A 72,089-nucleotide genomic window follows, 5' to 3' on the forward strand; every position below is an offset into this window, starting at 1 on the left:
TACCGAGTTCTCATTGAGTAAAGCCTTAGAATAACTCTAAACAACGAACAGCAAATCATATTTTCATGTTAACAAAATTGTATTTATTCCAGTTTAATGATTGTGATTGAAAAGCCTAAGGAGGCTGGTAAACATTGCAAAGAGGGATTTGTATTCCTTAATAATATTCATAAACGTAACCATGTTGTTGCCTGAGAAAGGCTAAACCATATCAAAGAATACATTTATTAACTACATTGTCTCATTTAGCTGTAGCTTTTATAAACAACAAAAAAGACGTATTGACGAGTCGTTGAACCAGGGACCCTGCGGTCATGAGTCAGCTGCTTTCCAGCTGAGCCACAGCACACAGAAAAAACTGCAACATATGTATTCCTGTATTTATTGATGTTTTTATTCCTACATTTATTTATGCTTGTATCTATTTATTATGACATGTTCCGACCTCTATAAGTGAGGGTCTGAGCTCTCTTAATCCATCGTGTCCCCGGGCCCGCCGGGTACAGGAGGGGTAATATGGTTCTTGAATACATCAATGGGTAATATGAGCGTCGTGGTTCAACCATACTGTATGGGTTCAACGGTTCAACCGATCTGAATCGCTTCCTGAAGCAGTCAGGTGGTATCGACAGGCAGCGAGGCTTCGTTTGTCATGGATGACGTCACTGGCCCAAAACGATACAAGCCTCGATGCATGCTTCACAAAAAGCTTCGGGGATTACTCGACACACGCTCCGAAGCCTCGGCGCAATACGTAACATCACTACACACAACTCTCTCTCGTTTTTTAACAGGTGGCAAAATGGTCAGATATACAAGTCAATGCATTCTTATGGCTGCAGTTGGTTGTCTCTGATCTCTGGACACACACACAGGTGTTCTGAGTAGATGCTCAGGAATATAAACAAACACTGACAGACTGGACTTTAACAGACTGTCTCAGCCTATTCTTTTCTGTCTGATGGAGACTGCATACAGACTTCAACAGGTTACACATATTTTATACATTATTGGTGACGTATGGTTTTAGTCGAAAAGTTTGCAGTCAAAATATTCTTCTGCTTTCCCAAGCCTTTTTACCTTCTTTTCTCATCTTAATACAAATTCATTCACTACTACTTACATCTGATATTTAACTCCTTCAGCCTATTTTCAGCTGCAGAACCCATTCAACTATTACATTATTCAGCTATTTCAGGACATCAAGGCTATACATGTTGTTGTTTATACCTTTTTTAAACCTTTTCCTTTAAATATTAAGCTTTTTCTGCATTTTCAGCTAAATTCAGCCATAAATGTTCACAGTTTACAGCATTCGCACGCATTTTCTGCAGGAAATGCATTTTCTAGTTGGTAATTGTAAGTCGCTTTGGATAAAAGCATCAGCTAAAATGAAATGTAATGTAATGTGTTGAGAGAGGTATCCATAGATCTTGTAAATGACGTAACGAAGTTGCCTTAATTAAAAAGAATAACACAATTAATGTCATAGTTCAATTAGATACATAAATACTTTATTTCATGTTATTTTATAATCGTTAAATATAGCATGACTTAATACAGTTTGTTTTACATGTTAAACCGATATGCGTATGTGTTTCTTGTGCCTAGGAACTAATGTTTGTTCATGTGCTGGTACTGCGTGTTTTGTTGTTATACAACTCAACGTGGGTTGACGTCTTTGTTTGAAGCTCTGCTTAAGTCTGTGACAAGAGTGTGCATCTAGGCCAGGTAACGACACTACCTATTGACTCACTACCTATTGACTCCGCAATCACTGTAAGTTATATTCTTGTTTAAATAGACTTCTCTGTTTCATTTATTCTACTCTGTATAATTGTTCTGTAGTTATTGTAGCTAAAACGGCACTTTTGAGAGATTTTAAATCTCAGATCTGCTCAATTGAACCTGCATTACAATAGGCAGGAACACTCTGCTGTCGCCCATCAGCTGTAGAGAGTTAACTAATTAGAGGGGCGTGGCCCCACAGCTGTGAGAACTCAGCAATCAGGCGTCCATTTTAGGTAGCTATTTCCTGGAGCTTCAGCGTCAGACAGGCGAAGACATTGGAGTCCTGTGGGAGTAAGACTGACAAAGACATTGGAGTCCTGCGGGAGGCAAAGAGGAGGCAAATCCTACTCTGATTGAGCTAAGTATCGCTGGTGTTTTATTTTATTTTGTTCTTTAGCCCCTCATGCTATAATCGTGTATTTTCTCCATTCCTGTTCATGTGTCTTCTCGCAATTATCACTGGCCCCGTGTATCTCCTAATCGATATAACCGGCCTGCTCTCGTCTATCCCACATGCTCCACTGAGATCCAACATCTAGTTTCAGACGGCCTGTGGAACTGCCAGTCAGCTGTTCCTAAGGCTGACTTCATCTCTGGCTACGCCTCCCTGCAGTCTCTGGATTTCCTTGCTCTCACTGAGACGTGGATTACTCCATCCAACACATCCACCCTAGCAGCTCTCTCCACAGCATATTCCTTCTCCCATACACCCAGACCCACTGGCAGAGGAGGTGGCACTGGTCTCCTGCTCTCTCCCAAATGGAGCGTTTCCCTCTTCAAGCTACCTAACTTCACTCCTTCCACCTTTGAATTCCATGCCGTCACAGTAACCCATCCTATACAATGAACCATTGTTGTTCTCTACCGTCCACCAGGCGCCTTGGGGGAATTAGATCATCTCCTCTCACACATCCCTGAAACTGGCCCTCCCGCTGTACTTCTCGGAGACTTCAACCTCCAGACAGGGAAGACGTCTGAACTAACATCTCTTTTAACTGCCTTTGCTTTCTCACTGTCTCCTTCCCCACCAACTCATAAAGCTGGCAATGTCCTTGATCTCATATTCTCAAGGAACTGCTCTACTTCTAACCTCTCTGTAAACCCGCTCCACACATCCGATCACTTCTTCATTTCATTCTCTCTACCCCTTTCCAAACATAACAAACTAATCTCTTCTCATCCTGCACCTGTCCGCCGTAACCTCCGTTCCCTCTCCCCCTCTACCTTTGCCTCCTCGGTGCTCTCAGCCCTCCCTTCCTCCGACTCGTTCCAACTCCTGCCTCCAAACTCTGCTGCAGTAGTACCTCAGTACTACTCTGTCAAACCACATGTCTTTACCTTTACCCAGAGTGCTTCTGTTTGCTACAAGTTCTTTTTGCCAGTGGCAGGTTTATATTCGGAGTGAATTAAAGTGAGTTTGTGAACACTTTAGTGGGCTGGCTAAGTAGCTTGAATCAGCCAGGCCCAAGGGTTTCCATATTACTGTACCGGCACACAGCCATGGAACTACTTCACCCACAATAACATAGTGCCAACGAAAGCTGTTGGCACTTTGGGGTTTCATAACACATGAATCTGAACTGGCAGTGCTAATATTCTTTTTGGTATGTTGGGTATACATTTTAACTTCTGGATAAGTTTAACATTTATGTATTCTGCCCATACTACTTTGTGGACTTATTTGTTTCAGTGGGGTCCGTCTGCTGAGCAGGATCCAGATCTTTAGGGACTTGGTGCTAAACAGAAACAGTTCTGCCGTTCAAAGAAACGTAACCAAATTCAGTGAAGAATTGGGCTCATATAATGATGCTCTCCCGGGAAGATTTATTTTTAAATATTGAAGTTAAAAGCATCAATCTGGTGCACTTTGAGAGCAACATGAAGAGATCTATGGATACATCTCTCAACACCCAGATGAAACAGAACTGTAAACAGATTTACTTTTTCTTTATGGATATTTTACAAATCACACTCCTTTTAAACTGTATTCTTGTTTTACTGTCATATAGTATTTCATACCTGTTTTTCATTTATTCTCTTATTTTTGTATAACTATAATGATCATATAAACGTGTGCCTCGGAAATAATTGTTTATATTAATGGTGACCAAAACTTTTGAGACCCACTGAGATAACACTGATACCTCATTCACACCAATGGTGTTTCAGGGCCGGTTCGGAGCTGGAGCTTGAAAATCACCGGGTTTTCCTGTTCACACCACAGCGGAGCAGCCTCTTAGCTCCGGTATCCGGTTCATTTCGAGCACCAAAAAATTGTCCGGCCAGAGCAAAAGCAATGCATACGTCACACTTACGTCGAGGCGGGGGCAGGGGCGGGATCAACTCCTGAACAACAACAAGAAGCCCGCGTTTTATCCAGTTTGTACACAACGATGGAGAAACAAGCAGCAGTGGTCCACTGAAGAGACCAGCTACCTACTGGGAATCTGGTCTTCCAAACAGGTGCAGAGGAAGCTGGAGCACAATCGGCCATTGTTGTTGTTGTCGGTGTCAGCTGTGAGGGGTTTCCGCGCGGTTTGGCTTTATGAAGCAGGCACGCAAACGGTTACGTCATGAAGCAAACGATGACGCAATGACGCAGCACCAGTCGGACTCTGGGCGGTGTGAAAAGAGCCAGAGCTAAACCAAAGAACCGGTTCTGAACCTGAAAAGCCAACCCAGTCTCACAAAAAAACGTGTAATAACTACGTTGGTCCAAAACGTAGGACGTAGTATTTCTACAAAAACGCCTCTGAAATTGTAAGATCCCTACGTTTTTTTTTCACCACTCATTCCAATGGCTGGCGTCTGTCACGTGATCTTCACATTTCTCGCTGCAGAAAAAAGAAACATGGCCGAACTTCGTTTTATTCTCGGTGGAAAATGCCTATTTTAAAGTTAGTTTGGCCATTAAAATGCGTTTTTGATGTCATTTGATGCGAGAAATATGAGTTGTTATTTCAGATTGTGTGCAGCGGATGTACATGATCTTTAGTTTGCTAGTTATTACGAAGATTACTTCAGGAAATTGTGTCCATTCAACGTTTTCATTGTTACCAAGGTGGTTGCTAGGGACGCTGCTATCGATATTATTTCTGTTGTGTAACTGTTTAACGGTGTAATCTTTATTGCTACCCCCTTCCCCGTCAATGTATAGTGTTGGTCCACAGCGCAAACGTATTAGTTTAACAAAATCCGCATCTAAAATTGTGGCATAGATACGTTATTTTCCCCTGTACAATTCTCCATTTACTCAACAATAACACATAATTATCCCTGTGTTTATTTGTTTGATTAATAAACACAAGTTGGAGTCTGACAGGACCGAGGGTCGGAGCAGCTCATTTGCTTTAGAGAATATTACACCGGGAAGTAAGTATTCTCTCCGCTTCGCTTGACAAACCCCGTGATAGTCCTCAAGCTCTGTGATTGGAGAGTGTGCTCCGAGGGTTACGCCGAGCGTCGAACAGCACTTGAAATGGGATGGAACCACGGCAGACTGTCCAAAACTGGATTTGAACGGGTCCACCCCCTCCCCCACCCCATCGGTGCATTCACCCTCACTCTGATCGCGGCGAATGCCCGATGGCACCGATGATAACAAGATGCCCTCACGATGGCCTTACGAAGGGCAAAATTGACACACAAATTCAACACGAAAATGAACCTTCTCAATGTCCTTCCGCAATTTTTTGGCATGCCAAATATTTTGCCACCGCTCACGCTGTTGCTGCCGGAGCCTGAGAAACTCCACCGGCGGTCATATGATGGCTTAAGATGCCCTCACGAATGGCCCGATGCTGCTACGATCAGAGCCGAATTTGAACATTTCCTTTATCGTGTGTCCATCGGGTTGTTTTATTGCACAACAAAATCATGTAAACATATTATGTAAATAACCCAATTTGTGTTCTGTGAAACTGAAAAGGATATAATATATTATTTTGAAGGACAGTTGACAGGAAGTTGTTGTAATGGAAACAACATTATGGAGAAAACGTAATATTTTCTACATATAAAGACGGAGAAAGTAAAGAACAAAGTCTGAAGATATCAGTACAGTATCATAGTACTGTAACATAATTGTTTTTTGTACTTTCATTGCAGTTGTATGTCTTAAATGTAATGTAAATGTTGCCTTCGTGTGTGGTTCGGGGCCATCTTCGTGCGAAATTTGTGTGTCCATCGGATGTCAATTTCGGGACAGTGTGACAGGGGCTTAATGGGCAGCATTACCTACATGCCAGCTAAGGTCAGAAGAGCTTTATTTAACAGCTGGTCTTATGTCTGTGACCCCTCCTGTTGTTAATTGATGTTGGAGTCAGAGTGGTTTTAAAACCCACCTCGGCTCTGCGTGTTCGTTTTGTGAATGGGTCATATTAACAGAGGAAGAATTCACAGTAACCATTGGTAAGGTTATAACAAATATGCTGATTTAATGGCAAAAGACACAATAACACAACATCACGGAGTAATCCGGATTACCCCGGCCCTGGTTCCTCCCGCTGGGAAAGCTTACTTACTTCGTCTTGGCAGCAGGAGAAAAGAGAGCGAACACACGAACACAGACACCAAACATAGAGGTACCACAGGGAGGAGTCGGGTGACATTCTCCTCCCACAGAGCCCATTCTGCAGCATTCCAGAAACTTCGGTTGTGTCTAAAGAATATTCCCTTGCTCACAAAGATAACACAAAGATTTCATCTCTCATATCTCCAACTTCTGGTTACACAGACTCAGTGGCGGCGCCAGAGATTTTCTCTACGGGGTGCTGTGGGGTAGCTTGACGTTTCATAGAGGGTGCTCAAACATTAAGGGTTTCCCATTAATGCACCAGCGCTACAGTTGAATTTTCTACTGCAACACGCCACACACACACACACACACACACACACACACACACACACACACACACACACACACACAGTGTACCCGCGACTGTTACAATGAAGGCTCGGTAATCAGCTCACGGCATATAGGTGTAAGCAGGGGTAAAGTGCTATTTTTACGAGTGGGGAGTGGACCTCACCTCCTCTAGGAGGGACCTCACCTCCTCTAGTGGGGAAGATTTTTTTTTAAATATTGAAGTTAAAAGCATCAATCTGGTGCACTTTGAGAGCCAAAATGAAGAGATCTATGGATATACAGTATCTCTCAACATACATATGAAACAGAACTGCAAACAGATTTTCTATTTCTTTATAGATCTTTTACAAATCACTCCCCTTTTAAAACAAACCGTTTGAGACCCACTGAGATAACTAGACTAAAGTTAACTATCTAAACACTGAGTCCTTTACTTCACCTGAGCTGAGGTTATCTGAAACTCTCAGTCTGACAGGAGAGAGTTCTCCCTCCACCTTGTTGTTGAAAAAGCTCCTTATATCCGTTAGCTTGGCTAGCTAGCACCAGATGCTAACCACAACGATCTCCGGTATATACCCACCGGTGCGCAAGCTCTCTCTCTCTCTCTCGCTCGCTTGCGCACGCACACAAAATGGCTCGTGCCACACACACACACACACACACACACACACGCACACACACACACACAGAGGAGAGCTTGAATGAAACACAGAGACCCAGAAGTAAGCTACTTGTACTCACGAGGCCTATTATGTGCAGAATCCCTCTCGCTTTCAGGTGGTTTTGATTGAGTGTCCACACGTGGACGTTTAAGGACTAAAAAACGATCCATTTGTCACTTTGCTGTTAGCAAATCATTTGGGGCTCCAGCTAACAGGAAGTCACTCAAGTGTCACAAAGTAATTTAGCCTATGGGTAGGTCAAAAATCGAATGGGTGCTGGCCATTGGCCTAATCATATCACCTGTGTTGGCTTTATGTTTTTGGTCAAACATTTATTTGTTTCACATTTGCATTGATGTAATCAATAATTTTTCTGATTTAATTTAATAAAAATAATAATAGTTTTCGAAAAGAAAAAAAAATCAACACATATTTCTTGGGGATGCTTAGGGGGTGCTTTTGGCATCCTGGGGGGTGCTTCAGCATCCCCCAGGACTAGCACCGCCCCTGCACAGACTGCTTATTATTAATACAAAGTAATTAAACACACACATCTACTATTCAAGATATGTAGACTTCTCTGACCTGCTGGAGATCCTAAGAAGAATATCCCCTTCCCCCCTAGTCTCCTGTCCTGCCTAACTACACCCCCTTTATGTTGTAGCAATTTTAGTCCTCACATTTATGAAAGAATAAAACAGAGAAATCAATATAAAACACAAGTACAGGTATCGTTTTGAGCAGTAATCCCATCTAGCTGCTGCTAGACACACTTCTTCCCCAAACATCTTTAACGCACACACATCTTTATCATTAACAGAAGTTGATTATTCTTGTAGCCTAAATCAATCAATCAATGTTTATTTATATAGCCCAATATCACAAATGTTACATTTGTCTCAGTGGTCTTCACAGTGTGTACAGAATATCAGTATGACAATACGACACCCTCTGTCCTTAGACCCTCACATCGTACAAGGAAAAACTTCCAAAGAAAACCCAGTTTAAAGGGAAAAATGGGAGAAACCTCAGGGAGAGCAGCAGAGGAGGGATCCCTCTCCCAGGACGGACAGACGTGCAATAGATGCCGTGTGTAAATTGAAAAGATAATACATTTGCAACATAGGTAGTCCAAATGTTTGGAAATGCATGTGTGTATAATAGGAAGATGAATCCACGAGGATATCCATCCAGGACCTATGATCCAGGACCACAGCCACGACTCAAGATCCAGCGCTCGCGATCCAGGACACAGGACCGCAGGATCATCCATGACTCCGGATCCCAGCGTATATAGACACCAAAAAGAAAGACATTTGGGGAAGCTGGGTTAATCGGAACATGAGTGTACACGGGTATAGACAGAGAGAAGGAAGAAGTAAGATGTCCCCCGACAAACTAAGCCTATATCAGCAAAACTAGGGGCTGAATCTAATCAGCCCTAACTATAAGCTTTATCAAAAAGGAAGGTCTTAAGCGCACTCTTAAAAACGGATAGGGTGTCTGCCGCCCGAACACAAACTGGAAGCTGATTCCACAAATGTGGAGCTTGATAAGAAAAGGCTCTGGCTCCCATTGTACTTTTAAAGATTCTAGGAACAACCAACAACCCTGCATTCTTGGAACGCAATGCCCTAGTAGGACAGTAGGGTATAATGAGTTCTTTAAGGTAAGATGGCGCCTGCCCATTAAGGGCTTTGTAGGCGAGAAGAAGAATTTTAAATTCTATCCTGTGTTCTATAGGGAGCCAGTGTAAGGCAGCCAGAACAGGAGTAATGTGGTCCCTTTTCCTAACTCTGGTTAGTACACGAGCCGCAGCATTTTGAATCAGCTGAAGCGACTTGATTGACTTCTTAGTACTCCCTGATAATAAAGAGTTACAATAATCCAGCCTAGAAGTAACAAATGCATGGACTAGTTTCTCTGCATCGTTTTGAGGCAAGATATGCCTGATTTTTGCAATGTTACGTAGATGGAAGTAGGCGGTCCTTGAAATTGATTTTATGTGGGCGTTAAAGGATAAATCCTGATCAAATATAACACCAAGATTCCTTACAGTCTCACTGGAGGCCAAATTAATGCCATCCATAGTTAGTATGTCTTTAGATAATTTGTTTCGTAGATTCTTCGGGCCAAGTACAATAACTTCAGTTTTGGTCGTGTTTAACATCAAAAAGTTTAAGGTCATCCACGTTTTTAAGTCCTTAAGGCAGTCTTGAATTTTATTTAGATGATTAATTTCATCAGGCTTGATTGATAAATATAGTTGAGTATCATCCGCATAACAATGAAAGTTTACAGAATGATTCCTTATAATATTGCCTAACGGAAGCATATATAATGTGAACAAAATAGGTCCGAGCACTGAGCCCTGTGGCACTCCATGGCTAACTTTGGTTTGCGTGGAAGATTCATCGTTAACACGTACAAACTGAGAGCGTTCAGATAGATAGGACCTAAACCAGCCTAAAGCAGTTCCCTGTATGCCAACTAAGTGCTCTAGTCTTTGCAATAGGATATCATGGTCGATAGTATCAAATGCAGCACTAAGATCGAGCAAAACAAGAATAGAGACAAGTCCCTTGTCTGAGGCTATTAGAATATCATTTGTGACTTTAACCAGAGCTGTCTCTGTGCTATGATGTGTTCTAAAGCCAGACTGAAAATCTTCAAATAAATCATTGTTTTTTAAGTAATCACACAACTGTTTTGCGACCGCTTTCTCAAGAATTTTTGAGAGGAACGGAAGATTAGAAATAGGTCTATAGTTGGCTAAAACCTCTGGATCGAGGTTGTGCTTTTTAAGAAGCGGTTTTATCACTGCTACTTTGAATGATTGTGGAACATAGCCTGATAATAAAGACATATTCATAATATTTAATAAAGAAGTGCTAATTAATGGAAAAAACTTCCTTCAACAGCTTAGTTGGAATTGGGTCTAACATGCACGTTGATGGTTTAGAAGAGAAAATCATTGAATGTAATTGTTCAAGGTTAATGGCTGAAAAGCATTCTAGTTTACTATCTAGTGTAATATTAGAACTTACGATTCCGGGAGCTGTTGATAACACTATACTGGTCGAAGGCAAGAGGTCATTAATTTGGTTTCTAAGAGTAACAATTTTATCGTTAAAAAAAGCACATAAATCATTACTACTGAGTGCTAAGGGGAATAGAAGGCTCAATGGAGCTGTGGTCTCTCTGTCAGCCTGGCTAGCAGTGCGTGAAAAGAAATATTGCATTATTCTTATTCTCATCTATTTAATGAAGAGTAAGTAGGCTGCTCTCGCTTTACGCAGTGCTTTCTTATTCATTGAGAGTATATGCCAAATTAAACGAGATTCTTCAAGTTTAGTGGAACGCCATATCCTTTCAAGTTGTCTAGACTTTTGCTTTATTTTGCGGGTTTCGGCATTATGCCATGGAGCTAATCTATGTTTCTGTGTTCCAGGCATCTGTGAACTTCCCTTCACCTCGGAGTCCGCTTTACTGGACTGAATACATTTATTGATAATTCAGAAGGACTATTATCTCTCTTAACTGTGACTCAATTCTCAAGGCTTTTTATGGGTCTGCCTGTCATGCATCATTAACTACAAGAATATAACTGCATTAAATCTGAGGAAAATCCCCCCCTGGCTTCCCCTGTTACTTGCCCAGACTATTGATAATTAACAGAGAAACTCAAGGGGCCTCTTTCCATATCTGGAAATTGCAACAAGACTTTCTGGCATTTCAAATGTAAAATCTTCAATTCTCCACATTGATAAGCCTGAAACATGCACTTGTCAAGGTTCAGAGGCACATTTTGCAAATATGGCAGTAGCCATCGATCATCTTGAGATAAGATATACTTTATTGATCCCAACTTGGAAAGATGTGCGTTACATTAGCATGTGTAACAGTTGTAAATATGCAGTGGTGTTTATTTGTAAATTATTTAGTATAATCACACAAATTCTGTGTTTTATTTTAACAATTATGTGTTCTTTATTTATTGATTGTTCAATACCTGACAAGGCCGGAGATGAAAACTTTGGTCGCAGGTTCCTCAACAGTGCATTACAAGACATCTATCAATATGTGTGTACCTCCACCATTAACTGTCCTATTCTGCACATTTCTTATACTATCTACATACATCTTATATAGAGTAAATATACATAATTATGTATAGTATAATCAGTTAAAAGTGCTTCAACATAGTTAACATTGCTGGAGGTATACACAAAGTTTTTCATTCATTGCTAACTACACAGTTTGTGAATATGATGTCAATAAACCTTAGAAAATCTTGAAATCTTGAAAGGATGTGCAAAATAGTCATTATATACAGTCTTTAATTAACTATTAGAGAGAATAACGAGTAATGAATATACTTTATAGGGATCCTATTAATATCTAATAATCAAAATAATGAAATTCAATAACATGCTTTAACCACTAGGTGTCCTGTTATATCAGCTGTGCACCTTTATGGTGTAAATACAGCCTATCTACCAATTGGATCAAATATAAAAGTCAGCCGAATTAGTGTTGATACTGCAAGGAGACGCTTGTGTGAAATAAATGTAAGATGTTGTTTTAATGGCCGATATATATTTATGATCCTTGTCACGTTTCAGTTCCTCATGTTTGTCTAGAAGTCTTCTACATCAGGGCTCTATAAATACAGAAACTACGGCAGATATGTAATATTTAATGCAGGCCGAACCGTTGTATTACAAATGCTGGTATGTGATGACTTTCAAAGAGAAAAGCAAGCACACTCGGAATAAAGTGTTTTCGGTCTGTATCGGTATTTGTTTATGACAATGATGATGTGAGATGTGAGACTGGAATTGCACAGGGGAAAATAACGTATCTATGCCACATATTTTAGACGCGGATTTTGTTAAACTAATCCGTTTGCGCTGTGGACCAACACTATACATTGACGGGGAAGGGGATAGCAAATAAAGATAACACCATTAACTGTTACACACACATAACAGAAATAATATCGATAGCAGCGTCCCTAGCAACCACCATTGAAAACGTCGAGATTTCCTGAAGTAATCTTCGTAATAACTAGCAAACTAAAGATCATGTACATCCACTGCACACATAATCTGAAATAACAACTCATATTTCTCGCATCAATTACATCAAAACGCATTTTAATGGCCAAACTAACTTTAAAAACGCATTTTACACCGCGAATAAAACGAAGTTTCGGCCATGTTTTTTCAAGATCACGTGACATAGACGCCAGCCATTGGAATGAATGGTGAAAAAAAACGTAAGGATCTTACAATTTCAGAGGCGGTTTTTGTAGAAATACTACGTCCTACGTTGTGGACCAACGTAGTTATTACACGTTTTTTATGCGACTGGGTTGGAAAAAGCTTTAGCACGGAGCTTGAACCGGAGTTGCGTTGGTGTGAATGAGGTATGAGAGAGTCCTTTAGTTCCACTGAGTCTCTCAGTCTGACAGGAGAGGACTCTCCTCCACTTTTTTGTTGAAAAAAACTCCTTATATCCGTTAGCGTAGCTCGCTAAGCACCAGAAGATAACAACAATGATCTTCTGTACCGGTGCGCTCTCTGTCTCTCGCGCACGCACACAAAATGGCTCGTTCCACACACACACGAGCCGAGCTTTAATGAAACACAGAGACCCAGACGTAATACTGTACTGTATCATATTATTTTCGAATCAATAATTTTTTTTTTTTAATCTTTTTTTTTTTTTATAACCATAATGTGTTCATAAAGGTTAATTAGATTGCTGTCTGATGTGCAGGGGCAGATCGTTCCACAGTGTAGAGGCCTGTCTGATGTGCAGGGGCAGATCGTTCCACAGTGTAGAGGCCTGTCTGATGTGCAGGGGTAGATCGTTCCACAGTGTGTGAGCCTGTCTGATGTGCAAGGGGCAGATCGTTCCACAGTGTGGGAGGAGCCTGTCTGATGTGCAGGGGCAGATCGTTCCACAGTGTAGAGGCCTGTCTGATGTGCAGAGGGCAGATCGTTCCACAGTGTGTGAGCCTGTCTGATGTGCAGGGGCAGATCATTCCACAGTGTGGGAGGAGCCTGTCTGATGTGCAGGGCAGATCGTTCCACAGTGTGTGAGCCTGTCTGATGTGCAGGGGCAGATCGTTCCACAGTGTGGAGCCTGTCTGATGTGCAGGGGCAGATCGTTCCACAGTGTGTGGAGGAGCCTGCCTGATGTGCAGGGCAGATCGTTCCACAGTGTGGGAGGAGCCCTGTCTGATGTGCAGGGGCAGATCGTTGCACAGTGTGGGAGCCGCTACAGAGAAGCCCTCTGAGCTTTGAATTGGTTCTGGGCACATTCAGGAGCAGTTGATCAGCTGACCTAGAGGCGGGTTGGGCGTGTAAGGGTGTGTAGCAGCTCAGAAAGATATGGGTGGGTGGTCATGCCATTTAGGGATTTAAAAGTAAATAAGAGGATTTTGAAATGAATCCATAAATGTATTGGCAGCCACTGGAGCGAAGCCAAAAATGGGGGAAATGTGGGGGTCATATTTCCGGTGTGGCCAGTTAAAAGCCTTGCTGCAGCATTTTGCACCCGCTGCAGACGAGCGAGGGAGGACCCACTGACCCCCATGTAGAGAGGTTACAGTAATCCAGCCGAGTGGTGACAAAAGCGTGGATTACTGTCTCAAACTGCTGTCTGGAGACAAAAGGTTTACTTTGGCTAGCTCCTCAGGTGAGGAAAGCTTGTTTTCATTTTCTTTCAGGTATAATGGAATGCACATACGTTTGTGCTTTTAATGAAGTAAGAATTTAAATGCAGGACTTTTACTTCCAACTACTTCTATTTTTTTACAAATTAAAATGTTTCTTGAGATCAGAGTACTTTGGCATATATACTTCTGTACTTCAGTTTTAAAACATATATTATGTCTTTAATCTCTTTATGTATGTAATGTCTTGTGTTTGATCTGGACCCTGAGTCTGTAATAACGTTTTGATTGATTGATATACAGCTATAACTATAGAGCACTCTGCTCTCCTGCTATTCGGTTAGATGCATTTCGTTGTGTCAGTTCTCTGTGCAATGATGATTGCTTTGAATCTAAGGAGAGTTAGTGGATGTCTGAACGGGGATTGATCTGCCTCTGATGTTTGCTCCGGCACGCTGCGTATCCCAGCAACCTGCGCCTCCACCTGCCAATCTAAATCCTTCCAACTCTGACCTGTACGACTGAACAATCACCACACACAAAATGTCCTTCCTCATTGTTATCACAGGACCGACCATTGAAGAAACACTACTCGACATCGTCATTAACCTACTTAAATTACTGAGTGTTTCCTGGGGCTATTGTGAGCCTACAGTTTGTCTTTGTTTGAACAGTGCAGAACGCTTCCCGTCGTCATACCTGTCACAGGAGATCTGCTCAGGTTTCCCATCTTTGTCACAAGTTACTCCCATAGTTGACCTTTGCAGCAGAGCTCGTTCTTGCTGAACGTGTTTTTCCAATCTGGGCCAAACGTTGGATCATTCGAAAACATTTATATGTTTGAAAGTTCAAGTTTCGATCCTGAGTTTTGAAGAATACAATGATATAAGCAAATAATTAGTATTTCAAAATATGTTCAGGGTTGAATATTATTTTGATTCAGTTTAGCAATTTATTTTGAATACATATTTTTCCCTTTTATATTCTGATGAGTCTTTTTTTCAGTTTCGGATTTTAAGCTTTCAGATTTAGAAACATTTGCTTTGAAACTGAAAGAAAAGTCCTGAATCTGAAAGAATAAACAATCCAAGTAATATCCAACCTTCATTTTTAAATACGTCATAGTATTTTACAAAGTTCAAAACTTTCAAATCCATTTTATTTTTTCAGATGAAGCTTTTGGCCCAGATTTCGCTCCATAGTTTCACAGGTCCTTTAAAGTGAGGAAAGATAAAGTGTCTGGTATGTGTTTTCATATTCTCAGCGCCAAAAAGAGGAGAAATATAAGAATGGTTAAACATTTTGTATGGATATCAATCTCTTGTCAATTATTTAATAAAGAGCTACGACTTGGTTAGCTTAGAAATAGAAAGACATAGCTTAAAAAAACAAATACATGAAATATAACTTTTGAATCTAGACATTACAATGTGAACAATATCATTTCACTGACTCCAATGGGAATTTGCACTGTGTACTTTTTACACAAACTTCCTGCACAGAAGCTCTATCTTATGAAGACAGATGTATGGTCCACAGTGTTCCTCCTCCTGAGGCCAGGTGTGTCCCCACATGGTGCTCCTAGTCGGCCTCTCGCTGTAAGGAGAGGTAGATGTCGGACTGGAGGAAGCGGGGATAACAGTCTAGGTCCAGGAGGGAGAAGATGCGTTTCTGAGCGAGGGACAGCGAGGCGTGGGACGGAGCCTGCAGCAGCTGGAGGGACAGGTCCCTGGTCTTACTGTCCAGGTTCACCTGCAACAAGACCACACGGTAAGCAAGTAGTACACTAGCCTATTACACAGCTTAGTTGAATACCCAATTTTGTTTGGTCAATTTGGACATACAGTAGTCTTTTTTTATAGCAGACCACTGCTAAGGACGCTCTAAATAAGGGACTATGTGCACCTGAAAACACCATGAAATACTTTCTGAATATTAATGTTTATATTTTTTGGAGAGCACCAGAGGTGGGACCAAGTCATTGTTTTGCAAGTCCGAGTCAAGTCTCAAGTCTTTGCGCTCAAGTCCGAGTCAAGTCTCAAGTCTTTGCGCTCAAGTCCGAGTCAAGTCTCAAGTCTTTGCGCTCAAGTCTGAGTCAAGTCTCAAGTCAGGATGGGCAAGTTCAAGTCAAGTCCAAGTCCTAAACTTTGACAAAACGAGTCTTAAACAAGTCATTATGTGCTTTTCACCAAATGTAATCACATCGATCAACAGAATAATACTTAATAATCAAACTGCTCTTTATTAGTCACATTAATCATTTAATAATCCATTTTCTCTCTGCTGGTAAAGTAACGTGTTTTTTCTATTTTAAGAGGGAACAGTAAGGTAAGGCTACCGTGACGGTTTGATTCAGAAGGAGTTTAATGGATAAGATCCCTGATGTTGAGGTGACCAGAATGTTTATTTCCAACATGTTGTAAGGGACCCACAATCTATCTTTATGCCAGGGATAATGTGCAGCCAGGCGGTCTCTATAAAGAACACCTGCATCTAGATCCCTCTGCAGGTGGTACTTTAACTATATTTTGATGCCAATACTTTTGTACTTTTACTTGTAACATTTTGAATGCAGGACTTTTTATTGTAACCGAGTATTCCTACACTCAGGTACTTTTACTCAAGTACAAGATCTGAACTTCTCCCACCTCTGGCAATAAATCCTGAGTGGTTACCAAAATAAAACCCTGCTCTGAAGGTTATTTTCATTTTACAAATCCTGCACTCAGCTTTGCTTTCTCTAATATCATTGAAAAGCAGCCAGACGCTGCTTCTTTTTTCGGTTTTCGCTCATTTCTTGACTTTTTCTGACGCACTTGCATTTAAATCCGGCTCCCCCGTCGCTCTGTGCAGCTGGCCTGTACCACTGCACCTGCTGTGCCCCCCACCCTTCTTTCACATAATGGTATGATCCTAGTGTGTCCTCGTATATGATTGGCCGCATGGTGGCCCAGCTAAATAAAGACCGCCCCTGCCTGCAAGGATTCTCAGCAAGAGTAGGAGCGGCTGAAGATTCTGCTCTCCCCGACGGGAGTCTGCTCTTCTAGCGGCAGCTCGCGATCGGCGTGTTGGAGACCTCAGAATTAAATGATCAAGTCACCTCAAGTCAGAAGGCTCAAGTCCAAGTCAAGTCCCGAGTCATTGGTGTTCAAGTCCAAGTCGAGTCGCAAGTGTTTTGTGATTTTGTGAAGTCGAGTCCAAAGTCATCAAATTGGTAACTCGAGTCTGACTCGAGTCCAAGTCATGTGACTCGAGTCCACACCTCTGGAGAGCACAATACTTGGATTTATGATGGCTGAACTGGCCCCAGTTAAGAGGAAGAAGAAGATCTTTTTTTTATTTTTAAAACAAATTGTATTTGCATTTGTTTTAAAACGTACACCCACCCTGCAAAAGAGTCGGAACAAAACTAATACATTACACAATCAAATAAATAAACAGATTTCATGACTACCAAATAAATATCATTTGAAAGCGTTTTACCCATTTAAAAATATCCTCTTTTACACACTTTAAAAACAAAAACTACACCTATCCTTTAAAACTTCAATATGAGAGAGTCATTCTCCCCCAGCGAGCTCAGAACCTGCCCCACAGCCCACACATCCAGAAACCCCTGCAGATGATTGATCAGCGTATAGTAAGTAAGTAAAACTTTATTTATACAGCACCCTTCTCAACACGGATGTACAGCTTTACAGTACAGTACACAGGACACAATTCACAGTACAACTATAACATGTAGAATAAAAGGCATAAAACAGCAGCAGGTAACACATAGGATAAAACATACGACAAAACACCCATAATAAAAAAAAAAAAGACAGCCACTAACTCACCTCCTCCGACGACCCAAAGGCCTGTCGGAAGAGGTGGGTCTTTAACCGCCCCTTAAAAATCTCTATTGAGGCCGAGGTTTTTATTATTTGGGGGAGTTTATTCCAAAGCCTTGGGGCCACCGCCTCAAAGGCACGGTCACCCTTAGTCTTTAGCCTGGTTCGGGGCACCCTTAGGAGGCCTTGCTCAGAGGACCTCAGGGCCCGGGTTGTGATGTGCGGGTGGATAAGGTCATTGATGTAGGCTGGGGCTTGGCCATGGACGGCTCTATATGTGAAGACCAGTACTTTGAATTGGGTTCTGAGATGGACAGGGAGCCAGTGCAGGGCAGAAAGGATCGGAGTGATGTGGCATGTTTTTTTTGGACCGAGTTTTTTTTTTAGTACGCATGCTCCACCCTCAGACGCGCTGCCACCAGCCCCCTCAGACAGAGCACTGCATCCGTCCATCCCACTCCAGCAAGTTGGTTCTTCCTACTTTTCCAGATTGCAAATTTTGCATTAGCAAACAAGAAATGCATCAATAGTAGGGTTTCCTTCTTTTTCAGGATGTATTTGGGCCCATGGACAAAAAGTGGTATGGAGAAAACCTCCCCGAACCCTTCCACCCACCCCTGTAACATTTTTCTTAAGACCAGCCAATCTGGGACAGGACACGACTAAATGCTCCAATGTTTCTGCCATAAAACAGAACGGACAGCGCCCCCTTGTGCCCGGGTCAAAACGAGCTCTGTATTTGTTAGTGGCTATTGCACCGTGTATAATTCTCCATTGGATGTCAGCCATCCTTTTCTCAACCGGAGCTATATACAGGATCCGCCAGCTGCCCTGAGGGGAAGAGCCCAAACACATCCGTCCACCTCGACTCTCTGACGCCTGCGAGCGAGCTGAGGTTTAACACCTTTACACAGCTAAGGTATAGCTTCTTCCCATTGCAGGCGCTGAACTTTGCAGGTGTTAGAGTCCCCAGTGATAGCAGGAGACCCTCCTCCTTTCTCCACTCCCCCACACTCAAGGAAGGAAAAACATAATCATGTCCCTTTCTCCACTGGTCAGCCAGATCTGCATCCAGAGCAAAAGTCCGGTGGGATGGCGACAGCGACTGCCACACCTCATCTACCAGGTTCTCCAGAACTCGGGTTGATCGAATGCCCGTCACCTCAGCCAGTTTTTCTGTGGAGACCCCCGTCAAATGGCCAAGTTTTACCACTCCCGCTTCAATGAACGCGTTCTTTAGGGTGGCTGAAGAGAAAAGGGTTCCAGAAAGAAACCCAGTGTCAAACAGTGGCTCCTCAAACAGCCACATCCCAGGCCGGGGGTCGGGTGGTCTGGTAAAACTCAGAATCTTCCAGGCATTGATGACTGAGCAGTAAAAAGGTGCAAGTCCAGTTATCTTCAGTGTTGTGCTAGTTACTGAAAACCAGTAACTAGTTACCATTACTAGTTACTTCATTTCAAATGTAACTCAGTTACTTTACTGATTACTTACACCAAAAAGTAATGCGTTACTGTGAAAAGTAACATTTTAGTTACTTAAAAAAAGGGCTCCCATTATATTAATGCCCTTAGCCTTCATTTCAGTGCTGTTATTGCATTGGAGAATAATACAATCTGTTGATCAACTTGACATGCATTATATGCAATCTGGATTGCATCGATATTAGCTGGCTTTACATTTTTGTATATTCTTTCTCCAGGTAGTTGGAAAAAGTGTTCCGTCCCATATGCCGTGTGCCGCCCGGACATGCTATCATGCTAACTAGCTCCCTGAAAGCGGGTGACTCCACTGTAGCAATAGCCTGCATGTGTTCTACAACATACCGTGCAATGGCTTTATCGACGTTCCCCTGGCTAGCAGTCCCTTGGTTAAAATCCAGCCGCTGCTGCTTAGGTGCAGGTGCAGGTGGAGTGGCGTCGGCTGAGTCTCTGTGGTCTTAGCTCCTAGCTTCGTCCCAGCATGTTGTTTTTGCAGATGTGTTAAGAGATTTGAATGACTGGTTTGGGCAGTAGATAGGATCTTTGACCCGCCAGGACACAACTTACATTTAACTAAAACTTTCTTTTCTTTGTGCTCGACAAAAGTGAAATAGTGAGAATATCTCCAGGTGGAGAAACTAGACTTGAGCTCCGCCGCCGCCGCCGCCATGACAGTCTTGTTAGTAAACAACACAAACACGCCCACAGCCCGTCTCCGCATGTGACACAGGAAGTATCTAAGTACATTTACTCAAGTACTGTACTTAAGTACAGTTATCATCTCTGTTCACCTGGCTGTTGACTATATAAAAAAACGAACGGAGTAACGCACCATGTAGTAACGGTAACTGAGTTACTGCATTTAAAAAGTAATGCGTTAGAGTACTAGTTACTGCCAAAAATAACGGCGTTACTTTGTCACGCGTTACTTTGTCACGCGTTAGTCCCAACACTGGTTATCTTGTACGCAGGGGCCTTCAGCAGAAACAGGTGTTTATCAAAACCAAAGCCCCCCCCCTCCAGAGCAACAGCCGGGCCATAGCCAGCCAGCAGGGAGAGGCACCAGACAGCAGCCGCTGAGCTGCCTGCAGTCTAAAAGCAGCAGTCCTTGCAGTAATGTCCACGAGGCCCTGCCCCCCCTCCACCACGGGCAGGTACAGGACCGATGCTGGCACCCAGTGATGACCCGACCAGAAGAAATCCACGAGGAGCCGCTGCAGTTGTTTCATGAGGCCCGGCGGTGGGGTTAACACCTGCAGTCTGTGCCACAGAGACGAGGCAACCAGATTGTTGGCGACAAGAACTCTTCCCCTGTAGGACAGCTGGGGGAGCAGCCATTTCCATTTGGCTAACTTAGCTTGCACCTTTCCCAGCAATCCCTCCCAGTTCTGTGCCACCATGTCCTCGGACCCCAACCAAACTCCCAGGACCTTTAAACCCTTGTTTCCCCAGCTAAGGTTACCAGGAAGACTGGGCCTATTTCCTACACTCCACTGACCTACCAAAACTGCCTCACTCTTCTCCCTGTTAACTTTGGCTGAAGCAGCCTTCCTGTACAAAGCTAGACTGTCCTGTAGCTCCTGGATATCTCGCTGACCCTGGACAAACACACTGACATCATCCGCATAAGCTGATACAACCACCGGGGGGGCCTGAGCTGACTCTGGCAGACACAGGTCCCTCAGCCGGTTTCTAAGTCTGCACAAAAGCGGCTCGATGGCAATACTATACAATAGGCCTGAGATAGGGCAGCCCTGCCTGATCCCCCTTTTAACTGGTACAGGTCTGCTCCGCCCTCCCCCCACCTTCACAACACAACATGCATCACTGTACAAACACTTCACCCAGGACAACAAATGCTCCCAACACCAAAAGCCTGCAAAGTGGCAGCCAGAGACGTGTGATCCACACGATCAAACGCCTTCTCCTGGTCAATAGAAATAATAACATTTATATCATACAGTTTACAAACATCAAAAGTGTCTCTCATCAAAAACAAATTGTCCACAATTGATCTGCCAGGGATGCAATATGTCTGATCAGGACCGATAAGAAGTTCGATAAAAACCTTCAGTCTGTTAGCTAAGACATTTGACAGTATCTTATAGTCCGTACATAGGAGAGCCACAGGTCTCCAGTTCCTCAGCAGGGTTAGGTCTCCTTTCTTAGGCAACAGTGAAATCACTGCACGCCTACAGGAAGCTGAAAGAGTCCCTTTCCCAAAGGACTCCATCAACACTTCTAGCAAGTCATGTCCCAGAATACTCCAGAAATGTTTAAAAAAGTCTGCAGGTAAACCGTCTATGCCCGGAGCCTTGCCGGAGGCCATCTGTGTCACCGCAGAGGTCAGTTCCTCCAGCGTAATGTCAGAGCCCAGGGTGTCACTTCCGGCTGGACTCAGCTGTGGAAGACCCTGAAGAAGTTCATCAGCAGCTTCCACGTCACAACCTTCAGCTTTGAACAGGTCCGTGTAGAAGGACACTGCATGCCTCCTCATCTCAGCAGGCTCAGAGGTTACCTGTCCATCGGGGAGACGCAGACATACCATCTGCTTCCTTTGGCCCACAGACCTCTCCAGGTTGAAGAAAAAGGTGGTTGGTGCATCAATGTCTCTCATGGAAGTGAAACGGGCTCTGATCAGAGCTCCCTTGGCCTTCTCCTGAAGAAAACAGTTAAGCTGTTGTTGTTTTAGGAGGGACTGTTCTATATTCCGAGCAGACACACTCTCTAACTCTCTGATCTCCCTCTCTAACTGCTCTATAGCTCTCCTAATGTGTGCAGTTGAGTAGGCTGTATACTGTTAGCAGAACACTCCAACCTGAGCCTTTCCTACCTCCCACCACTGACTCAGGGAGGGAAAAGACTCTTTCTTTGATTTCCAGTTGATCCAAAAGAATTTAAAATTCTCACAAAAAGTCAAATCTTGTAAAATGTTAACATTAAACTGCCAGAACGATCTCGGCTTCTCTGTGTTGGATACAACCAGATCTAAAGAAACTAGCTGATGGTCTGTGAAACCAACCGGTTGGATGTGACAGTTCACTGCACGAGTAATACAAGAAGCAGACATGTACAATCTGTCTAGCCTGGCTGCACTGACGCCCCATCTAGCATTCTCATCCAGGTGTATTGTTTAACAGAAGGATGCTTCATCCTCCACACATCCACTAAGTCAGCCTCTCTTATCACCTGTGACAGTAAAAGGGACGACTGAGGATGCGGCTCCCGTCCTATTCTGTCTAAAGTGACATTAGTGCAAGCGTTCCAGTCCCCCCCCAGTATCACACACTCCCCCTGTACACTAGTGTCCAACTCATCTTTTAATAACTGAAACACAGATACACGTGCAGGGCCCTGATTGGGTGCAGACACATTAATAAAAGTGAAAAAGAACTCTAACAGTTCCACCTTCACCATCAAGGCTCGACCTGCCACTATCTCTGTGCTGGATCACATCTTAACATTTAGGCTGCGGCCACACGAGGACGAAAACGGCTAAACGCATAGGATTAACGCAAACGCAAACAAGCTTCCGTCCACACGCAATAGTTATCCGGATAGTGTCTGTCCACACGAGACCGCTCCGTTTAGCTCCGACCGCTGGAGAAGCTGCAGTACATATGCCGAGCCTGTACGTGGCGCTGTAACTTCCTCCACAAAAGCAGCGAAGAAGAAGGTTGTCATGGTTGCCCTTCTGTTTATTCTCCGCGGTGGGGGCCGAGGGAACCGGGCAGAGTTTTTCACCAGCCAGCGTGTATTAAAGTTTAAATCTTCCGGACAAAATGATAAAAGTGCCGGTCAAAGGTCTTCTTTGTTATTTATTGAGCTTTAAAACAAATGAATAACGACTCTATATAATATAATGATAAAATACACGGAGCCTCTCTTTTTCCTCCCTCTCTTCAGACAGCGTCAGTGTCTGTCTCATGCAGCAGCTCATCCAGTAATCAGTGACCCAGCCGACAGTAAAAATAAACATATTTATAACTAGTTTAGGGAGTTTGAGAGGTCATTAAAATAGCTAAGGGTGATGATCTGACTTGAAGTGTGTGTTTTGCTGCAGAGGGAGGAGCTGCAGGTGGGCAGAGCTGCGTGTCTCCGTCCTGTCAGATTACACTTCACTCGCGTTTAGGTCCATATCGAGAGAAAGATAAATAATCTGAATTCAGTGTGCAGTTTACTTTGACGTGGGGGTGAGCAGCAGAGGTGGGGAGAGGCGGGGCTATTGCCTCATCATTATTGCTGTAGATGTTGCACAAACAACTGTAGCATGGTCAATAGCGTCCGGAGCACGATAGCAACTCTGCGATCCGCCATTGTTGTTGTTGTTGTTGGTGGCGAAACACTTCAGCAATGGCGCGGGGTAAGCGGAGGTGAGCGGGAGAGGTGGGGAGAGGCGGGGCTATTGCGCAATCACTATCAGTGATCTGAAAATGTTCGGATAGGGCGTACACACGGAGCCGTTGGACCCCCCAGAGAGTGGCGTATGCCTTTCTATCCATCTTGGGACCCGTTATCGTTTCCTCAGTCGTTTAGTGCCGTATTCGGTCGTCCTCGTGTGGCCGAACGGTCTATATGACACTAAACAGTAACGTAAACGACCGAATTCGTCCTCGTGTGGCCGCAGCCTTAGAGAAGGGGAGAAAAAAACAGCTACTCCAGCACTAAGGTTTGAGCCATGACTGAGTACATACTGACCCCCCCAGTCCGTCTCATTCAGGCTATCACTGTGCGTTTCCTGCAGAAATATCACATCTAATTTTTTCTGATTAAAGACCTCCAACACTAAAGCTCTTTTCTACCCCTGTTAATGTTTAAAGAAGCAACCCTTAAAGCCTGCATTAGAGGAAGGAGATAGAGAAAAAGAACAGACGGGTACACACAGCAGAGAGGAGACACCCAGTGTTGCATGATCATGTTGACATTATTTAGACCTTTTCAGTTTCCCCCCTTTTTTGCTTCCTTTCGGAACTTTTCTCATATTAGTGACATGCTTCCTGAGACGATAGCGTCTCTTTTCATCCAGCAGGTCTAACCCTACAACTTTCTGAAGAGTGCTCACTGTGTGAAGAAACTTGTTAGTGTCAGGGAAAAAGTCTCTCACTTCCACTGCCTTGCCAAAGGACTCATCTAAAAAGACATTAATCTCTTCCAAAGAATATATCTCTGCGTTATGAGAGAGACTATCTGCAACTGAAACACAGTCAGAATCCCCCTCACCGTCTGTGTCCATCTCTGTCACCTCATGAATGTCTGCAGCCTGTTGAAGCTCTGTTTGCCTCCCAGAACCAGACGGCAGCTCCTGCTGCGTGCCAACAGCCTCCACGTGTCCCACAGCCCCGGTCCTCACCTGTCCCGCTACATCATCTCCCACCCGTTTACCTGTTTCCACATGTTCTCCTCTCACACTCACCACACTCTCTACAATCCCCGTTTCATCTCTCACGATATTCATCTCTCACGATATTCATCTCTCACGATATTCATCTCTACTTCATCCGCAGCCCCTGGGGCCCCGGCGGGTGCAACAGCAGCCCCCGCGACACCGGGCTCCGCGGCCGCCAACCCAGCGGCCGCCAACCCAGCGGCCCCGGGCCGCCCCAGCGACTGGCTCGGCGGCCCCGGCGGCCCGGGCTCGGCCGCCCCGGGCTCGGCGGCCCCGGACTCGGCGGCCCCGGACTCCCCGCACTCAAAACACTTTACGTTCCCTGAGCTCGCATAAAGCATATAAAAACCCTCTTCATGCCTCACCCGGAAAGACACATCTAGTGTCTGAGTGGGACAATTCAGAAACATGAACACCTGTCTCCGCAGAGATTGGACATGTTTTAACTTTTCATCCTTACACCCCAGAGCAACAGTGCGGAGATTACTGGCAAACTTACCGAAACGCTTCAGCTCCCGTTCCAGCGCCTCATTCGGGATGAATGGAGGAACGCGTGGACGGTGTCGCCAACGGCGAAACTTGAATATATTCCTCGTTTACCATTAATCCGCTCTCAATAAGTTCGGTTACATATTTCTGGTCTTTCAAAAAGACCACGACCGCTTTGTTCATGCGGGAAGCATAGGAGATGTTTACATGACCTACCTGCTCCCCCACAGCCAGCAGCACCTGCTCCACTGTGCTTGCGGCCTGAGCCACCAAACGCACTCCGTGTCTCAGAGACACCGGCGGCGCCCCGAAGGACGCCATCCCCGCCACGAGGCACGGAAAAACACTCACGAAAAAATATTAACCGTACTTGGAAAGAGTACAAATATCCCCACGTAAGATCATACAATTAAAGAAACGATTGAAACAGAAACAAACGAACTAAAAGTGAAAATCCCTCTTCCCTCTTCAAAAACACACCTCCACCACAGAAGAAGAAGAAGAAGAAGAAGAAGAAGAAGAAGAAGAAGAAGAAGAAGAAGAAGAAGAAGAAGAAGAAGAAGAAGAAGAAGAAGAAGAAGAAGAAGAAGAAGAAGAAGAAGAAGAAGAAGATAATGAATAGAGGTTAAGGACACAGAGAGCTAGAAGACAGAAACTAGCAGAAGAAGACAGACAGGAAGTAAACACTAAAGGGAACAGCAGAAGAAGACGGACAGGAAGTAAACACTAAAGGGAACAGCAGCAGAAGAAATATCAATCAATCAGATCGATGGATTCCAGAGAAGAGAAAACTTTGAAGGCCTTTTTCTCAAAATGATGACTCGGTGACAGTCATTATATAATGTGACATATTTCGCTTAATATTTGGAGTACAACAACAATCGTGACATCATTAGAAAGCTAGGGATCTCCTCTTTCCAGCCGTGTATACAACTCAAAATGTGTCTTCGGGTCAATGCGACTGATTTCGATAGAGCAGGTCACATATACCTTTTATAATTCAATCAAATGTAGCCCTGTTTTGACTCATGATTTATACTGTACCTGTACACATATATCACTTACATTATTCAATACATCCTTTGTACTGAAGTATTCAAAAGTAAAAATGACATGTGTAATATAAATGATTTGCTGTGGCCAATTGTTTTCATTGCATTTACAGACCCGTGTAACTCTCTGATGCCACCCAAAGAATGCACTGACTTGCTTGTAGAACCACGCTACACAAAGCAGATAGCAACAGGTATAACATCTTTGCTGAGCCTAAAGATAATCATAAATAAATAACATAGTGCAAATAAATATATTGCAATGCTCAAAACAGCAGCATCCAACCGCCTCTAATCATAAAACAAAACATAATACAAATAAATGTAATGCAATGTGCAAAGCAGCAGCATTCAAGAGTCTCTAATCCTTGGATATTACATGTCACTGCATGCATGCGTAGCGCGGAGATCATTATCGTTCTGTCTTGTATTACTTATCAACAACAAAAAACGGCTCGGGTGCGAGCCGGCTCCCACCGTTCGCGACCGACACATCATTACTAAAGGGAACAGCAGAAGAAGACAGACAGGAAGTAAACACTAAAGGGAACAGCAGAAGAAGACAGACAGGAAGTAAACACTAAAGGGAACAGCAGAAGAAGACAGACAGGAAGTAAACACTAAAGGGAACAGCAGTTGAAAACAGACAGGAAGTAAACACTAAAGGGAACAGCAGTTGAAGAAAGACAGGAAGTACACACTAAAGGGAACAGCAGTTGAAGACAGACAGGAAGTAAACACTAAAGGGAACAGCAGTTGAAGAAAGACAGGAAGTAAACACTAAAGGGAACAGCAGTTGAAGAAAGACAGGAAGTAAACACTAAAGGGAACAGCAGAAGAAGACAGGCAGGAAGTAAACACTAAAGGGAACAGCAGTTGAAGAAAGACAGGAAGTAAACACTAAAGGGAACAGCAGAAGACAGGCAGGAAGTAAACACTAAAGGAAACAGCAGTTGAAGACAGACAGGAAGTAAACACTAAAGGGAACAGCAGAAGAAGACAGACAGGAAGTAAACACTAAAGGGAACAGCAGAAGAAGACAGACAGGAAGTAAACACTAAAGGGAACAGCAGAAGAAGACAGACATGAAGTAAACACTAAAGGGAACAGCAGAAGAAGACAGACAGGAAGTAAACACTAAAGGGAACAGCAGAAGAAGACAGACATGAAGTAAACACTAAAGGGAACAGCAGAAGAAGACAGACATGAAGTAAACACTAAAGGGAACAGCAGAAGAAGACAGACAGGAAGTAAACACTAAAGGGAACAGCAGGTGAAGAAAGACAGGAAGTAAACACTAAAGGGAACAGCAGTTGAAGAAAGACAGGAAGTAAACACTAAAGGGAACAGCAGAAGAAGACAGGCAGGAAGTAAACACTAAAGGGAACAGCAGTTGAAGACAGACAGGAAGTACACACTAAAGGGAACAGCAGAAGACAGGCAGGAAGTAAACACTAAAGGAAACAGCAGTTGAAGACAGACAGGAAGTAAACACTAAAGGGAACAGCAGAAGAAGACAGACAGGAAGTAAACACTAAAGGGAACAAAGAAGACAGACATGAAGTACACACTAAAGGGAACAGCAGAAGAAGTCAGACAGGAAGTAAACACTAAAGGGAACAGCAGAAGAAGACAGGCAGGAAGTAAACACTAACGGGAACAGCAGTTGAAGACAGACAGGAAGTAAACACTAAAGGGAACAGCAGAAGAAGACAGACAGGAAGTAAACACTAAAGGGAACAGCAGAAGAAGACAGACATGAAGTAAACACTAAAGGGAACAGCAGAAGGAGACAGACATGAAGTAAACACTAAAGGGAACAGCAGAAGGAGACAGACAGGAAGTAAACACTAAAGGGAACAGCAGAAGAAGACAGACATGAAGTAAACACTAAAGGGAACAGCAGAAGGAGACAGACAGGAAGTAAACACTAAAGGGAACAGCAGAAGAAGACAGACATGAAGTAAACACTAAAGGTGACAGCAGAAGAAGTCAGACAGGAAGTCAACACTAAAGGGAATAGCAGAAGAAGTCAGACAGGAAGTAAACACTAAAGGGAACAGCCGAAGAAGACAGACAGGAAGTAAACACTAAAGGGAACAGCCGAAGAAGACAGACATGAAGTAAACACTAAAGGGAACAGCAGAAGAAGACAGACAGGAAGTAAACACTAACAGGAACACGGTAGTGGGCTCTGAGTTTAAAGACAGTGAACAGACTTACACAGTCTGCTGTCATTTTTAAATCAGTCAAATATATATATTTTAATATATAAAACTCTTGATTTATTTAGTAAGTAGCCCTGTGATACGTGCTATAATGTGCTTCACATCCGGATCATGCTTGACTTCTTTTGGAACATGTGTACCCCTGATGCTAACTAAATGACCTCTAGATGGTAACATCATCTGTTCACGAGTGCAGCCAATCACCGGAGCGTTATCTATTTCCACAGGAAGAGCTGCTGTGCACACATCACAGCAGTCTCCTGTTGTATCTGAACATTTCCCTTAGTTGGAAATGCACAGTTACTGGACTGGAGCAACACACCAAGTGAGAATGAATGCCCTTATGTACAATAGTTATATAGTAAAACATAACATCGACACAATGGACACTTCATGGGCCAAAGATGTAGAATAGTTTACTCTTTTTTTAAACCACTGATCTGGTGCAAGCCATTTCAAAGTCACTGCTCTTACAGTATATCATTTAGTTAATCCAGCACCTACATTAGGGGAAACATTGACATGAGGAACTTTTTTTGTTTTACTGCTGAACTTTACAATTTCTTCAGAATACTATTGGAATAACTGAATGTATGTGAGATTATGTTTTAACTCATTAGAACTAGTAAATGTCCTCTAAAATAAGTGGTTCTAAAAAAAGTCTTCATAGCAAGAAATCATGTAATAATAATAATTCTGCAGGTCTGTTACGTCCCCAGCTCGCGTAGGGTAACAGGGAAGCAACAGGAAACCAGGTGTTCTTGGTAAGAGGTTGGTTTTAATAATAAACTCAAAATAAAGACGATATAACCAAAAATACAGGCTCTTAAAACCAGCTATCTGTTCACAATAACGCTACACAAAACAAAGGCCACAGATTATCACAGTCAGAGCGCACTATGGGCACTTAAGGCTAATAGTGAGGCGTCTCGCACAAGTTCGACGCCGTCCCAAAAATCTCGACACACAATACACATAACGACCAGGGTCGTCACAGGTCTCCCTTGAAAAAGAGATCAATGATCTCAAGGGACAATCTGGATCGATAAAGGTTTGAAATGAAACCATGTACACAAACAGTTTCCCCTCAGCCTACCTGAGCTGTTGCTGTTTAGGTCATTGTCAACTTGTTAGGAATAACATCAGATGCTCGCAGGTTGAGGGCGTGAGGTCAGTTTGGTGTAACCTTTACACTTGTCACACATGTTGTTCACTTTAAGTCATTTCCTATCAGTAGAAGAAAAAAGAAAATACTGATGTGTTTCCAAAAGGTTGTTTTTTCTGGCACGTCTTGCTCTGCTTGTGCAACGCAGTCTCTAATGAAAGCTGCTATTGATGCAAGCTGTGCCGGTAAAGCTCACACGCCTCCACAGGGGGACCGTGAAAGTACCTTTCATGAGACAGGACTTGAATCACATTTCCTGTTTGATGCAGAGCGGTCTGAAAACCTTGGCTGCATGACGCTAGCTCGAACATAAGAGTTGCGTACCTCCCGCGGGGCTCCGGGCTTGATGTAGGTGCTGCCGATCTCCTTGGCCCTCCTCTGCAGGCTGAAGTTGTTGGACGAGTGTTTGTACTGCTCGCAGGCCAGATAGAACTGCAGGTTCTCCTCGCTGAACTCAGAGCGCAGGAATGCTCCAAACACCGAGACCCCACCTGAGAGGAGGAGGAGGAGGGACACATGCAAACGTCACTTTAAGCATGCTACAAGCAGACGCCCACACAGAACACTGACGCAACAATCTTGCAGGCCTTGTGAGCACAACACAAACACACACAAGTGTTGCCAGCTGGGAAGTTGCTCAGGTTCGTTTCTAAACGTTGGCACGCACCGTTCATTTCTATTCGTCCCGTGTCAGGCTGTCTGGGCTTTGATTCGTGGCTGGTTATCAATCTGAGCTTTCAAACATGACTTTGTACAGAGGACAGTGTCAAAGTGCTGACACCACATGTAGGTATGCCACAGCTCACACACTTCAGCTGCAGAGAACAGCACTCTACATGAGCATGCACTGATAAGGGCGAGCCATCAGGCAGGCTCGGTGTGCGTTAAAGGCAAAGAGTCCGCAGAACGTTACTGAAGCTTAAGTTCATCAATGCTGAAATAAAAGACACGGTGTTCACGTTAAAGGCCCCGTTATGCTCATTATCGGGTTAATGTCACTGTGTAGTGTCTCTACGTGTCTCCTTGCTTTAATGTTCAAACAGCGCTTTCTTTTTCTCACACTGTCTGTGCTGCAGCTCCTCTTTTCACCCTCTGTCTGAAACCAGAGCCCAGTCTGCTCTGATTGGTTAGCTGGCTGGCTCTGTTGTGATTGAGGGAACAGAGATATTAGCCTTTGCAGACCATTTACATGCACAGAACCCGATATCACACGCGGCAGGAAAGAAACCCCCAAAAGCCGAAGAGAAGACGAACACAATGTACGCACATCATTGATACTAGGCTTTACTGGAAACGCATTAACATAAAGGACACCGACAGACATTAGCCTAATCCTACACCGGTGCAGGAATTAAGTTATTTAGTAGGCAAAAAGAAGTTAGCAACGCGAGGGCTCCGTCGTTAAAAAACAATGTATTTTACCATTGGACATCAGTACATTGTCATGTTAACACCGCTTCTTTAGATTTGAAGCGTAAATGCAAATGCAAGACGTCAAAATCTAACTAGGCTAAAAAGAAAACTACTGCCTGAGGTAAAGGCGGCTAATGTTCCGTGTGATGACGTACAGATGTCTCATTTTGCTTCCTGTTAGCAACTGCCGTTTGAGAGACACAAAGAAACTTCAGACTTTCACCAGTCAGGTATTTGCTGACGTGTTGTATGACGTAGAACAAAAAGGTTCAAACCTCTTCATCTCATTTCAGGTATCTAACCACACCTGCACTACCCTCAGCTAAAGTTATCCACACAGCAGATACATAAATGGAAAGTATTTAAAATATCCTGTGGAGCTATCTGTATTATCAGAGTGTTCAATCAGGACTCGCCCTGGTGTTGTTCAACCCGGTGACGTGAGTGTGTCAGACACACGGAGAGTACTGGAACACACCACAAACAAGCCGACCAGTGACAGAGCGGTGACTCAGGAATGTACCCGTGTAGCAGTCATAACAAATGTTGCAACCACTATCCCTGTTTACGTCAGGCCAAACATCCTGTAGCTGCAGGGAGGGACTTATACCGCTGCTAACTAACCGTTCTATTAATAGGCAGCAGGGTCCAGGTAAGTGCTGGTCTGTCAGCTTTATTGCCCAGCACACAGTAACCAGTGACGTCGGCTCGGATGTCCACACCCTGCAGCAGCCTGGGACTCCTGACACAGCAGGGGAACTTGAGACAGAGTTGCAGTTGCACCAACATGTCTTTAAAGCAGAAGTCGACCATCAGTCCAAATAACAGGGTGTAGGTCAGGGGTCGGCAACAGGCGGACCGCGGTCCGGATCCGGACGCCGACCTATACGGACCCGGAGCTATAATCAATACATTAATAGGGGATTTGTCGGCTCCTCCCGCTTTTTTAACGCTGATTCGTGTGACTTGTGTAATTCGTGTGACTTGTGTAATTCGTGTGACTTGTGTAATTCGTGTGACTTGTGTAATTCGTGTGACTTGTGTAATCCAGTTCTCTCGGTTGTTCAGTGATTTATATGAAAGTAATCAAATCAAACAAATGGTTCCATCAATCAATGAGTGATGTTCTGAATACAACTCTGGTCTCAGAGTAAGAGGACTCACTTTGGCTGAGCAGCAGGGTGTTCAGAGACTCCGCCCATTTCTCCAGCTCCTCCCGACTGAACTTCCTCTTCTTGCTGTGGCCCACCTGGCTCCACTGCCGCATGAAGAGGAGGCGGGACCTCCGCTCTGTCACACTGCGGATCACATCATTAGAAATACTGACGCAGGAACAAATGGATCTCATCTTGAAGACATCCAACATGTGTCTGAGGACGGCATTTAAACGTCTTGAGTGTTGTGAGGAATTGTGCCGTTTAATGCAGTGTTCTTGTGTGTGGATATCCATCTGAATTAGCAATAGTCAAAATGAAGCTGAATGAAAATAAAGAGTATGCTGACCTGTCTTTCTGCTCTGTGTTGGACAGGTTTGGGTTTGAAGACGGAGGACTCTGAAACAGACAAGACAAAGTCAACTGGAAGTCTTCCCTGTGTCCAACTCACTGGAACCCCAATAGAGGGGTGCAGGAATTAGTCCTGAACTCCAGAATGAGTTAGCAGTTTAGACATTCCAATTTCCTTGTCTCAAAGTCAATGTTTTTTTAAACTTTGTTAACGTTTTTGGTTCGATGCCTGAAATGAGATGTGTGCTTAACACAAGCTACCCCACTGGTGAAGGAAGCGTTGGGGGTTTCCCCTCTCCTGCAGTGTGCTATCTAGGTGTGTGTGCTATCTAGGTGTGTGTGCATGGTCTGCAAAGGCTCGAGAGTTTCTCTCACATCAAAGCATTTCACAGTCGAGACACACAATGCTAATATGAAGCTGAACATAAGCCGAATAGGGACCCTTTAAAGCTCAACGTCAGTGTTTTATTTTATGCTTAAACTATTTTAAAACAGGCATAAATATGTGGAGTGTCCTAAACTAAACGTGTAAGAATCACACATTTCTTTGTTCTACAAACTAACTAACTAACTGAGCTTCAGTACTGACGGATGATAGCCTGTAAACATGTAGGATAAGACAAGCAGGATATGGTCATCTACTATATGATTGTTTATCATCTTGTGATCAATGTGTACTTTTCTTTTAACTATTCAAAATGCAACTCCAGATGCACTCAAGGGCTTCCCTGCTTTCAACTCCTTCACATGGTGAGTCCCAACGGGGGTGGGGAGCGATCCGATGACAGAGTGAGGAGATAGATTCAGATCCAGACTGTAGTGTGTGTGCTGCTCTACAGACTGAAGGAGCCCCACCTGTCCGAACAGACTCCGGAGGTGCAGCTTGGCGGAGGACAGCTTGTGCTTTTGGTTGTGCCTGTGATGCGCTTTGAAGGAGAAGGGGATGGTGGAGGCCCCTCCTCCACCAGGGAGCATGTCGTCCCTCTCCATGCTCTCCGTGCTGCCCTGGGCTTGGGGGACCAGCTGGCCGTCGCTGTAGGCCCTGCAGCCCTCCCCCATGAGGCCCACACTCAGGTGGTTCTTGTCCTGCTTCCCCAGCTCACTCAGGGTCTCCACGCTGACGCTGTGCTGCTTGGTCAGCTCGTTCACCCCCCCCTCATCGTCACCCCCTTTAGGCTCCAGGATGGTGGGGGTCAGGAGGGTGGAGCCCCCGTTCAGATCATCGTCCTCCTCTGTGTGAGGGGTGTAGGTGCCAGAGTCCCGGTTCCTCTGAACATCCTGGGTATTCAGGGCCATCCTCCTCCAGGGGAGGAAGTCCAGATCCAGGAGGTTCCCCTCGGAGCTGAACCTGCGCATGATGGCTGTGTGCAAGAAAGGGATTGGCCAGATATGAGTTTTAGGAGAGCTGCAGTGAAGCAACGTGAGTTAGTAAAGCAGGGGGTGTCTGCTCACTAAATGGCAGCCCACTTTGGATTCAATGTCCCTTTAAATTCTGAATTGACATTCTCACACAAATGTAAAAGGAATAAAAATACAGTTTAAAATAAATAATAATAAATTACTGTAATGCATGAGAGACCGACAAATATTTTACTATCACCATTGGCTTTGTTGGTTTGAATGTTTTACATTGACTTACTACATGCTTTATGTAATGTTGTTTAAGTTCATGAAGATCACTTGTAGCATGATGTAGGTCGCATTCACACCGCGTTACTCTGGTGCGAACCAGATAGTTTGTTACATTGTTTCATTTTTGACTCAATTCTTAAGTAATTAGCCCCAAAAAAGGTGGATTTATGACTACATTTGCATGACAATGTAAGTTACAATGTTAAGATATTATACATACATTTTTTCTTTACCGTAAACATTTAAATATTTGTTTTCCTATTTTTCTATCCATATTTTTGGTGGGACGAGATTTTGGGAAACACGTATAAAATATAATATCTAGAGTAAGTAAAATAAATCAACAATTACTCTTACTTGAGATTATGTGCAAATCAAAGTCTGATATGATTTAGTATCTTATCATTTGTATTTAGAAATTCAAGGTTAAAACAACAGCCTTTACGGAGTAGGCTATAATCATATTAACTATAAAACGAATACTTTTAGCTCAGTATTTGAACTTTCTGGTATACCTTTGTATTTTTGTCGTCGCGAAATTTGTGTCCATTGTTTTGTTTTTGCCCAAAAAGGCTTCCTTAAATAGCTACTACAGATGAACATAAAGTAGGCTACTGTACTGTTATCACTGGACAGATTATGAGGAAGTAGAACTGCATTATACTCGTTTTATACTGCTGACAGTCTAAATTAATGACATGGCACCCAGCCCGTTAGCCCTTTATCACCGCTGCACCCTGAACACAACAGTTGAAAACGCCAGTATTCACCTGTTCGTCCAGCGGGTTTAGACCGTTGAGACTCTCTCCATGGCAAACAGTCAGATTCCTCAAGATTCCATGAGCGACATGGGCACGAGCTCAGGTTTCCGGATCCAGCAGAGTCGTTTTCTGGCCCGAGAGACAGAGAGAGGCTGGACTGCAGAGCTGTACCTGGATCAGTCGGACCTCAGCACTCCACACGGACACAGACTGGAGAAGCCTCACGGAAGAAGATATAACTTCAGGTAAAGTTCCACTTGAGTGGCCGAGAGGCTGCCTCCCCCTCCTGACTGCCGCGAGACACACCTTTACTCTGCCTGAACTTGTCTTAGACAACTGAGACTCCTGCAGGACACACACACACACGCGCGCACACACACACACACGCGCGAGACTCACTCACGAGAATCACACACACGCACGCACACACACACACACACACACACACACACACACACACACACACACACACACACACACACACACACACACACACACACACACACACACACTCACTCACGAGACTCACTCACGAGAATCACACCAACACACACACACACACACACACACACACACACACACACACACACACACACACACACACACACACACACACACACACACACACACACACACACACACACACACACACACCTTCACTCTCACAGTGTGTGTCCTGAAAACACTCCACTGACAGGCAGTTTCAGTGTTGACAATACATCTCAGTGTGTGAACAAGTCCAGAATAAATAAAGCAACAGTTTACACTACAACAAATCAAATATGACAACACGTAATACACGTGTATACTACTTGCCTACCACACGTAGGCTACTACTAGTGCTACAATCAACAATAATAATAGAAAATACTCATTATAATAAGAATTTATTTGTATACTTTTCTGAATGTATAATCTGATATGGAGACAAACTTTAAAAACCTGGCACGTTCGAACACTTGAAATAGAAACACTTTGTCAAAGTGGCCAAAACAGAAAGGCGCTCAGGCATGAAACGGACGCCTCCCTTTGGGGTCCTTTGACGTTGCGTTCACTGTCGTGGTTCATTTTGGGAAATCAAGAACAATTAAGCTAAAAGGTCAACCCAGAGCCATTTAATAGAAGAGTTACGACATCTCCGTTCACTCCAATGGACCACTTTTTTACAGCAATGGCGGATCGTGGAGCCTCTCAATCGTTCCCCGGAAGTTAGCGCCAAGGCTGGCAGAGCTGTGGAGTTGCAGCATAATACACCGTTCGTGACGGACTTTTAAAGGTAAGAAGAAGTTTAAAGATGTATATTGCGGATATTATCAGTACATCTGATTCAAATGAACATGTGTATTAAAGGATGTCAGTGGATTATCCCTAAATTAGTAGATTTAGGGAACGTTTACAGATAACAGATTAAGCTAGCATACCGAAGCAAGTTAGCAACACACGTTGAACAGCCTTTTAATTGTAAATTCCGTTCTCTTAATGTCATTTCGTCCAACATGTTGAATTAGAGAAGAGGGGCTTCTAAACGGGATTGTATGCGGGGGTGGAGGGAGTTAAATATTAGATAAATATAACTTTGGTGCGTGTAAGAGTGAGTGTTTTTAGCAGAGCCATATTGTGTCCTTGTGATTCTGTTGATTATTACCTGTCTGTATAATGTTGCAGCTCAGCTGATTCTGGATTGATGGCAAAGGGAGAGGGACTTAAGTGAGAGTGAAAACACAAGGTACGTTTAATACTACTGTTTTATATAAGTAAACACGTTATCTCCCCAAGGCATTTCCCATCCAATAGGTGTGCTGTGTGTATAACCCTTTCTCCTGTCTGTTGCTCCCTCTCTCAGCACAAGAACCAGAGGGGGATTCAATGGAGCCTGAATACCTGCACTGAGACCCTCACTCTGCACCCTGAGTCTCAACTCTCAGTGTTTTTCAAGCCTTTCCCTGTTTTTTTGTATTAAACAAAACATTAAGCTTTCCCAATGGTGTGGTTTTCGTTTTGTGAAAAAGTGCAAATGCAGTGTTTGTATATAAATCACATTTGTTGCTGTTGGTCGTGAAATTGCTCCTGCTGACTTGAGCCAGCCATTTTTTCCTCCGCTCTGTGTCAGTGGGGAAGCCGTACATTCGTACTCCTTTCTCGGAGCGATTTGAGCATCCCCAGGCAGCACATCAAACCATGGTGGCGACTAGGAGGCAGCACAGCAAACCATGGTGGCGACTAGGAGGCAGCACAGCAAACCATGGTGGCGACGAGGAGGCAGCACAGCAAACCAGGACAACACGGAGGAAAAGGCACCGACAAACTGCATGATATGCTCTTCTATGTTTATTGAATTCCATGTATTTGCAATGGATGTTCCTAAAGCAACACATTTAACATCATCATCATATCCTGTCGGTCTCCTGTCCTTTCTGAAAGCCATAAAGACAACATTAGTCATTTAGATAACTTGTGTCCTCAATTACCATGGGATTACTGAAACTACCATGAATTTAAGAAAATGGTAGAAATGAATCCAATCTGAATTTTAAAGCATTACTTTAGATCCCCTCCCTCTAAATGTATCAATAAACATTAGAAAGTGATGCTCCTGACTACCATACAAGTTTAAGAAGATAATATTGGTTTGAAAGAATTCAAAGCTATAAATAAACAGCAACAGGCTCTTTAACCAAGGCACTGTTAGTAACATGTAAACTAGTTGTTCACACTAATCCTAATATTATCACTTAATATTAGCAAATTCGATTTTATTTTTGAAAACATATTGATGTAAATACATACACATATCGATTTGTTGTATAAATATTGCAAATCAAAACCTTTATTCACTAATAATTACCAAAAATCGAAGTTCTATCTCCTGTTATCAATGCATTCACATTGCCCGCCATGAACTTCCGGGGAACGATCCCTCGTCTACATGAACCACGTGACGATAACCGTTTTTGGACTTCCGGTGTCGTAACTCTTCTATTAAATAGCTCTGGGTCAACCCATTCTGAAAAGTAGTTTATTTTTAAAATAATGTTTATATCGAAAGCATTACCTCCGTTAAACGTGGACAACATTGTCCCCGCTGGAGAAGCTGTTATCACTGTGACTTCCCCCGGTGACTGAGATAAGCTAACGTTAGCTGGGTGGCTAACATGCTAAAAACAACAACAAAGCAATGAACTTCCTGTGAGCTCAGTCTGATGAACCTCTGATCGGAACACTTTATCAGATCCATGGTGGGGGAATTCGGTTCTTAGCTCGGTACTTCTCTCCTCCACTTCCCATATTAAACATTATCCGTAATGCAGCATAATAAACTGCCAAAAGGCTCATACTTTATTATTGCACAATAAGAAAATATGTTATGCAATGAAAATATATATTTTTTCAAAACGCTGGTGCATTGTTTAAGACTGGTTTTCATTTGGGCTTCTTTCATTGTTCTTTATCTTAAATATATGTGTATTAATGCAGTAGGTGGACACCTGTTTTATTAAACAAATGCTGTGTTTGCTTTTCATTCATGTGTTAAACTAAAACAGCAGGAGAAAAAGAGAATCAGGTGTAATCAGGGTGTATTACTTTGGTACCACTTTACAATAAGACTACCCTTATAAAGGGTTTACAAATAATTTGTAATTCATTTATTAATTATGTTGTGAACACTTTATAAATCATTAATAAGCTTTTATAAGACATAAACAGGGCAACTGTGACCGGTTGCTTGCCAAATAGTGAGCCCACATTAGACTGCTAAGCCTTATTAGAAATGGTAGTAACTCATTAATAAATGGTCATAAAGAGATGCCAAGAAACATCAAGATGGATGGGGGGAGATTAAACTCGGTGAACAACAGATACCAAGGTTGTTGGCTGATGAAGAAGACGAAGTAAGCTAGTGCCAATATAAGGCTTAGTCATCTTGCCAAATAGTGAGCCTGTGTTGATGTAGAACTATGTTAGAACTGGTTTATAAATGGTTCTTAATGATTAACAAAGTGTTCATAACCTAATTCTAAACCCTTTATGAATCCTTTATAAGGGTAGTCTTATTGTAAAGTGGTACCCTATGGGACACACTTCAGGAGCACACTGTGGCACCATCTCACTGTACACATGGCCTCAAAGTGCGTCCTGCTCTGCTGCAGACTGACGCCCCCGGCTGAAGGCTGTCAGAACGGACACCCTGCAGACCGTGGAGCTCAAACAGACCCTTTGCTGTTGGAGACAACATCAGGCCAGAGCAAGAGAGGAGAGGGCCACAGGACAACACATGTCATCCCCCTCTGTAGTGACAGCAGGCTGAGCATTATAGCATGAGATACCTTGGATTATTGAAGAAAACGAATAAGAACTGACAGTTGAGTTAAAAATTGTACTATAATAATAAAACTCTGTTGTAAAGTCTGAGTGTGCCAGTAAACGTCTGAAAATTATATAAATGAAGTTGAAAGAAGAAAACGGTCATATTATATTATTATAATATAAACTTGAAAGTTCAATGTCAAATGTTTCAAGTATTAAAGTCCTAATGAGAAAATGGTAATTGTCCGTGGTGTAACAGTGATGCAAGAGAAACAGACATGTGCATTGTAATGTTCTCATATGAATTTCCTTTCAACCTTTTTCTTGAAATATGGCTATATATTTTTGTTAAAATGGCTTTATGCCTTTTTCTCAAAATATGAGCTTTTTCTCCTGAATAGAGATGTTTGTCTCTTTGCAGCAGTGAGTCATGAGAAGTTCTTTCCTCTGCTACTGAGTCGTTTCATTGTATATCTGTACAAGGCAACACTGTAGATGAGATCATATTCATAATGACGTGCAGTGATGTCATAGCGCTGCGTCGTCAGGAAGGTAGTGTTGCTTGCCTTGACCACAAGGTTTGGAGTTCAGATCAAGCTAAAATGAAGCAGTTGGTGTACATACATGAAGCAAGTCAGACATTTTATTGAGGATTCTTGTTTCAGAAGATGACAACGTGAGAGCAAGAGTTTGTGTTTCAACATAGAAAGTCATTTCGGCAGTTACACCCCTGGGATATCATGTTCATCACATCATACATAATATCATGTTTATATGTAGCACTCTTTCTCTGCTGTCTCACTGTGACTTTATTTATGTTGTAGTCTGGTAATGGATGCATGCTTGTGATAAAGGAAATAGACTCATACCTAGAATTAAACAATGTCCCTATTGGTAAATGTATTAGCCTTTGTCTCTTGCCTGTGAGGTTCCACTGCCCCCTGGTGATGAGTGAGGGCATTCTCAGTCACCACTGCTGCTGCACATCCTCAGTCACAAAGAGAAGCCTTCCTGAGCAAAGACTTTGCAAAAATGATCACATATGTTCATAGGACCACAGAAGAAAAATCACTCTACATTGAACCCACCCAGGAGTTAGGAGCAGGGGTCCCTCGCAGAGGTTACAGAAACTTAAAGCCAAGTTAGGAGGGTGACTTTAAAAAATGTATTCCATAAAATGTCTAATGAGAAAATGTAATCAGTATAACCTAATCTGAGAATCACAATTGAAAATTAATGTAATCTGATTACTTTCTGTTACTTTTGGATTTCTGCAATATCAAATGCAATGTGAATAAAGACAAGAGAAAATAAATAAAAATAATATGTTGTTTACATACAATAGAACAATGCGACCTTAGAAAAAAACAAGACAATTAGTCAAATAAATGTGTCCTCTTATTATAGGCTAGGAATACAGAATAGTTTAGTTGCTGTTTAGGAATGACATGAATTAAAAGAAACGATAGTATTTTTGTTTAATACATCAGGTTCCGTCTACTGCATTTAGAAAGAGAAAATATCTCTGATATGTTTTGACTCCATTTATTTAGAAACTCTCTATGTTAACAAAGTCAATTTAACATTTGGCTAAACTTGTCAAAATGAATAGATCATTATCTATTTATTTTTACAATGCAGAGCACTTCCTTAAGGAAAGTTAACTAAAACAGATGGTTGATGAATTTCAGTCTAGTGTCTAAATAAATACAATAATGAAATCTGCAAGGCCTTGATATCGATGTTTCTTTATTGATTTAAAATCACTTTACCGCATCTTTTCTTGGTAGATTGGACCGTGACAGCTGGCTCAGGTGACTCGGCACAGGTCCCAGACCAACACGCACCTTTTCGACTGGCTTTCATCGTGTGATTCATGTTGTGTTCTTATGCTAACTGTTGTTTTAATAGCTCGATTTTTAATGCATCCTTTATTTATTTTTCACCACTGTTATGTTTCTTTGAGCATCTGATAAAGCGATTGGTTATAAAATGAAGTAGTATTATTGTTACGACTCTGCAGTGTTTGAATGTTTATTTAGTTAAGGGGGTTAACACAATGGGACTAAAGAGGAGTCTATTTGAGTTTATAATTCACTGAACTATTCGTAGCTGCTCCAGACTTCAACTCACAAGTGTGTATTTGATATAAACTAATGCCATGGTGCCACCTGCAGTGATCGAGCTATTAGGCCTACACCCATTCATCTATTTCCCTCCTTTATCCAGACGTTTTTGCAAACTTTCTTTTTCTGTCCTGGCCAGATTTTGCCCTGGGGGGCGTAACGGAGAGACCGGAGCGGCTACGCGTTCGGGCTGCGGCCTGCTTGACACCTGCTGTAGTTGAGGCCTGTATCCACCTGCTCCACCTGTCGTGCTCTACGGTGCCGAGGACGTTTTACCACGGGGATATCGCGGAGAGACCGGAGCGCCTCCACGCCTCGAGCTGGTCCTGCTTCGCCTATCCTGCTGTACTGAGGAGGTTCTGCACCGGGGATATCGCGAGGAGAACGGAGCGCCTCCACATTTCGGGCCTGCTTGCACGCCTATCCGGATGCTCTGCTGGTCTGGGAAAATGGCCCATATCGTGATTCTACTGTGCCTGTTAACTGTTTTGGACTATGAGAAGATCTCTAGTCATTCTGAGAAGACTACTGGATTCAGGTCTGTTCTGCCACCCGCAGTGGGCATCCCCTGCAAAGGTTCGGATGTATTGCTCAAACAATTACCGGTTGCCTTGTCACAGTCAATCTGCTCGACAGAATATGTTTGTCTTTTTTATTTCCTGCGTTGATGGTTCTTCAGGACTGCTTGTTAAGCTCTAATCACACTCTCGCAGACTTTTCCGGTGTTTCTAAATTAGATGACAATGTATTTAAAAATGTAAAGAGGAAAAGATGCCTGTTTTTGTTGTTGTTATTACTGTCAGGAAATGTACAACCTAACCCTGGTCCGCCCAGTAGTAATAGTCAGATCGCTACTCCTGCTGATTTTAAAGCTAGGTCTGGGTTGGGTTTCATCCACTTGAATGTGCGCAGTCTGTTAGATAAACTAGATTTTGTCCGTATCTGGGCAAAATCGACTGACGCTGACGTCATTGTCTTATCTGAAACATGGCTAAATAAGTCTATTTTGGCCTCTGACATTGCCTTAAATGGTTTTAATGTGTATCGTACCGACCGGCCTAATACAGGTGGTGGCGTTGCAATTTATGTTAAGAATAAGTTCAGTGTAACCACATTAGTTTCCAAATCTATCAGTAAGCAATTTGAATTTTTAGCCATAAATATAGAAGTGGCAAAGGGTCAACAGGTCATGGTGGTGGGCTGTTACAGACCCCCCTCAGCTGGCAAGGACTCCTTGTCTTCACTAGCAAATCTTTTATCACAACTAGACTACAATGAAATAGTGCTACTTGGAGATGTTAACTGGGACTGGTTAACTGCAGTGTCAGAGGATTTTAAAAACCTTTGTATCTCATTGAATGTTACTCAGATTGTGGACAGTCCTACTCGCCCTAACATTAAGTCCCCTAATAAATCCTCCCTAATTGATCTCATTCTAACAAATGTTCCCCATAAATATTCATCTGTGGGAGTATTTGCAAATGATGTGAGCGATCACTGTGTTGTAGCCACAATTAGGGACACTAAGGTCCAAAAGGTTAAACCTCGCATTATCATCAAGAGAGACAAAAACATGTTGTGGAGCAGGGTTTGTTTCATGATCTGTTTGGGTTTGATTGGGGTAAAATCGATCTGTGTGCTGATGTGGAAACCGCATGGTCTTATTTCTATCTTGGTATTATGGAGATCATTGATAGATATGCACCCCTGCGTAAATTTAGAGTACAGGGACGAGACAATCCTTGGTTTTCTGCTGAGCTGTCTAGTCTCCTTGATGAGACAAACAAGGCCTGGGCAAAGGCTAGGAAATCAGGCTCAGAGGTAGAGTGGCTGCGTTTTAGGCAGCTAAGGAATAGCTTCACTTCAAATGTCAAAAGTGCAAAGTCGAAGTACTATTTGTCAGTCACCACAGAAAACCTAAATAATCCTAGGAAATGTTGGAAAGCAATAAAATCGATATCAACCAGTGAGATCCGTAATGAGCTACCTCCGTGCCTCACCACAGCATCTGGCTCTATATCGGACAGGGCCACTATGCTAAATGGCTTTAATGAGCATTTTGTGTCCTGTGGTACTATGTTTGATTCTGTGACTAACTCTGCTTCTGTGAACACCCCAATCCGTGACTCTGAACAACGTGGTCTGGAAAACCCTTTCAGTTTTACCCCTTTTACTGTTAATGTTGTTCATGAAGCCTTATCTAAGCTAGATCCTAGGAAACCGGCTGGCCCGGACAACTTAGAACCTTTCTTTTTAAAGATAGATGCAGATTTTATTGCTCCACCTCTTACTTCTCTTTTTAACCTCTCCCTCAGCACAAATACAATTACAAAAGTATGGAAGTCAGCTTATGTCTTGCCTTTACTGAAAGGAGGGGAGGCAACTATTTTAAATAACTATAGGCCAATCTCTAAGTTGTCAGTTCTGGCTAAGGTTCTTGAACGCCTAGTGAGTGAACAGGTAAAGGAGTTTTTATGTACAAATGATATCCTGTCTAAACATCAGTCAGGATTCAGAAAGAAACACAGCACCATCACTGCCACGATGAAAGTGGTGAATGACATTACTACTATTTTAGATAATAAGCAGAGTTGTGCAGCTCTGTTTATTGACCTTTCCAAAGCGTTTGACACCGTTGATCATCGCATCTTAAAGCAGAGGCTACTCAGTATTGGCCTATCCAGCCTTGCAGTTGGGTGGTTTGTGAACTACCTCTCTGAAAGGTCCCAATGTGTTCATTTTGATGGACTGTCTTCTGAGTGGTTAAACGTTTCTAATGGTGTACCACAAGGTTCTGTTTTAGGACCACTTTTATTCTCCATATATATTAACAGTGTAGGTGATAATATGGATGAAGCTACTTTACATTTTTATGCGGATGATACTGTGATGTACTGTGCAGGTCCCTCCATTAAAGAGGCTGTTGTTAAATTACAGGCTGTTTTTAACATTATTCAGACTCAGTTCTCTGAATTAAAGCTTCTTTTAAATGTTGAGAAAACCAAGGTAATGCTCTTTTCAAAAGCAAAAAGACACCAGAGCCTGTTTTAGATATTGTAACTACGCAAGGAACAAAACTTGAAGTTGTTGCCTGTTACAAATACCTTGGTATCTGGCTTGATGATTGTCTCTCTTTTAAACTTCATGTCAATAACCTGCTAAAAAACTGAGGGTTAGGCTAGGTTTCTTCTACAGGAACAAGTCCTGTTTCTCGCTTGAGGCCAGGAAAAGGCTAGTCACTGTGACCTTTTGACCTGTGCTGGACTATGGTGATTTGATCTATATGAATGCACCTGCCAATTGCCTGGTCAAGTTAGATGCTGCGTATCACAGTGCACTAAGTTTGTGACAAACTGTAAAGCATTAACCCATCACTGTACCCTGTATGCAAGGGCTGGTTTGCTTTCACTAACTGTACGGAGGCTCAGTCACTGGTACATTTTTATATACAAAGCCATGTTAGGGAAACTTCCATCTTATATCTGCTCCCTGATCTCACGGAGAATTGTAAGTGGCTATGCCTGAGATCGAATGCTGTGGTTTTATTAAATGTGCCAACTGCTAGGACTGTCTTAGGGAAGACAGCTTTTAGATGCGCAGCTCCTCTGTCTTGGAACAGTCTGCAAATTAAATGGAAACTGAAAAATCTGGTGCCACTAAATGTTTTAAAGCTCGGTTGGATGCTACTCAATCGGAAGCTATTGGTACCTGTTTATGTGGATACTTATGTAAATGATGCTGTATGATGTCCTTTTGTTGTTCTATTTATGTTTTAATTTATGTTTCATGTGGAACTACTTGAGCAGGTTTGGAAAAGAGATCAATGATCTCAATGGGATTTTATCTGTATAAATAAAGGTTTGAAATGAAATGAAATGACTGACAAGACTGGAGGGAACATTACATGGAACGAGATGTATTTTTGATCCGTTTACCTCTGTGAGCGATTTAAATGTGAACATTGCTTTTATTCACTCTGGTTGGGAACGAAGCAGTGGTTTACAAAAATATAGTGGTGCGGGAACGAGGCCTGGAACACAGAAATGAGTTAGCATTTTACCACGGTTCCCTCTTCTCAAAGTCAGTTTTTTTTAACCTGACAAAAAATCTATCTACCGAAGCTCAAGAGATTTATAAAATGTATTTCTACGACATAAAATATGTAAGTAAATATCCCACTTGTAAATGTCTGAAGCGTCAATGGTCCATAAAAACAGCGGCTGCTAACATGTGACTAAATGTAACAACAAAATGTCGAAACGTCAAATATTAGCAGCCTTTAGTTTAGCGGTGATGATGCCCAGCATGCCACTATTATGTAGTTTGTTTATTGCCCAATTTAAGTTGTTTTCTCTCATATTAAAGTCGATTGCATTTGACAATAAAATCATAAAGTAGTGATAATATGTGGAGATGATCCTGCTGAAAAAAAGTGTAAGTATCATGAACGTGTGTTTGCCCTAGATCTTATTTTCTGCAATATACTGAAATCCAATGCAAAAATCCCATTGCTTTTGTGGAGTTAGCCAATGCAATGGTAATTTGGGGTCGGCCTACAAAAAGACGCCATCACTGCACCACTAGGGCCCCGTCTCAGGTCGGTTAAATGAAATCCTTGCTTCCCTCACTTGCGTCGTTTCCATGTGACTAGTCCCTCCCTCCAGGGAAGCATGGAGAGATGCAAGGAAACCACGAGAAGCAGGGATTAGAGTTTAAGAGCAATGGGACGTTCTTTCCTCCGGAGCGTCACGTGAAGCGACGTCCGTATGTGATGACGCCGCACAGCTGATCGTCTGACAGCAGCTCTGTCCCCGTTGTTACCACACACACCCCCGCCTCTGTTAGTACACATTTACTGACACAAACATTTGTATCATCTGTTGTAGACCCAAATAAATAAAAGAACTCATTCTCAAAAAAGATAAACGCCATTCTTAAAATGTATAAACGAACAATAGTTTGATTAATATTGATTAGAGTGCACAATAGAAATAAAATAATTGAGAGAAGAAAAAGAGATGTTATCTATCAAAACCCAGTTAGATTAACATTCATTGGATTGCACACTTTGTTTGTGTGGATATGTAGCACATTAACATTTTAATAGCACTTAATGACTGACTGAATGGAAATGACAAATGAAAATAAAAAGCGATCATGAAAATGTTTCCAACAAATGAATAAAATGATTGTTGACCACTTTTTTGTTCAGATATATCACATATTTGTAACTAAATGAAACATGAATTGAAACCAAACACGGTATAAACTGAGGAGTGACTCTCGTGAGTTTCATTTATTTTCTTCACTCCGCTGGGAAACTGCTCTCATGTCAAGAAGCATCAGATCAGTGCATGCACTGCATCGTCCAATCAGTGAGCGATACACAGTAAGGGGGCGGGGCGAGTGTCTGACGATTTCATCGGAGGATGGACCGGTGGTTCCTCGATCCTCCGGCAGAAATAAGAGCCATGGGACGGTACTCAAGATGGCGCAGACAAATCAACTTCCGGTGGGACCGAGGAGCGAGGAAATGAAAATAGTCGACCTGAGACGGGGCCTAGGTCTTGCCTCTTTGACAACGTTACATTTCATGAAAACCGTTACATCCTGTTTGTGCAGGAGTTACATGCTGCAACGCTTTCTCGACGTTAAGCTGGGTGCGTTTCCCTGGAGTCGCCAGGTATGGTATGATACTGCTGCTCAACACACACAAGCAAACGAGTGCAAGGCAAGCTGCCTCGAAACATTTGTACGCAGTCAACTACAGAAGCTAATCCAGGGGGTCTAGCTCGGCTCAGAGGAACACATTTGGTACATATATGACAATAACAAACATGTTAAAGAAATACTAGAATTGTATTTTAACGTGCAGATAATGGATACACATCCAGGACGTTGTAATGCAATGCTAGCAACAAGTTTTACAACCTCAAAATTAAATAGTTAAAACTGACAAATGTTTTACAAATGGTATTTAGCATGCAGTACCTTTTGTTTCAAAATACAACAACCCAGTGTCTGTCTAGCTGGGATGAAAGCCATGTGACTTCCGTTTGTGAACACCCAGTTCAGTTTTCAGGTTAAACACTTAAAGTCAGAAAAACGCGAAGCAGTATAGAGTCTTCATGTATTCGTGTTTAATTTAGGGGCAACATTTAGAGATATATGTGTTCCTATGTTGAGAATGATTCCACTCTCCATTGCTCCTCTGACGTCTTCCTGGGCTCAGTTTCCGCTCTGGCGCAGCGAGGACAGGAGGAGGGGCAGCAGGTTGAGAGCGGGCCGATGCTCCTGCGCCCCCAGCGCTACCAGAGCCCCCGCCAGGAGAGACGTTACTGTGGGCAGGACCGGGGGCTGAAGCGGCATCACCTGGAACAGAGACACAGGAAGCTCACATCCATAAACGAAAAGCCTCATCGATAAAAGTGTTCTTTCTCTATTTATAACTACAGATTATGTCTGGCATTTCTTAATTTTTTTTCTTGGCCCTTTACCTTATCAATATTGTTTTTTTAAGAATCTTCACTTGATTTGTGACAAATCAGTTCAGTGGTGAAATCTTTCTTCAGATGTGACGGTAAAGGCCCATCGTTCTCCCAAAGATCTGAACAGAGATATGTATGTCTTTTACCTCTTGGAGTGAAACAACTAAATGGGATCACATTTCATCAGTATTGTAACTTTTCCTGAGAGCTTTGGCATTTGTAGAACAGCCAATAGGAACTCTCTCTTTGGAATGATCTGTAATACGGGAAAGTCTACCATCATAGACAATACTGTGTCTCACTTCTGATACTTCCTCTAGTACACTGCCATGTGGTTCACTGTAAACACTTGTGAAGTGTGTGCATTTCAACCATGTAGTGTTGTCTCACAATGCTGCTGTGCCCACACAGGAAGTGACGATCAGCTAGTACTGTGATATTTTAAAATTACATTTTTGCTCAATATTTCCCCAAAAATGTATTGCCTGAAAGAAAGCTTATAAAGATGTAGCTGGTGGTTCTAGATTGTTGGAACTTTCAGGTGAAATATTTATGGAAATAAAAAATGTGGCAGCCCCTGCTCTCAGAACATCCACTAGTTCGCTGCTCACCGTTTCAACTTTATGACAGTGAATGAGTCCATCCGGTCCAATGTAAAAAGTAGAGAATGCATCATATGACCTATAAAAGAAGACATTTGGATGCAATTAAAACCATTGTGACAAAATACTTTAGAATAAGTGTGCTCCTATTGATCGACCACCAATAGTACAACAAAATATTTAGACTTGAGGTGAAAAAATTGAGCTACAGAGTTCATTGCAGAATGTGTGAAAGAGGATTAAGGAGTGAGATATTGCCTGCAAATAAATGAACAGTGCATGATACCGTCTAATCTCTTGAAGAGGCACAAATAATCAGCAAATATGGCTTCCAACAACCGGTTATCAGCTCCGAAAATCCTGATCGGAGCACTTTTTACATCAAATAAAATACTTACCGAAGACTTATTGCATATTTAATCTGTTAACAGTGATGTACCTGAACGCGTTCAATGAACGATCGTTCATGAACGCGTTCATATTTTGGGCGAACGTGAACTGAACGTACTGTATTTCCGCTAGATGAACGTAATTGAGAACGCGTTCATTCTCAGCGCTGTATAACGGCGTTCAAAAGTGCGTTCATTCTCAGCACTGTATTATAACGGCGTTCAAAAGTGTGCCAGATTTCATATGCCTTTCAGCCGAAATCCCAGTTAAAACACACAGTAAACAGGCTTCAAAATAATGCGGAAAACCACCCAATCTGGCAACAGCAAGCTGCCTGTGACGCGTACGCGCCTGTCACCCCTGGCTGTCGCACTAAAATATAAATATACTAAATATATCAGACTCCTCACAACAAACAATGTGGAACCGCGGAACCGGCGAGCATTGAATGAATGAATGAATTAGTATGGACGAAGCCAGAGCAGCTGGAGCAGCACTCGCTCAGAGTGAGACTCTACGGCAGGGGTGGGGAACCTCCGGCCTCCGGGCTGTATACGGCCCGCGAGACAATTTGGTACGGCCCTCGATGTCATTTATAAACACACGCAAAAAATGAAAGAAATCTAGACCGCAAACAAATTAAACAAGCGAGTGCCTGTTTTTCCTGGCCAAGGTCAGGGTCCTTGAACACAACACGGGCCTAACGTGTCATCACGTGGTATATGTCTCGACTGACAGGGGTGCAGTTCTGACGGAGAGCACCAGAACGCCACTCCAGCACTTCAGAAATTGCAGTACCGATAAGTCCATACACATGCCGCAGTTTCTGCGTGTCTGTGTCTTTAGTTGAAAGCCCAGTGGCGATCTGCTCATCTGTCATACTGATCAGACAGTCAATAACTGTGTTGTTATCATTAGCATCTGGTTAGCTAGCTATGCTAACGAATATAAGAAGCTTTTTCTACAACCAGTGAGGTAAAGGCACATCTTTATATGATCATTATAGTTATAAAAAAATAAGAGAATAAAGTAAACAGGTATAAAATACTATATGACAGTTATTAATAAAGAAGAATACAGTTTGAAAGGAGAGTGATTTGTCAAATATCCATAAATTAAAAGAAAATCTGCTTACAGTTGTGTTTGGGGTGTTGAGAGATGTGTCCATAGCTCTCCTAATGTTGCTCTCAAAGTGCACCAGATTGATGTTTTTAACTTCAACATTTAAAAAAAATCTTCCCAGGGGAGCACGCCACACCCTGCACGTGCATGCATACGCGAGTCATGGTGAGATATCTGGATTAAGAGGTTGCTTTTTCTTTGCACAGAATGAAATGAATGGGCTGTGATTTTAGTTTTTTTAAGCAGAGGTCAATAACTTGTACGGCCCTCTGAGGATATTGTAAAAATTGAAATGGCCCTTGAGAGGAAAAAGGTTCCTCACCCCTGCTCTACGGCGTCGGCGTATGAGCATTTAAAAGAGTTTTACGTTAAAGTCAGTACTGACTCAGATGGAAAAAATCAAACGTTTGCCTGTAAACTGTGTCCGCCCGGTTTGAAAAAGCAAGTCCGTACATCGACGACGTCGACAACAAACCTTAAACGGCACATTGAGAATAAGCACACGACTAGCCTTTCACGGTATGTGTGAGTGGCGAATAAAAAAGAGAGCCAAAACAGATCCACTACCACCCAAATCCCATTAACATCGTACAGGAGACAAATAATAGCTCGCAGCAACGTATTGAAAAAAGAACTATAAACTATAAATTAGTTCATTTTTGAAACCATGAACTTTAGTTCTACATTTTGAATTATGAACTATGAACTGAACTAGTTCATTTTAAAATGTGTGAACTGTGAACTGAACTAGTTCATGTAGAAAGTGAACTTTCCCAACACTGTCTGTTAAGCCCCGAGCCTGTTTTTCAGGTCTCAGGCTCAAAATGACATTCCCAGAACAAATGACCATATCTTCCCTTCTAAAAGGGTTAAATTAATAATCTTTTTTCTCAAAGCAAGGTTACACCTGTGTGTTGGATGTAGAAGTGTCAGAATCAATATAGATGTTTATTTTAAAGTAAATTCAGATAAACAAATTTAAATGATTGTGTCCGTCCAAAAAAAAAAGATTACTTTTAGTGAAAACCACCCTTGAATGATGGGATGGTAGACTAAAAGCTTTAGGAATCCAAACTACAACATATAATAAGTACCCTGTATCAAGATTGATGCAAAACAAGTGAAATTTGACCTTTTTAGAGAGGTTTAGCAAAAAAACATTTCTGGGGCCATTTGGGTGGAATTGACCTATTTCTGGCCCCCCTTGCTCGATTTTGCTGATTGACATCTCTTTCTAACCGTCAGAGCCAATGGAATCGAGGGGAACTCCCACATACTCCTTATTTGGTCATTTGTGTGTGTGTGTGTGTGGTGTGTGTGTGTGTGTGTGTGTGTGTGGTGTGTGTGTGTGGGTGTGTGTGTGTGTGGTGTGTGTGTGTGTGTGTGTGTGTGTGTGGTGTGTGTGTGTGTGTGTGTGTGAGACTGCTACATAGCCAAGACCGGAAGCTGCGATAATTCTGGTGGCTACCATTAGCAGCTAACTTTTACTCTCCGAGTTTTACATAAAAATAGAATTATGGATTATAATAAAAAAATTATCACTCAGAAACATTATCAACCTATGGATTAACCGATTCAGCCGCGTTTTTTCTCGTTTTAATGCCATTGAACAAGTCTTTTGATCAGATTGACAGCTACGGTGAGACGATCTCCCTAGAAGCTCCTTAAAGGTACGTGTTGTGATGTCTCTGTTTGCTTCCCCTGTCGCGAGTTCGGATCCCTCAGTGATGATACTATATACCCAAATAATCTGTGGAACCTCAGCTTTAATCGGATATCTTGTATGTGCAGCTACGATAAGTAATAAGGGTATCTTTTATCTTGAGTTCTGTGCCAAAGTGCGTTAGCATTTTTCGCTCAGGGGTCATTTAGATGCTTCTTATGAGACTTGTGTTTGTTTTGGTAAAACATTTTTTTTACAAAAAGTTTGTATCGTCAATTAGCTGAGATTATTTCCGTTAATCTGGTATAACACATTAATAAATTCTTAAATATTAAGATCCCCTGAGACTAGGGGTGCAACAACTAATCGACTTAATCGATTAAAATCGATGATCAAATTAGTTGCCAACTAATTCAGTCGTCGATTCGTTGGTGACGTCATCGCGTGTGTTTTACGCGCCGTTAAGCTCCAACGTTATCGGTTTTTATCGGTACTGGAGACATTTAAAAAATATGTCATATGTATTATTGCTACATAAACATTATCTCGCAGTCTTAGTGTCGACAACTCGTTTCTAAAATGCAAAAAGACAAAAAAAAATGCGTCTATGGTGTATTTTCGATCTTTCCAATCGAGACGAGATCTCTCTCCCGTCTGTGTGCGAGGGGGCGGGGCAGTTTACACACACGGTTATGCTACATGCAGCAACACACGGCGGGGATGTGAGAGAAGCGCTCCAAGGTGTGGTTAAATGTTACCCGTCTCTAGGTGGACAATGCTCGTTGCCAATTGTGCAATAAGAGTTTAGCATGTAAGGGCGGTAACACGAGCAATTTGTCTAAACATTTAGCAAAAGTGCTCCACATCCAGACGGAGGAATGCACCGGGTTCGACTGTCTTTCTAGTAGCTCTGTAGCCCCATCCACGAGTAACGTTTCCACGTCAGGTATATGTATGCTAGCAGCAACACACGGAGTTAACTACATTATACAAACATGGGTTAATGATTAGAGGTAACTGAGTAACTCTTTATTTTGTTAAAGTTTCAGCTATTCTGTTTACAATTATGTTATCACATTATACGATTTGTTAAAACATTGTTCTTTTATTATGTCGATTTTTATTATGTTCGATTTTATGTTTTTAACAGAAACTTGGATTGAACAAAATAACAGTGCACTCTAAAATAAGTGGTTCTAAAAAAAGTCTTCATAGCAAGAAATCATGTAATAATAATAATTCTGCAGGTCTGTTACGTCCCCAGCTCGCGTAGGGTAACAGGGAAGCAACAGGAAACCAGGTGTTCTTGGTAAGAGGTTGGTTTTAATAATAAACTCAAAATAAAGACGATATAACCAAAAATACAGGCTCTTAAAACCAGCTATCTGTTCACAATAACGACACAAAACAAAGGCCACAGATTATCACAGTCAGAGCGCACTATGGGCACTTAAGGCTAATAGTGAGGCGTCTCGCACAAGTTCGACGCCGTCCCAAAAATCTCGACACAATACACATAACGACCAGGGTCGTCACAGGTCTCCCTTGAAAAAGAGATCAATGATCTCAAGGGACAATCTGGATCGATAAAGGTTTGAAATGAAACCATGTACACAAACAGTTTCCCCTCAGCCTACCTGAGCTGTTGCTGTTTAGGTCATTGTCAACTTGTTAGGAATAACATCAGATGCTCGCAGGTTGAGGGCGTGAGGTCAGTTTGGTGTAACCTTTACACTTGTCACACATGTTGTTCACTTTAAGTCATTTCCTATCAGTAGAAGAAAAAAGAAAATACTGATGTGTTTCCAAAAGGTTGTTTTTTCTGGCACGTCTTGCTCTTGCTTGTGCAACGCAGTCTCTAATGAAAGCTGCTATTGATGCAAGCTGTGCCGGTAAAGCTCACACGCCTCCACAGGGGGACCGTGAAAGTACATTTCATGAGACAGGACTTGAATCACATTTCCTGTTTGATGCAGAGCGGTCTGAAAACCTTGGCTGCATGACGCTAGCTCGAACATAAGAGTTGCGTACCTCCCGCGGGGCTCCGGGCTTGATGTAGGTGCTGCCGATCTCCTTGGCCCTCCTCTGCAGGCTGAAGTTGTTGGACGAGTGTTTGTACTGCTCGCAGGCCAGATAGAACTGCAGGTTCTCCTCGCTGAACTCAGAGCGCAGGAATGCTCCAAACACCGAGACCCCACCTGAGAGGAGGAGGAGGAGGGACACATGCAAACGTCACTTTAAGCATGCTACAAGCAGACGCCCACACAGAACACTGACGCAACAATCTTGCAGGCCTTGTGAGCACAACACAAAACACACAAGTGTTGCCAGCTGGGAAGTTGCTCAGGTTCGTTTCTAAACGTTGGCACGCACCGTTCATTTCTATTCGTCCCGTGTCAGGCTGTCTGGGCTTTGATTCGTGGCTGGTTATCAATCTGAGCTTTCAAACATGACTTTGTACAGAGGACAGTGTCAAAGTGCTGACACACATGTAGGTATGCCACAGCTCACACACTTCAGCTGCAGAGAACAGCACTCTACATGAGCATGCACTGATAAGGGCGAGCCATCAGGCAGGCTCGGTGTGCGTTAAAGGCAAAGAGTCCGCAGAACGTTACTGAAGCTTAAGTTCATCAATGCTGAAATAAAAGACACGGTGTTCACGTTAAAGGCCCCGTTATGCTCATTATCGGGTTAATGTCACTGTGTAGTGTCTCTACGTGTCTCCTTGCTTTAATGTTCAAACAGCGCTTTCTTTTTCTCACACTGTCTGTGCTGCAGCTCCTCTTTTCACCCTCTGTCTGAAACCAGAGCCCAGTCTGCTCTGATTGGTTAGCTGGCTGGCTCTGTTGTGATTGAGGGAACAGAGATATTAGCCTTTGCAGACCATTTACATGCACAGAACCCGATATCACACGCGGCAGGAAAGAAACCCCCAAAAGCCGAAGAGAAGACGAACACAATGTACGCACATCATTGATACTAGGCTTTACTGGAAACGCATTAACATAAAGGACACCGACAGACATTAGCCTAATCCTACACCGGTGCAGGAATTAAGTTATTTAGTAGGCAAAAAGAAGTTAGCAACGCGAGGGCTCCGTCGTTAAAAAACAATGTATTTTACCATTGGACATCAGTACATTGTCATGTTAACACCGCTTCTTTAGATTTGAAGCGTAAATGCAAATGCAAGACGTCAAAATCTAACTAGGCTAAAAAGAAAACTACTGCCTGAGGTAAAGGCGGCTAATGTTCCGTGTGATGACGTACAGATGTCTCATTTTGCTTCCTGTTAGCAACTGCCGTTTGAGAGACACAAAGAAACTTCAGACTTTCACCAGTCAGGTATTTGCTGACGTGTTGTATGACGTAGAACAAAAAGGTTCAAACCTCTTCATCTCATTTCAGGTATCTAACCACACCTGCACTACCCTCAGCTAAAGTTATCCACACAGCAGATACATAAATGGAAAGTATTTAAAATATCCTGTGGAGCTATCTGTATTATCAGAGTGTTCAATCAGGACTCGCCCTGGTGTTGTTCAACCCGGTGACGTGAGTGTGTCAGACACACGGAGAGTACTGGAACACACCACAAACAAGCCGACCAGTGACAGAGCGGTGACTCAGGAATGTACCCGTGTAGCAGTCATAACAAATGTTGCAACCACTATCCCTGTTTACGTCAGGCCAAACATCCTGTAGCTGCAGGGAGGGACTTATACCGCTGCTAACTAACCGTTCTATTAATAGGCAGCAGGGTCCAGGTAAGTGCTGGTCTGTCAGCTTTATTGCCCAGCACACAGTAACCAGTGACGTCGGCTCGGATGTCCACACCCTGCAGCAGCCTGGGACTCCTGACACAGCAGGGGAACTTGAGACAGAGTTGCAGTTGCACCAACATGTCTTTAAAGCAGAAGTCGACCATCAGTCCAAATAACAGGGTGTAGGTCAGGGGTCGGCAACAGGCGGACCGCGGTCCGGATCCGGACGCCGACCTATACGGACCCGGAGCTATAATCAATACATTAATAGGGGATTTGTCGGCTCCTCCCGCTTTTTTAACGCTGATTCGTGTGACTTGTGTAATTCGTGTGACTTGTGTAATTCGTGTGACTTGTGTAATTCGTGTGACTTGTGTAATTCGTGTGACTTGTGTAATCCAGTTCTCTCGGTTGTTCAGTGATTTATATGAAAGTAATCAAATCAAACAAATGGTTCCATCAATCAATGAGTGATGTTCTGAATACAACTCTGGTCTCAGAGTAAGAGGACTCACTTTGGCTGAGCAGCAGGGTGTTCAGAGACTCCGCCCATTTCTCCAGCTCCTCCCGACTGAACTTCCTCTTCTTGCTGTGGCCCACCTGGCTCCACTGCCGCATGAAGAGGAGGCGGGACCTCCGCTCTGTCACACTGCGGATCACATCATTAGAAATACTGACGCAGGAACAAATGGATCTCATCTTGAAGACATCCAACATGTGTCTGAGGACGGCATTTAAACGTCTTGAGTGTTGTGAGGAATTGTGCCGTTTAATGCAGTGTTCTTGTGTGTGGATATCCATCTGAATTAGCAATAGTCAAAATGAAGCTGAATGAAAATAAAGAGTATGCTGACCTGTCTTTCTGCTCTGTGTTGGACAGGTTTGGGTTTGAAGACGGAGGACTCTGAAACAGACAAGACAAAGTCAACTGGAAGTCTTCCCTGTGTCCAACTCACTGGAACCCCAATAGAGGGGTGCAGGAATTAGTCCTGAACTCCAGAATGAGTTAGCAGTTTAGACATTCCAATTTCCTTGTCTCAAAGTCAATGTTTTTTTAAACTTTGTTAACGTTTTTGGTTCGATGCCTGAAATGAGATGTGTGCTTAACACAAGCTACCCCACTGGTGAAGGAAGCGTTGGGGGTTTCCCCTCTCCTGCAGTGTGCTATCTAGGTGTGTGTGCTATCTAGGTGTGTGTGCATGGTCTGCAAAGGCTCGAGAGTTTCTCTCACATCAAAGCATTTCACAGTCGAGACACACAATGCTAATATGAAGCTGAACATAAGCCGAATAGGGACCCTTTAAAGCTCAACGTCAGTGTTTTATTTTATGCTTAAACTATTTTAAAACAGGCATAAATATGTGGAGTGTCCTAAACTAAACGTGTAAGAATCACACATTTCTTTGTTCTACAAACTAACTAACTAACTGAGCTTCAGTACTGACGGATGATAGCCTGTAAACATGTAGGATAAGACAAGCAGGATATGGTCATCTACTATATGATTGTTTATCATCTTGTGATCAATGTGTACTTTTCTTTTAACTATTCAAAATGCAACTCCAGATGCACTCAAGGGCTTCCCTGCTTTCAACTCCTTCACATGGTGAGTCCCAACGGGGGTGGGGAGCGATCCGATGACAGAGTGAGGAGATAGATTCAGATCCAGACTGTGTGTGTGCTGCTCTACAGACTGAAGGAGCCCCACCTGTCCGAACAGACTCCGGAGGTGCAGCTTGGCGGAGGACAGCTTGTGCTTTTGGTTGTGCCTGTGATGCGCTTTGAAGGAGAAGGGGATGGTGGAGGCCCCTCCTCCACCAGGGAGCATGTCGTCCCTCTCCATGCTCTCCGTGCTGCCCTGGGCTTGGGGGACCAGCTGGCCGTCGCTGTAGGCCCTGCAGCCCTCCCCCATGAGGCCCACACTCAGGTGGTTCTTGTCCTGCTTCCCCAGCTCACTCAGGGTCTCCACGCTGACGCTGTGCTGCTTGGTCAGCTCGTTCACCCCCCCCTCATCGTCCCCCTTTAGGCTCCAGGATGGTGGGGGTCAGGAGGGTGGAGCCCCCGTTCAGATCATCGTCCTCCTCTGTGTGAGGGGTGTAGGTGCCAGAGTCCCGGTTCCTCTGAACATCCTGGGTATTCAGGGCCATCCTCCTCCAGGGGAGGAAGTCCAGATCCAGGAGGTTCCCCTCGGAGCTGAACCTGCGCATGATGGCTGTGTGCAAGAAAGGGATTGGCCAGATATGAGTTTTAGGAGAGCTGCAGTGAAGCAACGTGAGTTAGTAAAGCAGGGGGTGTCTGCTCACTAAATGGCAGCCCACTTTGGATTCAATGTCCCTTTAAATTCTGAATTGACATTCTCACACAAATGTAAAAGGAATAAAAATACAGTTTAAAATAAATAATAATAAATTACTGTAATGCATGAGAGACCGACAAATATTTTACTATCACCATTGGCTTTGTTGGTTTGAATGTTTTACATTGACTTACTACATGCTTTATGTAATGTTGTTTAAGTTCATGAAGATCACTTGTAGCATGATGTAGGTCGCATTCACACCGCGTTACTCTGGTGCGAACCAGATAGTTTGTTACATTGTTTCATTTTTGACTCAATTCTTAAGTAATTAGCCCCAAAAAAGGTGGATTTATGACTACATTTGCATGACAATGTAAGTTACAATGTTAAGATATTATACATACATTTTTTCTTTACCGTAAACATTTAAATATTTGTTTTCCTATTTTTCTATCCATATTTTTGGTGGGACGAGATTTTGGGAAACACGTATAAAATATAATATCTAGAGTAAGTAAAATAAATCAACAATTACTCTTACTTGAGATTATGTGCAAATCAAAGTCTGATATGATTTAGTATCTTATCATTTGTATTTAGAAATTCAAGGTTAAAACAACAGCCTTTACGGAGTAGGCTATAATCATATTAACTATAAAACGAATACTTTTAGCTCAGTATTTGAACTTTCTGGTATACCTTTTGTATTTTTGTCGTCGCGAAATTTGTGTCCATTGTTTTGTTTTTGCCCAAAAAGGCTTCCTTAAATAGCTACTACAGATGAACATAAAGTAGGCTACTGTACTGTTATCACTGGACAGATTATGAGGAAGTAGAACTGCATTATACTCGTTTTATACTGCTGACAGTCTAAATTAATGACATGGCACCCAGCCCGTTAGCCCTTTATCACCGCTGCACCCTGAACACAACAGTTGAAAACGCCAGTATTCACCTGTTCGTCCAGCGGGTTTAGACCGTTGAGACTCTCTCCATGGCAAACAGTCAGATTCCTCAAGATTCCATGAGCGACATGGGCACGAGCTCAGGTTTCCGGATCCAGCAGAGTCGTTTTCTGGCCCGAGAGACAGAGAGAGGCTGGACTGCAGAGCTGTACCTGGATCAGTCGGACCTCAGCACTCCACACGGACACAGACTGGAGAAGCCTCACGGAAGAAGATATAACTTCAGGTAAAGTTCCACTTGAGTGGCCGAGAGGCTGCCTCCCCCTCCTGACTGCCGCGAGACACACCTTTACTCTGCCTGAACTTGTCTTAGACAACTGAGACTCCTGCAGGACACACACACACACGCGCGCACACACACACACGCGCGAGACACACACACGAGAATCACACACACGCACGCACACACACACACACACACACACACACACACACACACACACACACACACACACACACACACACACACACACACACACACTCACTCACGAGACTCACTCACGAGAATCACACCAACACACACACCACACACACACACACACACACACCACACACACACACCCACACACACACACACACCACACACACACACACACACACACACACCTTCACTCTCACAGTGTGTGTCCTGAAAACACTCCACTGACAGGCAGTTTCAGTGTTGACAATACATCTCAGTGTGTGAACAAGTCCAGAATAAATAAAGCAACAGTTTACACTACAACAAATCAAATATGACAACACGTAATACACGTGTATACTACTTGCCTACCACACGTAGGCTACTACTAGTGCTACAATCAACAATAATAATAGAAAATACTCATTATAATAAGAATTTATTTGTATACTTTTCTGAATGTATAATCTGATATGGAGACAAACTTTAAAAACCTGGCACGTTCGAACACTTGAAATAGAAACACTTTGTCAAAGTGGCCAAAACAGAAAGGCGCTCAGGCATGAAACGGACGCCTCCCTTTGGGGTCCTTTGACGTTGCGTTCACTGTCGTGGTTCATTTTGGGAAATCAAGAACAATTAAGCTAAAAGGTCAACCCAGAGCCATTTAATAGAAGAGTTACGACATCTCCGTTCACTCCAATGGACCACTTTTTTACAGCAATGGCGGATCGTGGAGCCTCTCAATCGTTCCCCGGAAGTTAGCGCCAAGGCTGGCAGAGCTGTGGAGTTGCAGCATAATACACCGTTCGTGACGGACTTTTAAAGGTAAGAAGAAGTTTAAAGATGTATATTGCGGATATTATCAGTACATCTGATTCAAATGAACATGTGTATTAAAGGATGTCAGTGGATTATCCCTAAATTAGTAGATTTAGGGAACGTTTACAGATAACAGATTAAGCTAGCATACCGAAGCAAGTTAGCAACACACGTTGAACAGCCTTTTAATTGTAAATTCCGTTCTCTTAATGTCATTTCGTCCAACATGTTGAATTAGAGAAGAGGGGCTTCTAAACGGGATTGTATGCGGGGGTGGAGGGAGTTAAATATTAGATAAATATAACTTTGGTGCGTGTAAGAGTGAGTGTTTTTAGCAGAGCCATATTGTGTCCTTGTGATTCTGTTGATTATTACCTGTCTGTATAATGTTGCAGCTCAGCTGATTCTGGATTGATGGCAAAGGGAGAGGGACTTAAGTGAGAGTGAAAACACAAGGTACGTTTAATACTACTGTTTTATATAAGTAAACACGTTATCTCCCCAAGGCATTTCCCATCCAATAGGTGTGCTGTGTGTATAACCCTTTCTCCTGTCTGTTGCTCCCTCTCTCAGCACAAGAACCAGAGGGGGATTCAATGGAGCCTGAATACCTGCACTGAGACCCTCACTCTGCACCCTGAGTCTCAACTCTCAGTGTTTTTCAAGCCTTTCCCTGTTTTTTTGTATTAAACAAAACATTAAGCTTTCCCAATGGTGTGGTTTTCGTTTTGTGAAAAAGTGCAAATGCAGTGTTTGTATATAAATCACATTTGTTGCTGTTGGTCGTGAAATTGCTCCTGCTGACTTGAGCCAGCCATTTTTTCCTCCGCTCTGTGTCAGTGGGGAAGCCGTACATTCGTACTCCTTTCTCGGAGCGATTTGAGCATCCCCAGGCAGCACATCAAACCATGGTGGCGACTAGGAGGCAGCACAGCAAACCATGGTGGCGACTAGGAGGCAGCACAGCAAACCATGGTGGCGACGAGGAGGCAGCACAGCAAACCAGGACAACACGGAGGAAAAGGCACCGACAAACTGCATGATATGCTCTTCTATGTTTATTGAATTCCATGTATTTGCAATGGATGTTCCTAAAGCAACACATTTAACATCATCATCATATCCTGTCGGTCTCCTGTCCTTTCTGAAAGCCATAAAGACAACATTAGTCATTTAGATAACTTGTGTCCTCAATTACCAGGGGATTACTGAAACTACCATGAATTTAAGAAAATGGTAGAAATGAATCCAATCTGAATTTTAAAGCATTACTTTAGATCCCCTCCCTCTAAATGTATCAATAAACATTAGAAAGTGATGCTCCTGACTACCATACAAGTTTAAGAAGATAATATTGGTTTGAAAGAATTCAAAGCTATAAATAAACAGCAACAGGCTCTTTAACCAAGGCACTGTTAGTAACATGTAAACTAGTTGTTCACACTAATCCTAATATTATCACTTAATATTAGCAAATTCGATTTTATTTTTGAAAACATATTGATGTAAATACATACACATATCGATTTGTTGTATAAATATTGCAAATCAAAACCTTTATTCACTAATAATTACCAAAAATCGAAGTTCTATCTCCTGTTATCAATGCATTCACATTGCCCGCCATGAACTTCCGGGGAACGATCCCTCGTCTACATGAACCACGTGACGATAACCGTTTTTGGACTTCCGGTGTCGTAACTCTTCTATTAAATAGCTCTGGGTCAACCCATTCTGAAAAGTAGTTTATTTTTAAAATAATGTTTATATCGAAAGCATTACCTCCGTTAAACGTGGACAACATTGTCCCCGCTGGAGAAGCTGTTATCACTGTGACTTCCCCCGGTGACTGAGATAAGCTAACGTTAGCTGGGTGGCTAACATGCTAAAAACAACAACAAAGCAATGAACTTCCTGTGAGCTCAGTCTGATGAACCTCTGATCGGAACACTTTATCAGATCCATGGTGGGGGAATTCGGTTCTTAGCTCGGTACTTCTCTCCTCCACTTCCCATATTAAACATTATCCGTAATGCAGCATAATAAACTGCCAAAAGGCTCATACTTTATTATTGCACAATAAGAAAATATGTTATGCAATGAAAATATATATTTTTTCAAAACGCTGGTGCATTGTTTAAGACTGGTTTTCATTTGGGCTTCTTTCATTGTTCTTTATCTTAAATATATGTGTATTAATGCAGTAGGTGGACACCTGTTTTATTAAACAAAATGCTGTGTTTGCTTTTCATTCATGTGTTAAACTAAAACAGCAGGAGAAAAAGAGAATCAGGTGTAATCAGGGTGTATTACTTTGGTACCACTTTACAATAAGACTACCCTTATAAAGGGTTTACAAATAATTTGTAATTCATTTATTAATTATGTTGTGAACACTTTATAAATCATTAATAAGCTTTTATAAGACATAAACAGGGCAACTGTGACCGGTTGCTTGCCAAATAGTGAGCCCACATTAGACTGCTAAGCCTTATTAGAAATGGTAGTAACTCATTAATAAATGGTCATAAAGAGATGCCAAGAAACATCAAGATGGATGGGGGGAGATTAAACTCGGTGAACAACAGATACCAAGGTTGTTGGCTGATGAAGAAGACGAAGTAAGCTAGTGCCAATATAAGGCTTAGTCATCTTGCCAAATAGTGAGCCTGTGTTGATGTAGAACTATGTTAGAACTGGTTTATAAATGGTTCTTAATGATTAACAAAGTGTTCATAACCTAATTCTAAACCCTTTATGAATCCTTTATAAGGGTAGTCTTATTGTAAAGTGGTACCCTATGGGACACACTTCAGGAGCACACTGTGGCACCATCTCACTGTACACATGGCCTCAAAGTGCGTCCTGCTCTGCTGCAGACTGACGCCCCCGGCTGAAGGCTGTCAGAACGGACACCCTGCAGACCGTGGAGCTCAAACAGACCCTTTGCTGTTGGAGACAACATCAGGCCAGAGCAAGAGAGGAGAGGGCCACAGGACAACACATGTCATCCCCCTCTGTAGTGACAGCAGGCTGAGCATTATAGCATGAGATACCTTGGATTATTGAAGAAAACGAATAAGAACTGACAGTTGAGTTAAAAAATTGTTAACTATAATAATAAAACTCTGTTGTAAAGTCTGAGTGTGCCAGTAAACGTCTGAAAATTATATAAATGAAGTTGAAAGAAGAAAACGGTCATATTATATTATTATAATATAAACTTGAAAGTTCAATGTCAAATGTTTCAAGTATTAAAGTCCTAATGAGAAAATGGTAATTGTCCGTGGTGTAACAGTGATGCAAGAGAAACAGACATGTGCATTGTAATGTTCTCATATGAATTTCCTTTCAACCTTTTTCTTGAAATATGGCTATATATTTTTGTTAAAATGGCTTTATGCCTTTTTCTCAAAATATGAGCTTTTTCTCCTGAATAGAGATGTTTGTCTCTTTGCAGCAGTGAGTCATGAGAAGTTCTTTCCTCTGCTACTGAGTCGTTTCATTGTATATCTGTACAAGGCAACACTGTAGATGAGATCATATTCATAATGACGTGCAGTGATGTCATAGCGCTGCGTCGTCAGGAAGGTAGTGTTGCTTGCCTTGACCACAAGGTTTGGAGTTCAGATCAAGCTAAAATGAAGCAGTTGGTGTACATACATGAAGCAAGTCAGACATTTTATTGAGGATTCTTGTTTCAGAAGATGACAACGTGAGAGCAAGAGTTTGTGTTTCAACATAGAAAGTCATTTCGGCAGTTACACCCCTGGGATATCATGTTCATCACATCATACATAATATCATGTTTATATGTAGCACTCTTTCTCTGCTGTCTCACTGTGACTTTATTTATGTTGTAGTCTGGTAATGGATGCATGCTTGTGATAAAGGAAATAGACTCATACCTAGAATTAAACAATGTCCCTATTGGTAAATGTATTAGCCTTTGTCTCTTGCCTGTGAGGTTCCACTGCCCCCTGGTGATGAGTGAGGGCATTCTCAGTCACCACTGCTGCTGCACATCCTCAGTCACAAAGAGAAGCCTTCCTGAGCAAAGACTTTGCAAAAATGATCACATATGTTCATAGGACCACAGAAGAAAAATCACTCTACATTGAACCCACCCAGGAGTTAGGAGCAGGGGTCCCTCGCAGAGGTTACAGAAACTTAAAGCCAAGTTAGGAGGGTGACTTTAAAAAATGTATTCCATAAAATGTCTAATGAGAAAATGTAATCAGTATAACCTAATCTGAGAATCACAATTGAAAATTAATGTAATCTGATTACTTTCTGTTACTTTTGGATTTCTGCAATATCAAATGCAATGTGAATAAAGACAAGAGAAAATAAATAAAAATAATATGTTGTTTACATACAATAGAACAATGCGACCTTAGAAAAAAACAAGACAATTAGTCAAATAAATGTGTCCTCTTATTATAGGCTAGGAATACAGAATAGTTTAGTTGCTGTTTAGGAATGACATGAATTAAAAGAAACGATAGTATTTTTGTTTAATACATCAGGTTCCGTCTACTGCATTTAGAAAGAGAAAATATCTCTGATATGTTTTGACTCCATTTATTTAGAAACTCTCTATGTTAACAAAGTCAATTTAACATTTGGCTAAACTTGTCAAAATGAATAGATCATTATCTATTTATTTTTACAATGCAGAGCACTTCCTTAAGGAAAGTTAACTAAAACAGATGGTTGATGAATTTCAGTCTAGTGTCTAAATAAATACAATAATGAAATCTGCAAGGCCTTGATATCGATGTTTCTTTATTGATTTAAAATCACTTTACCGCATCTTTTCTTGGTAGATTGGACCGTGACAGCTGGCTCAGGTGACTCGGCACAGGTCCCAGACCAACACGCACCTTTTCGACTGGCTTTCATCGTGTGATTCATGTTGTGTTCTTATGCTAACTGTTGTTTTAATAGCTCGATTTTTAATGCATCCTTTATTTATTTTTCACCACTGTTATGTTTCTTTGAGCATCTGATAAAGCGATTGGTTATAAAATGAAGTAGTATTATTGTTACGACTCTGCAGTGTTTGAATGTTTATTTAGTTAAGGGGGTTAACACAATGGGACTAAAGAGGAGTCTATTTGAGTTTATAATTCACTGAACTATTCGTAGCTGCTCCAGACTTCAACTCACAAGTGTGTATTTGATATAAACTAATGCCATGGTGCCACCTGCAGTGATCGAGCTATTAGGCCTACACCCATTCATCTATTTCCCTCCTTTATCCAGACGTTTTTGCAAACTTTCTTTTTCTGTCCTGGCCAGATTTTGCCCTGGGGGGCGTAACGGAGAGACCGGAGCGGCTACGCGTTCGGGCTGCGGCCTGCTTGACACCTGCTGTAGTTGAGGCCTGTATCCACCTGCTCCACCTGTCGTGCTCTACGGTGCCGAGGACGTTTTACCACGGGGATATCGCGGAGAGACCGGAGCGCCTCCACGCCTCGAGCTGGTCCTGCTTCGCCTATCCTGCTGTACTGAGGAGGTTCTGCACCGGGGATATCGCGAGGAGAACGGAGCGCCTCCACATTTCGGGCCTGCTTGCACGCCTATCCGGATGCTCTGCTGGTCTGGGAAAATGGCCCATATCGTGATTCTACTGTGCCTGTTAACTGTTTTGGACTATGAGAAGATCTCTAGTCATTCTGAGAAGACTACTGGATTCAGGTCTGTTCTGCCACCCGCAGTGGGCATCCCCTGCAAAGGTTCGGATGTATTGCTCAAACAATTACCGGTTGCCTTGTCACAGTCAATCTGCTCGACAGAATATGTTTGTCTTTTTTATTTCCTGCGTTGATGGTTCTTCAGGACTGCTTGTTAAGCTCTAATCACACTCTCGCAGACTTTTCCGGTGTTTCTAAATTAGATGACAATGTATTTAAAAATGTAAAGAGGAAAAGATGCCTGTTTTTGTTGTTGTTATTACTGTCAGGAAATGTACAACCTAACCCTGGTCCGCCCAGTAGTAATAGTCAGATCGCTACTCCTGCTGATTTTAAAGCTAGGTCTGGGTTGGGTTTCATCCACTTGAATGTGCGCAGTCTGTTAGATAAACTAGATTTTGTCCGTATCTGGGCAAAATCGACTGACGCTGACGTCATTGTCTTATCTGAAACATGGCTAAATAAGTCTATTTTGGCCTCTGACATTGCCTTAAATGGTTTTAATGTGTATCGTACCGACCGGCCTAATACAGGTGGTGGCGTTGCAATTTATGTTAAGAATAAGTTCAGTGTAACCACATTAGTTTCCAAATCTATCAGTAAGCAATTTGAATTTTTAGCCATAAATATAGAAGTGGCAAAGGGTCAACAGGTCATGGTGGTGGGCTGTTACAGACCCCCCTCAGCTGGCAAGGACTCCTTGTCTTCACTAGCAAATCTTTTATCACAACTAGACTACAATGAAATAGTGCTACTTGGAGATGTTAACTGGGACTGGTTAACTGCAGTGTCAGAGGATTTTAAAAACCTTTGTATCTCATTGAATGTTACTCAGATTGTGGACAGTCCTACTCGCCCTAACATTAAGTCCCCTAATAAATCCTCCCTAATTGATCTCATTCTAACAAATGTTCCCCATAAATATTCATCTGTGGGAGTATTTGCAAATGATGTGAGCGATCACTGTGTTGTAGCCACAATTAGGGACACTAAGGTCCAAAAGGTTAAACCTCGCATTATCATCAAGAAAGACAAAAACATGTTGTGGAGCAGGGTTTGTTTCATGATCTGTTTGGGTTTGATTGGGGTAAAATCGATCTGTGTGCTGATGTGGAAACCGCATGGTCTTATTTCTATCTTGGTATTATGGAGATCATTGATAGATATGCACCCCTGCGTAAATTTAGAGTACAGGGACGAGACAATCCTTGGTTTTCTGCTGAGCTGTCTAGTCTCCTTGATGAGACAAACAAGGCCTGGGCAAAGGCTAGGAAATCAGGCTCAGAGGTAGAGTGGCTGCGTTTTAGGCAGCTAAGGAATAGCTTCACTTCAAATGTCAAAAGTGCAAAGTCGAAGTACTATTTGTCAGTCACCACAGAAAACCTAAATAATCCTAGGAAATGTTGGAAAGCAATAAAATCGATATCAACCAGTGAGATCCGTAATGAGCTACCTCCGTGCCTCACCACAGCATCTGGCTCTATATCGGACAGGGCCACTATGCTAAATGGCTTTAATGAGCATTTTGTGTCCTGTGGTACTATGTTTGATTCTGTGACTAACTCTGCTTCTGTGAACACCCCAATCCGTGACTCTGAACAACGTGGTCTGGAAAACCCTTTCAGTTTTACCCCTTTTACTGTTAATGTTGTTCATGAAGCCTTATCTAAGCTAGATCCTAGGAAACCGGCTGGCCCGGACAACTTAGAACCTTTCTTTTTAAAGATAGATGCAGATTTTATTGCTCCACCTCTTACTTCTCTTTTTAACCTCTCCCTCAGCACAAATACAATTACAAAAGTATGGAAGTCAGCTTATGTCTTGCCTTTACTGAAAGGAGGGGAGGCAACTATTTTAAATAACTATAGGCCAATCTCTAAGTTGTCAGTTCTGGCTAAGGTTCTTGAACGCCTAGTGAGTGAACAGGTAAAGGAGTTTTTATGTACAAATGATATCCTGTCTAAACATCAGTCAGGATTCAGAAAGAAACACAGCACCATCACTGCCACGATGAAAGTGGTGAATGACATTACTACTATTTTAGATAATAAGCAGAGTTGTGCAGCTCTGTTTATTGACCTTTCCAAAGCGTTTGACACCGTTGATCATCGCATCTTAAAGCAGAGGCTACTCAGTATTGGCCTATCCAGCCTTGCAGTTGGGTGGTTTGTGAACTACCTCTCTGAAAGGTCCCAATGTGTTCATTTTGATGGACTGTCTTCTGAGTGGTTAAACGTTTCTAATGGTGTACCACAAGGTTCTGTTTTAGGACCACTTTTATTCTCCATATATATTAACAGTGTAGGTGATAATATGGATGAAGCTACTTTACATTTTTATGCGGATGATACTGTGATGTACTGTGCAGGTCCCTCCATTAAAGAGGCTGTTGTTAAATTACAGGCTGTTTTTAACATTATTCAGACTCAGTTCTCTGAATTAAAGCTTCTTTTAAATGTTGAGAAAACCAAGGTAATGCTCTTTTCAAAAGCAAAAAGACACCAGAGCCTGTTTTAGATATTGTAACTACGCAAGGAACAAAACTTGAAGTTGTTGCCTGTTACAAATACCTTGGTATCTGGCTTGATGATTGTCTCTCTTTTAAACTTCATGTCAATAACCTGCTAAAAAACTGAGGGTTAGGCTAGGTTTCTTCTACAGGAACAAGTCCTGTTTCTCGCTTGAGGCCAGGAAAAGGCTAGTCACTGTGACCTTTTGACCTGTGCTGGACTATGGTGATTTGATCTATATGAATGCACCTGCCAATTGCCTGGTCAAGTTAGATGCTGCGTATCACAGTGCACTAAGTTTGTGACAAACTGTAAAGCATTAACCCATCACTGTACCCTGTATGCAAGGGCTGGTTTGCTTTCACTAACTGTACGGAGGCTCAGTCACTGGTACATTTTTATATACAAAGCCATGTTAGGGAAACTTCCATCTTATATCTGCTCCCTGATCTCACGGAGAATTGTAAGTGGCTACTGCCTGAGATCGAATGCTGTGGTTTTATTAAATGTGCCAACTGCTAGGACTGTCTTAGGGAAGACAGCTTTTAGATGCGCAGCTCCTCTGTCTTGGAACAGTCTGCAAATTAAATGGAAACTGAAAAATCTGGTGCCACTAAATGTTTTTAAAGCTCGGTTGGATGCTACTCAATCGGAAGCTATTGGTACCTGTTTATGTGGATACTTATGTAAATGATGCTGTATGATGTCCTTTTGTTGTTCTATTTATGTTTTTAATTTATGTTTCATGTGGAACTACTTGAGCAGGTTTGGAAAAGAGATCAATGATCTCAATGGGATTTTATCTGTATAAATAAAGGTTTGAAATGAAATGAAATGACTGACAAGACTGGAGGGAACATTACATGGAACGAGATGTATTTTTGATCCGTTTACCTCTGTGAGCGATTTAAATGTGAACATTGCTTTTATTCACTCTGGTTGGGAACGAAGCAGTGGTTTACAAAAATATAGTGGTGCGGGAACGAGGCCTGGAACACAGAAATGAGTTAGCATTTTACCACGGTTCCCTCTTCTCAAAGTCAGTTTTTTTTAACCTGACAAAAAATCTATCTACCGAAGCTCAAGAGATTTATAAAATGTATTTCTACGACATAAAATATGTAAGTAAATATCCCACTTGTAAATGTCTGAAGCGTCAATGGTCCATAAAAACAGCGGCTGCTAACATGTGACTAAATGTAACAACAAAATGTCGAAACGTCAAATATTAGCAGCCTTTAGTTTAGCGGTGATGATGCCCAGCATGCCACTATTATGTAGTTTGTTTATTGCCCAATTTAAGTTGTTTTCTCTCATATTAAAGTCGATTGCATTTGACAATAAAATCATAAAGTAGTGATAATATGTGGAGATGATCCTGCTGAAAAAAAGTGTAAGTATCATGAACGTGTGTTTGCCCTAGATCTTATTTTCTGCAATATACTGAAATCCAATGCAAAAATCCCATTGCTTTTGTGGAGTTAGCCAATGCAATGGTAATTTGGGGTCGGCCTACAAAAAGACGCCATCACTGCACCACTAGGGCCCCGTCTCAGGTCGGTTAAATGAAATCCTTGCTTCCCTCACTTGCGTCGTTTCCATGTGACTAGTCCCTCCCTCCAGGGAAGCATGGAGAGATGCAAGGAAACCACGAGAAGCAGGGAAATTAGTTTTAAGAGCAATGGGACGTTCTTTCCTCCGGAGCGTCACGTGAAGCGACGTCCGTATGTGATGACGCCGCACAGCTGATCGTCTGACAGCAGCTCTGTCCCCGTTGTTACCACACACACCCCCGCCTCTGTTAGTACACATTTACTGACACAAACATTTGTATCATCTGTTGTAGACCCAAATAAATAAAAGAACTCATTCTCAAAAAAGATAAACGCCATTCTTAAAATGTATAAACGAACAATAGTTTGATTAATATTGATTAGAGTGCACAATAGAAATAAAATAATTGAGAGAAGAAAAAGAGATGTTATCTATCAAAACCCAGTTAGATTAACATTCATTGGATTGCACACTTTGTTTGTGTGGATATGTAGCACATTAACATTTTAATAGCACTTAATGACTGACTGAATGGAAATGACAAATGAAAATAAAAAGCGATCATGAAAATGTTTCCAACAAATGAATAAAATGATTGTTGACCACTTTTTTGTTCAGATATATCACATATTTGTAACTAAATGAAACATGAATTGAAACCAAACACGGTATAAACTGAGGAGTGACTCTCGTGAGTTTCATTTATTTTCTTCACTCCGCTGGGAAACTGCTCTCATGTCAAGAAGCATCAGATCAGTGCATGCACTGCATCGTCCAATCAGTGAGCGATACACAGTAAGGGGGCGGGGCGAGTGTCTGACGATTTCATCGGAGGATGGACCGGTGGTTCCTCGATCCTCCGGCAGAAATAAGAGCCATGGGACGGTACTCAAGATGGCGCAGACAAATCAACTTCCGGTGGGACCGAGGAGCGAGGAAATGAAAATAGTCGACCTGAGACGGGGCCTAGGTCTTGCCTCTTTGACAACGTTACATTTCATGAAAACCGTTACATCCTGTTTGTGCAGGAGTTACATGCTGCAACGCTTTCTCGACGTTAAGCTGGGTGCGTTTCCCTGGAGTCGCCAGGTATGGTATGATACTGCTGCTCAACAACACACAAGCAAACGAGTGCAAGGCAAGCTGCCTCGAAACATTTGTACGCAGTCAACTACAGAAGCTAATCCAGGGGGTCTAGCTCGGCTCAGAGGAACACATTTGGTACATATATGACAATAACAAACATGTTAAAGAAATACTAGAATTGTATTTTAACGTGCAGATAATGGATACACATCCAGGACGTTGTAATGCAATGCTAGCAACAAGTTTTACAACCTCAAAATTAAATAGTTAAAACTGACAAATGTTTTACAAATGGTATTTAGCATGCAGTACCTTTTGTTTCAAAATACAACAACCCAGTGTCTGTCTAGCTGGGATGAAAGCCATGTGACTTCCGTTTGTGAACACCCAGTTCAGTTTTCAGGTTAAACACTTAAAGTCAGAAAAACGCGAAGCAGTATAGAGTCTTCATGTATTCGTGTTTAATTTAGGGGCAACATTTAGAGATATATGTGTTCCTATGTTGAGAATGATTCCACTCTCCATTGCTCCTCTGACGTCTTCCTGGGCTCAGTTTCCGCTCTGGCGCAGCGAGGACAGGAGGAGGGGCAGCAGGTTGAGAGCGGGCCGATGCTCCTGCGCCCCCAGCGCTACCAGAGCCCCCGCCAGGAGAGACGTTACTGTGGGCAGGACCGGGGGCTGAAGCGGCATCACCTGGAACAGAGACACAGGAAGCTCACATCCATAAACGAAAAGCCTCATCGATAAAAGTGTTCTTTCTCTATTTATAACTACAGATTATGTCTGGCATTTCTTAATTTTTTTTCTTGGCCCTTTACCTTATCAATATTGATTTTTTTTTAAGAATCTTCACTTGATTTGTGACAAATCAGTTCAGTGGTGAAATCTTTCTTCAGATGTGACGGTAAAGGCCCATCGTTCTCCCAAAGATCTGAACAGAGATATGTATGTCTTTTACCTCTTGGAGTGAAACAACTAAATGGGATCACATTTCATCAGTATTGTAACTTTTCCTGAGAGCTTTGGCATTTGTAGAACAGCCAATAGGAACTCTCTCTTTGGAATGATCTGTAATACGGGAAAGTCTACCATCATAGACAATACTGTGTCTCACTTCTGATACTTCCTCTAGTACACTGCCATGTGGTTCACTGTAAACACTTGTGAAGTGTGTGCATTTCAACCATGTAGTGTTGTCTCACAATGCTGCTGTGCCCACACAGGAAGTGACGATCAGCTAGTACTGTGATATTTTAAAATTACATTTTTGCTCAATATTTCCCCAAAAATGTATTGCCTGAAAGAAAGCTTATAAAGATGTAGCTGGTGGTTCTAGATTGTTG

The 72,089-nt window shown here is 42.4% G+C and overlaps 3 protein-coding genes and 2 long non-coding RNA genes across 6 annotated transcripts in view; 1 reads left to right on the forward strand and 4 right to left on the reverse strand.

Moving 5' to 3' along the window:
- Positions 1-15,142: 15,142 nt before the first annotated feature.
- LOC117455043 (regulator of G-protein signaling 1) lies at positions 15,143-35,387 on the reverse strand. Its single transcript, XM_034094393.2, has 6 exons — positions 34,958-35,387; positions 33,411-33,916; positions 32,554-32,603; positions 32,215-32,348; positions 29,962-30,128; positions 15,143-15,757 (listed from the first exon to the last, which is right to left on the reverse strand). The coding sequence occupies exons 2-6, from the start codon at positions 33,909-33,911 to the stop codon at positions 15,587-15,589; spliced, it is 1,023 nt and encodes a 340-aa protein (XP_033950284.1). The 5' UTR covers positions 33,912-33,916; positions 34,958-35,387; the 3' UTR covers positions 15,143-15,586.
- Positions 35,106-36,925, forward strand: LOC139434820 (uncharacterized). 2 transcript variants are annotated; one of them, XR_011644117.1, is made up of 4 exons: positions 35,106-35,193; positions 36,118-36,224; positions 36,614-36,674; positions 36,792-36,925. It is a non-coding gene; the product is annotated as an uncharacterized lncRNA (long non-coding RNA). The 2 variants fall into 2 exon arrangements; XR_011644118.1 differs by having other exon boundaries at positions 36,619-36,674.
- Positions 36,926-47,497: 10,572 nt separating this feature from the next.
- Positions 47,498-48,710, reverse strand: LOC117455056 (uncharacterized). The gene is made up of 2 exons (XR_004553061.2): positions 48,479-48,710; positions 47,498-47,751 (listed from the first exon to the last, which is right to left on the reverse strand). It is a non-coding gene; the product is annotated as an uncharacterized lncRNA (long non-coding RNA).
- Positions 48,711-53,579: 4,869 nt separating this feature from the next.
- LOC117455446 (regulator of G-protein signaling 18-like) lies at positions 53,580-59,024 on the reverse strand. The gene is made up of 5 exons (XM_034094964.2): positions 58,666-59,024; positions 57,120-57,623; positions 56,266-56,315; positions 55,927-56,060; positions 53,580-53,842 (listed from the first exon to the last, which is right to left on the reverse strand). The coding sequence occupies exons 2-5, from the start codon at positions 57,321-57,323 to the stop codon at positions 53,580-53,582; spliced, it is 651 nt and encodes a 216-aa protein (XP_033950855.1). The 5' UTR covers positions 57,324-57,623; positions 58,666-59,024.
- A 12,161-nt stretch (positions 59,025-71,185) lies between these two features.
- c11h6orf136 (chromosome 11 C6orf136 homolog) overlaps positions 71,186-72,089 on the reverse strand; it is a 25,723-nt gene continuing 24,819 nt past the window's right edge. The window contains 1 exon segment of the mRNA XM_034094407.1: positions 71,186-71,439. Coding sequence (XP_033950298.1) covers positions 71,296-71,439 — 144 coding nt within the window. The 3' untranslated portion in view covers positions 71,186-71,295.

This window comes from Pseudochaenichthys georgianus, chromosome 11 (assembly GCF_902827115.2).
Source record: "Pseudochaenichthys georgianus chromosome 11, fPseGeo1.2, whole genome shotgun sequence".
Lineage (NCBI taxonomy): Eukaryota > Metazoa > Chordata > Actinopteri > Perciformes > Channichthyidae > Pseudochaenichthys > Pseudochaenichthys georgianus.

Bases quoted from the DNA above. Each gene is read 5' to 3' on its own strand.
- LOC117455446 (XM_034094964.2), bottom strand. From the start codon at position 57,323: ATGGGGGAGGGCTGCAGGGCCTACAGCGACGGCCAGCTGGTCCCCCAA. The intron at 56,061-56,265 runs GTCAGCATACTC...TGTGATCCGCAG, and splicing joins AACACAGAGCAGAAAGACAG to TGTGACAGAGCGGAGGTCCC. The intron at 53,843-55,926 runs GTGAGTCCTCTT...TCCTCCTCTCAG, and splicing joins CACCCTGCTGCTCAGCCAAA to GTGGGGTCTCGGTGTTTGGA.
- LOC117455043 (XM_034094393.2), bottom strand. From the start codon at position 33,911: ATGCGCAGGTTCAGCTCCGAGGGGAACCTCCTGGATCTGGACTTCCTC. The intron at 32,604-33,410 runs GTGGGGCTCCTT...TGTCTGTTTCAG, and splicing joins TCCGGAGTCTGTTCGGACAG to AGTCCTCCGTCTTCAAACCC. The intron at 15,758-29,961 runs GTACGCAACTCT...GTCTTGTTGCAG, and splicing joins AGCCCGGAGCCCCGCGGGAG to GTGAACCTGGACAGTAAGAC.